Below are 72,089 nucleotides of genomic sequence, written 5' to 3' on the forward strand. Positions count from 1 at the left end.
ACACATAGAGTTGAATGGCACAGCCAGTGTAGCTGATGGTCTTCTCTGGACCCCAGAAATTAACCAACATCTGTGGAACACAGCTGCTTGTAAAACAGAGATCTAGCAGAGATAGGTTGGAAAGAAAGTAATACATCGGGATGTGGAGTTTTGGATCCTTCAAGGAGACAAGAATTATGACCAAATTTCCTGTAACAGTCAAGCAATAAAAGATCAGAATCACCCAGAAAAGTGTCTTCTCCAAATATGGCTTGTCAGAGAAGCCCAGGAGGACGAAATCACTATGGCTGTCATTACAAACTGTGAACATAGCTTCTGGAGCAATTGTCTTTTTAGGCAATGGTTCAAAAGTAGTTGCTCAAAGGCCTGCACAGAGACAGGGAGAAGGGCAGTATGAATTATTTGATTACTTTCTACTCAAGGGCTCAAGGGTGAGGTTTTCCCCTCCTATATTTAAAAAAATACAAAATGTAGTAATCTGTTTTAATCATTCATACCCATAATTCATTTTCTTTATTTTTCTTTCCCACCTTGTTCATATTTTGTATCTGATTAGAACTTTATATTATAAATATTACATAAATAAATACTGAATACCTTCTAGTCAAAATATCTTTGCTAAGTATTATGAGATTATTTTATCCTTGCTCTCAAAGACTACACATTTTACATTAAATTACTGTTCAATACCATTCTCTTTCTCTTTTTTCCTTTGTTCTCATTTCTAGGTTTTTGTATCTCAATTTGTCTGAATACCTTTCTCTTATCCCTCAGGCTTCATTCCTCTCTCTTCATCCTCCCTTTCTCTTCTTCTTTCTACCTTTCCATTATCTCTCTTGATTTTTGAGCTTGAATTATTCCTCAGACACTTTCTGATATGTGATCTAAGGAAGTATTTAAACTTACTGTTCTTAGTTATTTCTTTAGATTATCTTTTGAAAAATGGATGGGAAGTGGAGGAATCATAGAACCTACTTATGCCTGTTGGAGAAATTAAATATGGGGACATCCCGGTTGGTCCAGTGGTTAAGACTCTGCCCTCCCAAGGCGGGGTGTGGGTTCCATACCTGGTCAGAGAACTAAGATCCCACGTGCCATGTGTGGGATGTGGCCAAAAAAAAAAAAGAAACTAATTTGAAAAAAAAAAGAAACTAATTTGAAGAGAGTTCCTGGTCCATAATAACTGCTCAGTGTTTATTACGTATCATAATCCTGATGATACTTTTCAGTTGATTGTTTCAGCAGCAAAACATCAAAATATAGAAGCAAAGTTTTACAGAGAGTATAAGTTATATCACTTAGAAAAAAGAAATGTCATATATCTACATTTTCTTCCTTGAAAAGTAATTGGACCCACTTCTCATCACTTTAAATATTCTATCTTTATATTGCAGTGCAGACGTATCAGTTTTTAATATGCTTTTCTTCTCATAAAACCTGGGATTACAAAACAAATTTGAAATATGTACTATCTATTATTTATCTTTCCAGTAAATTAAAAAAAGATTTGGGGAAATATTCTTTCCACTCAATCACTGGTGGTATTTTCTTAACATCCTAAAGAAATATGACACCCTTTGCGCCTTTTCCTTCTTTCTCCGTTTTTCGGTGGTTAATTTTTAAAGATTCTGTACTCTCTTCCTTCACCTTCCTGCTTCTCTGTTCCCTACCAGTTTTCCTATTTGTGTAGCATAACAAAATCTGTCAGCTCTTCAACTTTAATACACTTTTTATATTTTTAAGTATTTTCATTTACAATAAGCTTTTGCCAAGGGAGTCTCCCAACAAGACTCACTGAAGGAAAATAATCAAAGTTAAAGATTTGAAAAAGATTGTACAAGCCCATGCCTTTCAGTGACTCCCTTTAGCTGCCAATCCTTCAAGAAATGTAAACTCCTGGACTCCATTCTCTCATCCAAATCAACATTTGATAAAGTATTACTTATGTCAACATTTAAATAAAAGTATTCCTTTTCCAGAACAGTTGCTTCCCTAGTGGCTTAAATGAAGTATATCTCCTGTAATATAGGAAACTTGGGTTCGATCCCTGGGTTGGGAAGATCCCCCGGAAGAGGGCGTGGCAACCCACTCCAGTATTCTTGCCTGGAGAGTCCACATGGACAGAGAAGCCAGGCAGGCTACAGTCCATGGGGTTGCAAAGAGTTGGACATGACTGAGCAACTAAGCACGCAAACTAAGTTATCAAAATTCTGATGGCAAATTTCAGGTGCTGTATTTATCACTTTATTAATAATTTATTCCTTATATACCAAATCATTCCACAAACATAGACTTAAGAAAATGTACATATAGTCAAAGGATAGAAAGAAATTTTAATCAGAGATCCATAAATTAAACAGACATTGTTAGCAGCAGCAGCAAAGTTCTGCTTGACTGAGTTCTTACCAAGTAACTTGATAATTTGATAAGTGGCTTGGCTTATTTAATCTTCACACATAAAAAAATGTATCAGGTGGTGAAATATGCCGAGTCTTCCTCCTATCTTTTGTTAGCAATTATGCTATATATTTTTATCATTTTAAAATAATTTAAAAAATGAAAATGTGAACTAGAGAAAATCAAATGATTGAATTGAAATGTGTTGAAAACATTTAAAATCATATGGTAAAGAATCTGCCTGCAAGGCAGAAGACCCAGGTTTAATCCCTGGGTTGGAAGATCCCCTATAGAAGGGCATGGCAACCTACTCCAATATTCTTGCCTGGAGAATTCCATGGGCAGAGGAGCCTGGCAGGCTACAGTCCATGGGGTCACAAAGAATCAAACACAACTGAGTGACTAATACTTTCACTTTCTTTTCAAAAATAATACATTGTGTCAAAAGGACCACTCAAGCCAAGATTCTAAGAAAAATTATGATGTTCCCTGATATTTACAACATATTATATGAATTCATATTGGTGAATCCTTAATCTCAGTCTAATATAGTTTCAACAGCATGATATCATGCAGCTTTTTACATCAGTATATGTTTTTGCTTTTACACAGCTTGCTGGAAGATATTTCCTGAATATTATGGTTCTATTGTTTTCTATCTATCCACCCTACTGTTACCCACCTAGCATGAACCACATTTTATTTTATCTAAATACTAGAAATAAAAGATTTATTTGAAGTTCTCTCAATCAATAGTTCTCATTAGTATCTCTTACAGGATACGAATCTACAAGAATTCACAAACACAAATATTTTGAAAGGAATTAAGATGCAGAGACATTACTTTGTCAACAAAGGTCCTTCTAGTCAAGGTTATGGTTTTTCCAGTAGCCATGTATGGATGTGAGAGTTGGACTATAAAGAAAGCTGAGCACCAAAGAATTGATGCTTTTGAACTGTGGTGAAGATGCTTGAGAGTCCCTTGGACTGCAAGGAGATCCAACCAGTCCATCCTAAAGGAAATCAGGCCTGGATGTTCATTGGAAGGACTGATGTTGAAGCTGAAATTCCAATAGTTTGGCCACCTGATGCGAAGAGCTGACTCATTTGAAAAGACCCTGATGCTGGGAAAGATTGAGGGCAGGAGGAGAAGGGGATGACAGAAGATGAGATGGTTGGATGGCATCACCGACTCAATGTACATGGGTTTAGGTAGACTCCAGGAGTTGGTGATGGACAGGGAGGCCTGGAGTGCTTCAGTTCATGGGATCGCAAAGAGTCAGACACAACTGAGTGACTGAACTGAACTGAAGATGCACAAAATCTCTCATATCTCAATTTTTACTTTACTTAGTTTTTTTTTTAAATGGCATCTATTTTTGAAAATCCATATATACCCTCTGAGCCTCTATTCTTTTTTCCATGTCATTGTTCCTTTATTTATTGTAAATTTTTTCAAAGGCGAGTTGACATGTTACCACTTTGATTATGAATTTGAGTTCAAATTTAGTAGAAGAAACAAGTTAATGTTTTAAAAACTCTGTGTCTTGATGATTTTCCCATCTCCAAAATCAAAATACCTCCTATTTCATCCTATGACTTTTATTTACTTCCAGTAACTTTTGGTTTGGGTTCTTTGTATAAAGCTAGATTGTTCTACTATTCCTGGTTTTCTTTCTCTTTTAAAAGATATTCTCTGTATGTATATATTTATATTTGTGTCTAATACATTTGTGTCTCCGTGCATCTATCTTTTTTCTAAGCTCTTGCCTAATTATAAATCATTGGAAGAGGTCTATCCCCTGCCCTGTCCTGGATCAACTATTCTCAAAAGATTCTTGGGTAGGAGGAGAGAGTCTTAGTTTAGCTCATATTCACTATGCAAAATACCATAAGAATTCTCTTTACATCTATTTATATTGAGATTGTCTTCTTACAATCATAAATTTTGTCTGTGCTTTTCTTTTAGCTCTCCTCCTCTGCTTCTGAGAACAGTATCTAGAGGAGATTTTGTGGAAAGCCAATGCATCCCAATTAATGTGGCTACAAATGTGGAATAAAATATTTACATCTCACCTTCTAAAATAGATGCCTCTGATGATGTATATCTCAATGCACAGCCCACTTCTGATTTCAACAGAACTTTAGGGGACAGTTCTGTGTGAACTCAGATTCATCTCATCTACCCTGACAGTGTCTTAACTCAAGCATGCTTTATATGTCTTCTTGGTTGGCCCCAGACTCTGCGTGGGAGTCTAATTGGCACAAAGACAAGTGCTGCTCAAAAATGCAAGAGATTTAATGACCCTAGAGGAAACTTTAAAACAAGGGAGAATGGTAGCAAGTGGATAAGTGTTCCAACAAACCTTCCTTCATGTGAAAAAATCTTATGTTTTTCAGGAGGTCCCAGGAGAACTGATCTCCCCTTGCACACATTGACTAATATGCCCTTATACTGTCTATTTTTCTTACCTATTTCAATTTTTCTGCCCTTCACTCATTATTCCTGAAATCAGTTGCTTGAATCTAATTTCTATTCTCAAGCTCTGCTTTCTCGACAACCTAAGTGGAATTGATCTGGAAGCAGTATTTGAAAGCAGACTCTTAGAAGAGTATTCAGGAAATAAATCACTCACCAGTCAAATTGTGACAAGCCTTCCACTGGTAGGGGTAAATGGAATAGTGGTAACTCAACATGCTCTAACATTACTATTACTAATAGTCTTACATGTTGTGGTTTGGCATACAGATAGAAGGAGGAGCATTGGAGTACATCTAGCCCTTGAAAGATATGAGGGTAATGATACTTAGATAATTGTCAGCATTGCTGGCTTTCATTGATTATCTTGGAAGCATTGGGGAAAAATAAAAAAGAGTAGTATGCTCCAGTCAGTCAGCCAATTATCAGCCTAAGGCTATGGTTCTCAAACTGTTGGTTAAAATGCAGATTTCTGGGCCCCACATCCAGAGTTTATGATTCCCTAGGTTTGGGGTAAGGCCCAAGAATTGGCATTTCTAATACAGTCCTAGTTGATGATAATGAAGCAGGTCCAGGGAGCAACTTTGAGAACCAATAACTAGGGAACGCTACAAAAGCAAGTAAATTTCCATGGAAGCCCTTAAAGAGATTCTCATATCCTACATAGGAAAGAGTGTTGAAAATCAGACCCAGGACTTGATTATAAGAGTGACAGGACTGCAAAGAAGAAAAAATACACGTCTCAACAGACTGTTTATATTAAAGTGAAGACTCTAAGAGGGACGAAGCCAGACCTTTACACCTAAGATGATGGATATGTAAAAAAAGTGAAGTCGCTCAGTCGTGTCTGACTCTTTGCGACCCTGTAGACTATAGCCCACCAGGCTCCTCGGTCCATGGGATTTTCCAGGCAAGAATACTGGAGTGGGTTGCCATTTCCTTCTCCAGGAGATCTTCCCAAGCCAGGGATTGAACCCAGGTTTCCCACATTATAGGCAGATGCTTTACTGTCTGAACCACCAAGGAAGTTTTGTTGCACCTCAAAAACATGAACTTCCTTTCACATTTCTCTGAACCTCCAAAAACTGACAAAAGCAGTCTTCTCCCTCTTGTTAGAGGAGAGAAAACTCCACTTGCCAGAGATCATGTAAACTTGTTCCTTGCAAGATGCTTCAGACCTTCTCACAATCTCTCATTGTCCTTACTCAACAACTCCAGAGCAATAATTATGATCCCTACTATAAAAGAAAATAGATTATTCTAAAATCTGTTGTACCTGGCTAACACATACCATCAGTAAGCTCTCTTAGAGGAGAAACAGAATACAAATCTGGGTATGGAAAAGTGTATAGACATTGGAACACTTTTGCAGTACTCAGGAATTCAATTTCTTGAAAGGAATGCTGGATTCAGTTCTAATATATTAATACTACAGGGAAGTAATATAAAACTTTTATAGATTTATATGTACAGTGAATGCGACGACATTGCTGCAGTTGCCTTGACAGAATAATAAAGTGTAACAGGGCTCCGAGTTAGGAATGTTAGAATGGATTTATGATGTACCAACAGAGAATCTGTCATCTAACCACACTTACTGTGATGTCCCAGAAGACACACTCTATTAAGTGAGTAGAGAATGTACTAGTAAAAGGGCAAAGTATCTCTGGGAAGCTTAATATCCTCTGCAGACCAAGGTTAACAATAGGAGATGCTTTCAAGAAACTAGGATCCCTACTAAGAATGTGAATGATAAAATTTAAAATAAGCAGAGGCAAAATGGCAGCTCTTCACTACCTGAACCCAGCTACAATGAACAGAATGGACAGCGGGCTGGCACAGCAGTGAGAGAGCCTTAATACACAAATATCTATGGTGATAGCTAATAGATTATAATTTTCCTAGGGTTGAGACATATGTAGAGAAAATTACAAAGTTGGTGGAGTAGATTTGTCAAAAATATTGAGTTGGTGAAACGGAAATGGGGACGGCAATAAAAATAATGATCCTTCTCTGAGGTCTCATATCTATGTCTCTTATCAGACCTGCTGCTGCTGCTGCTGCTGCTAAGTCACTTCAGTCGTGTCCGACTCTGTGTGACCCCATAGACGGAAGCCCACCAGGCTCCCCCCGTCCCTGGGATTCTCCAGGCAAGAACACTGGAGTGGGTTGCCATTTCCTTCTCCAATGTGTGAAAAGAGATTCCATCAATTAAAGGGAATGGCAAGTCCCTTAAGAAATAACTTTGAAATGTCACTTCAAGCATATACAATAAATAATCTACTTAGCATTTCTCTAATGTACTCTTAAGTCTTCGCTTGTGGCTTAGCTGGTAAAAAATCCACCTGTAGTGCAGGAGTTTGATCCCTTGGGTTGAGAAGATCCCCTGGAGAAGGAAAAGGCTACCCATTGCAGTATTCTGGCCTGCAGAATTCCATGGACTGTATACTTCATGGGGTCACAAAGAGTCAGACAGGACTGAGTGACTTTCACTTTCATTTTTCTAATGCAACCTATGGCCTTTTACCAAATTAACTCAACAAGGCGAAAGACAAGTACTGAGACCAAAATTGTGAGGGCCATCCAATATCGAGTCTTATTTGATGCAGGGCACACAAAATGTCATAATGACCCCCAATGATAGCGAAGGCATAGAGGCATAGGAGATAAATGGAGTCTTGGCCTAAGTTCAGTTTGCAATTAGCCCAGAAGGCTTGTGGACTTGCTCCATGGTATTTAATGGTCTCTGAATGCATAATGAGGACAGATATATTTAGCTAATGGAAGAACTCTCTTATTGATGCCCTAATGGAATAAAAGCCAAGGGAAAATCCATAATCCATGGCTGATGCCTTTCATCAGCCAAGATCAGAGGCAATATTGTGTCCTGAATAAAATGCATGGATTAGTTCAGACTTTGAACCAGAAGATGGAGAATAAATTGATAATGACTCCCATCTACTTAGTACCAGGGGTATTAAGGCACATGAAAGTGCATAACCTTAAACCTAACAAATGGTTGCCCCATTTGCAGCTGTGTATCTATTGTAGAAAATTAACAAGAAAAGATTAATATAGGCTTTAGCATATGGTTGATCTATTGAGTGTATCATTTTCAATCCCCATCCACAGAATTAAAAGCAATTTACATTTATGTGAGGACAATAGGACATACTCACTGTAACCCACGTTGGATCTAAATCAACTGTACCTTTTCTGACAAAATACAGTCTATCTGCAAAAATCTTGACTGTCCTGATATTTCACAGAAAATAACTGTTCCACAATACTGATGGCAGCATCCTAATCAGAACTAAGTGAAAGTGAACGTCGCTCAGTCATGTCTGACTTTTTGAGACCCCCATGGATATTCTTCAGACCAGAATACTGGAGTGGGTAGCCTATCCTTTTTCCAGCGGATCTTCCCAACCCAGGAATCGAAACAGGTTCTCCTGATGGATTCTTTACCAACTTCAGGGAAGCCCTAAATCATATCTAAAAAGCAAGAAATTTCAAGAAGTCTGAATACTCTATGGCATGCATGTCAGAGGGTGGAAGATAAACCTTACAAAGATTTAGGGCCCTCCACATTAAGTGATCTCTAGTCTTTCCCATTCTATTGTTTTCCTCTATTCCTTTGCATTGATCACTTGGGAAAGCTTTCTTATCTCCCCTTGTTTTTCTTTGGAACTCTGCATTCAAATGGGTATATCTTTCCTTTTTTCCTTTGCCTTTAGCTTTTTTTTTTTTACTCCATTCTATTTATTTTTTTAAATTTATTTTTTATTGGAGGCTAATTACTTTACAATATTATATTGGTTGTTTTTGCCATACATTGACATGAATCCGCCCCAGGTGTACATGTGTTCCCATTCTTGAACCCCCCTCCCACCTCTTGCCTCACCTTACCCTCCCTCTGGGTCATCCCCGTGTGCCAGCCCCGAGCATCCTGTATCATGCTTCAAACCTGGACTGGTGATTCGTTTCACATGTGATAATATACATGTTTCAATGTCATTCTCCCAAATCATCCCACCCTCACCCTCTCCCACAGAGTCCCATAGACTGTTCTGTACACCTGTGTCTCTTTTCCTGACTTGTATACAGGGTTATCACAATGGAGTATTACTCAGCCATTAAAAAAATACATTTGAATCAGTTCTAATGAAGTGGATGAAACTGGAGCCTATTATACAGAGTGAAGTAAGCCAGAAAGAAAAACACCAATACAGTATACTACTAACACATATATATGGAATTTAGAAAGATGGTAATGATAACCCTGCCTTTAGCTTCTCTTCTGTTCTCAGCTATTTGTAATGCCTCCGCAGACAACCATTTTGCCTTTTTGCATTTATTTTTCTTGGGGATGGTCTTGATCACTGCCTCCTGTACAATGTCATGAACCTCCATCCATAGTTCTTCAGGAACTCTGTCTCTCAGATCTAATCCCTTGAATATGTTTGTCACTCAGTTCAGTTCAGTTCAGTCGCTCAGTCGTGTCCGACTCTTTGCGATCCCATGAATCACAGCACGCCAGGCTTCCCTGTCCATCACCAACTCCCAGAGTTCACTCAAACTCATGTCCATCGAGTCGGTGATGCCATCCAGCCATCTCATTCTCTGTCGTCCCCTTCTCCTCCCACCCCCAATCCTTCCCAGCATCAGAGTTTTTTCCAGTGAGTCAACTCATCGAATGAGGTGGCCAAAGTATTGGAGTTTCAGCTTTAGCATCAGTCCTTCCAATGAACACCCAGATTGATCTCCTTTATAATGGACTGGTTGGATCTCCTTGCAGTCCAAGGGACTCTGTCACTACCACTGTATAATTGCAAGAGACTTGATTTAGGACATACCTGAATGGTCCAGTGGTTTTCTCTACTTTCTTCAATTTAAGTCTCAATTTTGCAATAAGGAGTTCATTATCTGAGCCACAGTCAGCTCCTGGTCTTGTTTTTGCTGACTGTCTAGAACTTCTCCATCTTTGGCTGCAAAGAATATAATCAATCTGATTTTGGTGTTGACCACGTGGTGGTCTCCATGTGTAGAGTCTTCTCTTGTGTTATTGGAAGAGGGTGTTTGCTATGAACCAGTGCATTCCCTTGGCAAAATTCTATTAGCTTTTGCCCTGCTTCATTTTATACTCCAAGGCCTAATTTGCCTGTTACTCCATGAACCTCTTGACTTACTTCCTACTTTTGCATTCCAGTCCCCTATAATGAAAAGGATATCTTTCTGTGGTGTTAGTTCTAGAAGGTCTTGTAGGTCTTGACAGAACCATTCAAATTCAACTTCTTCAGCATTTCTGGTTGGGGCACAGACTTGGATTACTGTGATATTGAATGGTTTGCCTTGGAAACAAAAAGAGATCAATCTGTTGTTTTTGAGATTACATCCAAGTACTGTATCTTGGATTTCTTGTTGACTATCAGGGCTACTCCATTTTTTCTAAGGGATTCTTGCCTAAGTGAAGTGAAAGATGCTCGGTTGTGTCTGACTCTTTGCAACCCCACAGACTATACAGTCATGGGATTCTCCAGGCCAGAATACTGGAGTGGGTAAGCCTTTCCCTACTCCAGGGGATCTTCCCAACCCAGGGATCAAACCCAGGTCTCCTGCATTGCTGGTGGATTTTTTACCAGTTGAGCCACAAAGGAAGCCCTTCTTGCCCAAAGTAGTAGATATAATGGTCATCTGAGTTAAATTCACCCATTCCAGTCCATTTTTAGTTCACTGATTCCTAAAATGTCAATGTTCACTCTTGCCATCTCCTGTTTGACCACTTCCAATTTACCTTGATCCATGGACCTAACATTCCAGGTTCCTATGCAATATCGTTCTTTACAACATCAGACTTTACTTCCATCACCAGTCACATACACAACTGGGTGCTGTTTTTGCTTTGGCGCCATCTCTTCATTCTTTCTTTAGTTACCTCTCCACTGTTCTCCAGTAGCATATTGGGCTAACCTACCAACTTGGGGAGTTCATTTTTCAGTGTCCTATCTTTTTACCTTTTCATACCATCCATGGGGTTCTAAAGGCAAGAATAGTGAAGTGGTTTGCCATTGCCTTCTCCAGTGGACCATGTGTTGTTAGAACACTCCACCATGACCTGTATATCTTGGGTGGCCCTACACGGCATGGCTTATAGTTTCATTGAGTTAGACAAGGCTGTGGTCCATGAACTGGTCCAAAGCAATGCCAAAGAATGCTCAAACTACCACACAATGGCACTCATCTCACATTCTAGCAAAGTAACGCTAAAAATTCTGCAAGTCAGGCTTCAGCAATACATGAACCGTGAACTTCCAAATGTTCAAGCTGGATTTAGAAAAGGCAGAGGAACCAGAGTCAAGCTGCCAATATACACTGGATCATCGAAAAAGCAAGAGAGTTCCAGAAAAGCATATACTTCTGCTTTACTGAATATACCAAAGACTTTGACTGTGGATTATGACAAATTGTGGAAAATTCTTAAAGAGATGAGAATACCAGACCACCTGACCTGCCTCCTGAGAAATCTGTATGCGGGTCAAGAAGTAACATTTAGAACTCAACATGGAACAACAGACTGGTTTCAAATCGGGAAAGGAGTACATCAAGGCTGTATGTTGTCACCCTGCTTATTTAACTTATATGCAGAGTACATCATCAGAAATGCAGACTGGATGAAGCATAAGCTTGAATCAAGATTGCAGAAGAAATATCAATAGCCTCAGACATGCAGATGACACCACCCTTATGGCAGAAAGTGAAGAGGAACTAAAGAGTCTCTTGATGAAAGTGAAAGAGGAGAGTGAAAAATTTGGCTTAAAGCTCAACATTCAGAAAACCAAGATCATGGTATCTGGTCCCATCACTTCAGGGCAAATACATGGAGAAGCAATGGAAACAGTTAGAGACTTTATTTTGGGGAGCTCCAAAATCACTGCAGATGGTGACTGCAGCCATGAAATTAAAAGATGCTTGCTTCTTGGAAGAAAAGCTATGACCAACCTAGATAGAATATTAAAAAGCAGATATTACTTTGACAACAAAAGTTCATCTAGTCAAAGTTATGGTTTTTCCAGTAGTCATGTATGGAAGTGAGAGTTGGACTATAAAGAAAACTTGGCGCTGAAGAATTGATGCTTTTGAATTTTGGTGTTGGAGAAGACTCTTGAGCGTCCCTTGGACTGCAAGGAGATCCAACCAGTCCATCCTAAAGGAAATCAGTCCTGAGTATTCATTGGAAGGACTGATGCTAAAGTTGAAACTCCAATACTCTGGCCACCTGACGCAACATACTGACTCCTTGGTAAAGACCCTGATGCTGGGAAAGATTGAAGGAGGAGGAGAAGGGGACAGCAGAGGATGAGATGATTGGATGGTATCACCTACTCGATGGACACAAGTTTGAGTAAGTTCCGGGAGTTGGTGATGGACAGGAAAGCCTGGTGTCCATCAGGTTGCAAAGAGTCAAACACAACTGAGCAACTGAACTCAACATTAAGTGAAGTTTTAGAAGGTCAATCATATAGGTGTGCTTGTACATTCTCTCTAATATTATGAAAAATATATTGCATTTTTGCTACTTAACACAAAGAGGCAAAATATTTTATGGAATCCAATGGATTTGGAGGCAGCACACGCCACTCTGGGTAATCTGCTATGAACTATCAGGTGACAGAGAAGGCTATAAGTTATAAATGGATCTCAGAGCAAAAGAGAGATTTCTAACAGGTATAAGCAGCAGTGAGAGTTATCATGTTGCTTGAAACATGTAAAAAAATATATTCATGGTTCTAGCTATATCTGTAATAGTTAAGTAAACACTTTTTATATGGCATCTCTGAAAGCCAGAAAGGAAAAAGATTGTCATACAGACTTTTAGAGTCTTGGACCAGGGCAATGCCTCACATAAGAGAAAATTAGATGTATTAGCTTGGTGCAAAAGCAATTGCTGTTTTGCATTGTTGAACTTTGTTGTTTGATATTGAAATACATTCTTATATCAATGTGGATATGTTATACATTGTTTTAACTGGCATTTCTCACTTTATGATTTTTGCTAATAACATTACTTGAGTTTACTTTATAATTATTTTACACTATAGAAATGATGTTAGACCAAAAGCAGATTTGAGCAACTCTTTTTATTCGAAAGCTTAATGGGTTGTACATAGCATAGAAAACTTGCAACATCAACCCATTTGGCCCAGGAACTGCTAACAAACTTACAGTGCAATGGTGGTTCAAGAGCTTTGAAAAGGAGATGAGAGCCTTGGAGATGAGGAGCAAAGGGGCTGGCCATCAGAAGTTGACAACGACCAATTGAGAGCTATCATTAAGGCTGATACTCTTGCAACTACATGAGAAGTTGCCAAAGAATTCAACATTCACCATTCAGTGGTCATTCAGCATTTGGAGCAAATTGGAAAGATGAAAAAGCTTTATAAGTGGGTGCCTCATGAGCTGACTGAAAATTTTAAACAAAATCATCGTTTTGAAGTGTCATCTTCTCTTATTCTATACAACAATGAACCATTTCTCAGTCAGATTGTGATGTGCAATTAAAAGTGGATTTTAGACAACAAATGTCAATGGCCAGCTCAACGGTTGTACTGAGAAGAAGCTCCAAAGCACTTCCCAAAGCCAAATTTGCACCCCAAAAAAGTCATGGTCACTGTTTGGTGGCCTGATGCTGGTCTGATGCACTATAACTTTTTGAATCCCAGTGAAACCATTACATCTGAGAAGTATGCTCAGCAAATCAATGAAATGCATCAAAAATGGTAATGCCTGCAACCAGCATTGGTCAACAGAAGAGGCCCAATTCTTCTCCACGACAATGCCTGACTGCACATCACACAACCAACACTTCAAAAGTTGAAGGAATTGGGCTACAAAGTTTTGCCTCATCTGCCAGAATCACCTGACCTCTCTCGCCAACTGACTACCACTTCTTCAAGCAACGTGACAATTTTTTGCAAGGAAACAACTATCACAACCAGCAGGAGGCAGAAAATGCTTTCCAAGAGTTTGTTAGATCCCAAAGCATAGATTTTTATGCTACAGGAATAAACAGACTTATTTCTCATTGGCAAAAATGTGTTGATTGTAATGGCTTCTGTTTGATTAATAAAGATGTGTTTGAGCCTAGTTATAATGCTTTAAAAAAAATTGACAGTCCAAAACCACAATTACTTTTGCACTAACCTAATACTTACCAAGCAGCTATTCTGATGTAGTATAGGCATCAAGTGATTATGTAACTGGGGCTTCCTATCTGAGCTTGATGTTGTCAGATCCACCATCTCATAAGGTCAGATTCATGCAGTAAAAATCCAACATATAACTGGAAACCAAACATTTGGATCTGAGCAGGGCATGTCCAGAGGACATAAATTGTGAGAACTAAAGGCACAGACACTTAACCGAGCTCTGCTCCATCAGTGTTGCACTCTTGAACTCTACTTTTGGCCTCATAAGGATCCTCAAACAACCAGATTCTGGGGAAAGAAAAATGTCAGGACTCTAATATATAGTCAGCTTTATATGTTGTTGTGAGCCATAAGTGAACAAATGCTACAAAAGATCTTAACTTCAGTGTCACCCCAAAGGACAATAGTGAGAAGGAATTCTCTCAGGGGGTAGAGTTATTAATACATAGGTTGTCTCCTTTGCATAGAAGGAGAAACGAGCATACAGAAGCTATTGGAGAGAGGAAAGAGTTTGTCTATTGATTAGAGGCCTAGAAAAGGCAAGATTTAAAATCAGAGGCAAGGCAGTCTGGTGGAAGTGCATGTGATGGTCTACAGGAGTGGGAACAAAGCATGTGAACTTTTATGCTGCATGTCAATGCCCACCAGGGAACACTGACCATAGAAGAGGCACTTCCCAAACAGTTTATTTTTATTTTTAATGTTATTGATGCATAATTGACATACAATATTATACTGGTTTTAGGTGTAAAATATCATGATTCGTCCTTTGTATACATTGTGCAATGACTACAACAGTAAGTTTAGTTACCCTGTGCCACCATACAAAGATAATACAATACTATTAACTACAATTCCCATGCTGTATATTACATCCCCATGACTTATTTGTTTAATAACTATATGTTTGTACCTCTTCATCCCTTTATCCTGTTTTCCATTCCCTGATCCCTATTCCTCTCTGGCAACCACCTATCTATTCTCTGTATCTGTGAGTCTGTATTTGTTTTGTTTTCTTTGAGATTCCACATACAAGTGAAATCGTATGTACTTGTCTTTCTCTGGCTTATTACACTTAGCATAGTACCCTCAAGGCCCATCCATGTTGTCACAAATAGCCAGATATCTTTCTTTTTACATCTGAGTAGACTGATGCTAAAGCCGAAACTCCAATAGTTTGGCCACCTCATGTGACGAGTTGACTCACTGGAAAAGAGTCTGATGCTAGGAGGGATTGGGGGTGGGAGGAGACGGGGATGACAGAGAATGAGATGGCTGGATGGCATCACCGACTCGATGGACATGAGTCGGTGGGGTCACAAACAGTCGGACAGACATGACTAAGCGACTGAACTGAACTGGAGTATTCCACTTATAGACATGCAAAACAGAAACAGATCCACAGATATAGAAAACAAACTAGTGATTATGCAAAAGGGAGAGGGGCATATTTGTGGTATGGGATTTACTATGTATAATAGTAATACTATGTATAATATAGATGAGCAACAAGGATTTATAGTATAACATAGGCAATTACAGCCATTGTCTTATAATAACTTTTAACGGAATCAGTTCAGTTCAGTTCAGTTCATTTCAGTCGCTCAGTCGTGTCCGACTCTCCGCGACCCCATGAACCACAGCACTCCAGGCCTCCCTGTCCATCACCAACTCCCGGAGTTCACTCAGACTCATGTCCACAGAGTCGGTGATGCCATCCAGCCATCTCATTCTCTGTCGTCCCCTTCTCCTCCCGCCCCCAACCTTTCCCAGCATCAGAGTCTTTTCCAGTGAGTCAACTTGTCGCATGAGGTGGCCAAAGTATTGCAGTTTCAGCTTTAGCATCAGTCCTTCCAATGAACACCCAGGATTGATCTCCTCTAGAATGGACTGGTTGGATCTCCTGGCGGTACAAGGGACTTTCAAGAGTCTTCTCCAGCACCACAGTTCAAAAGCATCAATTCTTTGGTGATCAGCTTTCTTCACAGTCCAACTTTCACATCCATACATGACCACGGGAAAAACCATAGCCTTGTAGGAGTGGAATTATTGCACGTCTTTACCATGAGATGCCAAATTGTTCTCCAGAGTGATTGTATGAATTTATATTTATGATCCAACTCCCCACCCCCACCCCATGCACCCTTAAAGCTATGACATAGTGTTCTAGCTTTCTTCTTACCACACTGGCTGTTCCTTCTTGATCTCCTTTGCTGGCTCCTTTTTCTGTAAATTTTGGCATGTTTAAGAGGTTTTCCTGGGCTTCTTATTCTGTTCTTACTAACTTACTAATTGCTCTAGTTCTATCCAGTCCCAGGATTTTAAATATCATCTATACACAGATGGCTTCCAAATATGTATCCCTGCATATTTTCATGGGCTTCCCAGGTGGTTCAGTGGTAAAGAATCTACCTGCCAATGCAGGAGATGCAGGAGACCAGTGTTCGATCCCTGGGTCCGGAAGATCCCTTGGAGGAGGAAATGGTAACCCAGTCCAGTACTCTTGCCAGGAAAATTCCATGGACAGAGGAGCCCAGCCAGCTACAGTTCAAGGGGTCTCAAAGAATTGGACTCAGCTGGCTGGATGGCATCACCGACTCGATGGACATGAGTTTGAGTGAACTCCGGGAGTTGGTGATGGACAGGGAGGCCTGGTGTGCTGTGATTCATGGGGTCACAAAGAGTCGGACACGACTGAGCGACTGAACTGAACTGAACTGAGAACCTCCAGATATTCAAGCTGGATTTAGAAAAGGCAGAGGAACCAGAGATCAAATTGTCAACATCCATTGGATCATAGAAAAAGCAAGAGAGTTCCAGAAAAGCATCTACTTCTGTTTTATTGACTACGCCAAAGCCTTTGACTGTGTGGATCACAACAAACTGGAAAATTCTTAAAGAGATAAGAATACCAGACCACCTGACCTGCCTCCTGAGAAATCTGTATGCAGGTCTGGAAGCAACAGTTAGAACTGGACATGGAACAATGGACTGGTTCCAAATTGGGGAAGGAGTACGTCAAGGCTGTATATTGTCATCCTGCTTATTTAACTTATATGCAGAATACATCATGCAAAATGCTGGGCTGGATGAAGCACAAGCCAGAATCAAGATGTCGGGAGAAATATTAGTAACCTCAGATATGCAGATGACACCACCCTTATGGCAGAAACCAAAGAGAAAGTGAATAACCTCTTTATGAAAGTGAAAGAGGAGAGTGTAAAAGCTGGCTTAAAACTCAACATTCAAAAATCTAAGACTTGGCACCCAGTCCCATCACTTTCTGGCAAATAGATGGGGAAACAATGGAAACAGTGAGATCCTATTTTCTTGGGCTCCAAAATCACTGCAGATGGTGACTGCAGCCATGAAATTAAAAGACACTTGCTCCTTGGAAGAAAAGCTATGACCAACCTAGACAGTATATTAAAAAGCAGACATTACTTTGCCAACAAAGGTCTGTCTAGTCAGCTATGGTTTTTCCAGCAGTCATGTATGGATGAGAGCATTGGACCATAAAGAAGCCTGAGCGCCAAAGAATTGATGCACTTTTACTGTGGAGTTGGAGAAGATTCTTGAGAGTCCCTTGGACAGCAAGGAAATCAACCCAGTCAATCCTAAAGGAAATCAGTCCTGACTGTTCATTGTAAGGAATGGAGTTGAAGCTGAAGCACCAGTACTTTGGCCACCTCATGCAAAGAACTGACTCATTAAAAAAGTTCGTGATGCTGGGCAAGAAATGGAAGGCAGGAGGAGCAGGGGAAGACAGAGGATGAGATGGTTGGATGGCATCACCGAATCTATGGACATGAGTTTGAGCAAGCTCCGGGAATTGGTTATGGACAGGGAAGCTTGGCGTGATGCAGTCCGTGGGGTCGCAAAGAGTCAGACACAACTGGGTGAGTGAACTGAACAATAAGGGCAGGTGCTAAGAAATGTAATAATATAGAAATAATATAGAAAATGATTATATTCTACACAGATGATTTTACAATTTATAAAAAATGCATTACACAAAAGAGAAACAAGCCTTCAGAATGGGAGAAAATAATAGCAAATGAAGCAACTGACAAATAATTAATCTCAAAAATATACAAGCAACTCCTGCAGCTCAATTCCAGAAAAATAAATGACCCAATAAAAAATTGGGCCAAAGAACTAAACAGACATTTCTCCAAAGAAAACATACAGATGGCTAACAAACACATGAAAACATGCTCAACAGCACTCATAATCAGAGAAATGCAAATCAAAACCACAATGAGGTACCATTTCACGCCAGTCAGAATGGCTGCTATCCAAAAGTCTACAAACAATAAATGCTGGAGTGGGTGCAAAGAAAAAGGAACCCTCTTACACTGTTGGTGGGAATGCAAACTAGTACAGCTACTATGGAGAATAGTGTGGAGATTCCTTGAAAAACTGGAAATAGAACTGCCATACGACCCAGCAATCCCACTCCTGGGCATACACACCGAGGAAACCAGAATTGAAAGAGATACATGTACTCCAATGTTCATCGCAGCGCTGTTTATAATAGCCAGGACATGGAAGCAACCTAGATGTCCATCTGTAGACGAATGGATAAAAAAGCTGTGCTACATATACACAATGGAGTATTACTCAGCCATTAAAAAAATACATTTGAATCAGTTCCAATGAGGTGGATGAAACTGGAGCCTATTATACAGAGTGAAGTAATCCAGAAAGAGAAACACCAATACAGTATACTAACGCATATATATGGAATTTAGAAAGATGGTAACGATAACCCTGTATAGAGATAGAAAAAGAGATGCTCGGGACTGGTGCACTGGGATGAACCAGAGGGATGGTATGCAGAGGGAAGTGGGAGGGGGGTTCAAGATGGGGAACACATGTACACCCATGGCGGATTCATGTCAATGTATGGCAAAACCAATACAATATTGTAAAGTAATTAGCCTCCAATTAAAATAAATAAATTTTTTAAAAAAACCAATGAACAATAGAAATACTATTATCCCATATACACCATCAGTGGTCTCAGTATTTGACCTTAAGACTATTTAAAAGAATGGATTAAAAGTTCATGTAATCTTGTACTTTCCTGATTAAACAATCCCAAACTTACTTTTCATGGTCTATGCTTCTTGTCTAGTATTTTCAATCTAGTTTTTAATATGTGTGAACCATCTATGTGCCAGTATTATGCCACCATTGCAGGGAATAGAGTTCACATAGTTTCACTCTGGAAACAGTGACCAATTAAACTTGAGGGACTCTGGAATCCCTAGGGGTAAAACAGCACAGAGTATTGTATGAACAGTAAGCCCTTCAGTTAAAGCTAAACTTTCTCTCCATGACTCTATCAATGTTGCTGGTATTTATAAAATCAGCTTCTCCTTGTATTAGGAACTTGCTGAGAAGAGCCAGGGTCAGTCAAAAACACTTGGCTGACCAAAGACACTATCTCTAATATACTTTTACCTCATCATATGAACTTTTCTCATATGTTTTTGATTCAGTCCAGTTATGTGCTAATTTCATTCTCAATCTGTGGGCAAAATGTAGCTGAATAGGAATTTCACAAGAGGTGAGATGTCAAAAAGTCACTGCATTTTTCATCCTGTTTTTGGCCCAAACTTCCTTCAAAACATGGCACAAAGCATGGTGTAGACATCTTTTCAACACTAAAGAAAAGAAAAGGTGAGTGATGTCTACTAAACAGAATTATGCTATTACCATTGAGTGGGAAAGATCTCTCAAGATCATTTCATATACTTCCCTGCCTCTAGGTTGCTTCAGATTCAATAACCAGAGTTCAATTTGCTTCCTGGGAATCTTGAAATAAAGGTCAAATATTTTCAGTGGCTCCAAAAATATTTGTTTTCATTTCACTCTTTTGAATGAATGTTTGCCCATTATATTGTCATACAAAAAAAAAAAAGTCAGTGGGATTTTTTAAGCAAAAAAAAAAAAGAAAAAGGAGTATTTAGGATTCTTTTAATTAGTAGAGGATATAGAAATAAGAGACGAGTTATGATAACAGTGGGATGAAAATGTCCTTTACAAAGAGTAATTTCATTTCTCTGACAATGTAAAAAATGAACTAATGAATGAGCATCATTGACATCAATGACATCAGTTCAGTTCAGTTCAGTTCAGTCTCTCAGTCGTGTCCGACTCTTCGCGACCCCATGAATCACAGCACGCCAGGCCTCCCTGTCCATCACCAACTCCCAGAGTTCACTCAAACTCATGTCCATCGAGTCGGTGATGCCATCCAGCCATCTCATTCTCTGTCGTCCCCGTCTCCTCCCATCCCCAATCTCTCCCAGCGTCAGACTCTTTTCCAGTGAGTCAACTCATCGCATCAGTGACATACGAAATGTGGGAAAGAGTATTGAATAAAAGATGTGAAAAAACAGAAATAGAAAAAAAAAAAGGCTCCTGAGTAAAGTGTTTTTCTCTCTCATGCTTTCAGGCAACTCAATGTTTCCTACTAAACATTGACTTGACTATCATTTACTGGGAAACAATGTATTCAGTATTATGATAGACACAGAGAAAAAATGACATGCACATTTAATCATTTCATACTATAATATCATAAAATTATAATGTTTTGGCTCTACCAATAGTAATTTGTCTCTTTTTTCATATACATGGGAAGTGGAGATAATGATACATTATTACTATTAATTCTTACTGATAATGATTAATGCTATTAGTGATAACTAGGACATGGCAACCCACTCCAGTGTTCTTGCCTGGAGAATCCCAGGGATGGGGTAGCCTGGTGGGCTGCTGTCTATGGGGTCGCACAGAGTCGGACACGACTGAAGCGACTTAGCAGCAGCAGCAGCAGAAGTTCACATTCACAGCTCTATGCTTCAGAGCTGTCCTAAGTTCAGGTGTGCAGGCCTTGCTGCATTAAACCTACACAATAACTCTCTTATTATCAATACAGAATCTGTGAATTTTGAACACAAGGATATTCACCAATTTGCCCAGAACCATACTCAGAGAGTAAACAATCTGCCTGTAATGCCGGAGACCTGGGTTTAATCCCTAGGTTGGGAAGATCCTCTGGAGAAAGGTATAGCTACCCACTCCAGTATTCTTGCCTGGAGAATCCCACGAATAGAGGAGCCTGAAAGGCTACAGTCCACGGGGTTGCAAAGAGTTGGACTTGACTGTGAGACTAACACGTTCACTTATACAGATCAGATATAAAATGCTGGGAGATTCTAGCTTCAGAGGCAATGTTCTGAAAATCTAACTTTCAAGGCGATTTTTTTAAAACATTACCTAGTGAGTAGACAGGAGCAGGAAATGGCACCCCACTCCAGTACTCTTGCCTGGAAAATCCCATGGATGGCAGAGCCTGGTAAGCTACAGTCCATGGGGTCGTCAAGAGTTGGACATGACTGAGCGACTTCTCTTTGACTTTTCACTTTCGTGCATTGGAGAAGGAAATGGCAACCCACTCCAGAGTTCTTGCCTGGAGAATCCCAGGGACGGAGGAGCCTGGTGGGCTGCCGTCTATGGGGTCGCACAGAGTCAGACACGACTGAAGCGACTTAGCAGCAGCAGCAGCAGTGAGTAGACAAAGTAGCATTTCCGTTTTGATTTGTTTCTTTATTGATGAAAAATTGCACATCTTTTCTATTTTCACCTTTGCTTCATGTTTGTTCTTGTCCAACCTGTCTATTTATATCCACTGTTCTTTTTTTATTGGAGTTTTGGCCTTTTTTCATAATTATTATGTACTAATTACTTATATTTTAATATGTTAACCATTTTTGCCATAAACTGCACATTTTTCATCTTGACCATCTTTTATCAATGTATGAACTTTTTTATGTGAAAATTTAAATGTACACACAAATAAGTCAAATCTTACATCCTTTTCTATTTTTCAACTGAGAGTGTATTATTGGTGTTTACTAAATAATGTATATCTGTAGCTAAAACCAAAACTAAAACTCCATGTAATGGAAAGAATTATAGATCTTAGCACCATCTCTATTCATTCTCATGTAGGCATCCCATGCTAAAGTTTGGCTTATGTATCAGTACTAACTTGGGGAAAAAAGTATTCCACTCTTTTGTAAAATATGTCAATTCTTCTTATTTTATCTTAAGTCAATCTAGCAGTGTTATCTATTTTTATTCTTGTAAATTTAATGGGGTAGATCTAAGCAATGACTATTTAAACATGCTAAGTAGACTGAAGGAATTTAGGTGCCCTTGGGTCATATAACTAAATAATTGATAAATTCCACAGATTGAAGAAAATCAACTTTATTTGATTTTTAGCTCTCTGATTCCATTGTTCACAACTGTTGTGTCTTCCTTTTTTTGCTTTCTCTATATTTAGGTAGAATTAAGGTATATATAAAAATGAATGGCCTTTAAATCCTGGTTTTGAGTCTTGGCCTTAAGATTACAGAATGTGCAAATTATTTATTCTCATTGAGTCACAGTAGCAATAAAATGTAGATCATATCCATTTATTAGGGTTTTGGATTACTCAGCATTTTGAGCATGGATTAAAACCTACTGGGTTAAAAGAGCATTTATTCTTAAAATACTTATTAAGGCAAGTTAGCAGTATAAGAAAAGGGAGAATTAAAATGTATTGAGCACATGTAACTGTCCATGTTTTATGCATATAGCTTCATATTATTGGCATTTAAATGTGATTATTTGCTTCATAAAGTCAAACATAAATACTAAAACAGAAGACCTATTTTCTAACCATACAATACCCATATTATATTTCACAGGGTTCTATTTAATTGACTATACATTTGGTGTTGAATCATTCACTATGATTATCCTAAATTCAGTCCTGTTACAATAAGAGTAGTCAATATTATCTATTGACCACTTTCCTATTTTATCCATTTTAGGAATGAAAAATAAGTGTGTCATCATGAACTGGGCAAATGAGAGCTCCCCGAAAGAATTTGTACTACTTGGCTTTTCAGACAAGCCCTGGCTACAAAAACCTCTTTTTGTGTTACTATTAATGTCATACACAACCACCATCTTTGGCAATGTGTCCATTATGATGGTGTGCATTCTGGATCCCAAGCTTCACACTCCCATGTATTTCTTCCTTACTAATCTGTCCATCTTAGATCTCTGTTACACCACAAGCACAGTCCCTCATATGCTGACAAATATTTCTCACAACAAGAAAACTATCAGCTATGCTGGTTGTGTGGCCCAGCTCATCATCTTCCTGGCCTTGGGTGCTACTGAGTGTCTCCTCCTTGCTGTTATGTCCTTTGACAGGTATGTGGCGATTTGCAGGCCCCTCCACTATGTTGTCATCATGAACCCTTGGTTCTGCTTGAGGATGATAGCTTTCTCCTGGTTCACTGGCTTCAGCAACTCAGTGCTTCAGTCCTCCTTGACCCTTAACATGCCACGGTGTGGTCATCAAGAAGTGGACCACTTTTTCTGTGAGGTTCCTGCCCTTCTCAAGTTGTCGTGTGCTGACACAAAGCCTATTGTTGCTGAGCTTTTTTTCTTCAGCGTGTTAATTCTGCTAATTCCAGTGACATTGATCCTCATCTCCTATGGCTTCATAGCTCAAGCAGTATTGAGAATCAAATCGGCAGAAGGACGACGAAAAGCTTTTGGGACATGTGGGTCTCACATGGTTGTAGTCTCTCTCTTTTTTGGAACAGGCATATACATGTATCTACAACCACCTTCTTCCACCTCTAAGGACTGGGGGAAAATCGTTTCTCTCTTCTATGGAATATTCACACCCATGTTGAACCCCCTCATCTATAGCCTTAGAAATAAAGATATGAAGGAGGCCTTTAAGAGGCTGATGCTGTTAACATTTTACTATAAAAAGTAAGAAGTGTTCCATTGTGATAAGAACCTTCTGAGTCTTTTTTTCTCTTGAAAATAGTGATAAGGTTTCAACTAATTTTTCTATTTTTCAGGCTCTTACTAGTTTATGGAATTAGGCCAACAGTTAGAAAATTTTCCTTGCTTCAGGAAGCAATGCTGAGACCATAAGCTATATTTTTCTAAATTAAAAGCTCCTTTGCTTTCTATAAGGTTCCTCAGTGCACTTTGTTTCTTGAGACCAAGCCATGCTAATTCCCTCCTGTCAATGCCTAACTATTCAGAACACTTAGATGGTTTACCTTCCCACTTATACTATATGTTAGAGAACTATATTGTCTACCACCTTAGATAGGGAGTTCCATATCTTTCTGACTAAATGACCAGCAATCCCAAGACAGAAGTTTTCCCATAGCATACAAGTCCTCATATGCACCCTTCAGAACAGTTTCAAGCATGTAGTCTGTCTCAAAGTTAGTAATAGCTGGCTTTAAACTAGCTAAGTGTGTGCATATCATCCTAGAAACTGGACATATCAGTTGAATTTTTAAAATATTTATTTATTTATTTTTCACTGTGTTGGGTCTTCGTTGCTACACACAGGCTTTCTCTAGTTGGGGTGAGTGGGGCCTACACTGCGGTTGCAATGAGAGGACTTATTGCAGTGGCTTCTCTTGTTGTGGAGCACAAGTTCTAGGGCACGTGGGCTTCAGTAGTTGTGGCACACAGGCTTAGTTGCTTTCTGGCATATGGGATCTTCCTGGGTCAGGGATCAAACCAGTGTCCCTTGCATTGCAAGGCAGGTTCTTAACCACTGGGCCATCAAGGAAGCCCTCAGCTGAATTTTATTTCCAACCCTCTTTTTAATTCATCCCTTTAGTTCTGATGAATTTCATTTTTTTCTTTCTTCCTTCATTCCCCAAATCCTTACTTGTCCCAAGTTCTGCACCAAGCACACAGGATCTCCCCTAAATTATGATGCTATTTATAAAAATAATAGAAAATTTTTCTAATATTGATCTGAATTAATTCACTTTATTTGGGTAGTCACTCAATAAGTATCTATTGATCACTAGGTAGCACTAGACCAGAGAGAAAACAATCATAGTTCCTCTACCAAAAAATACTCTAGTTCTCAGAGGAAATGACTCTTAAACTCAGATACTTAAATGATTACTTGCAGTTAGCAATGTAAGGGCATAGATGGGACAACATTTTAGGCAGCAGAGAAAAGGTTACAAAACACATACAAAAAGGGGCTGGAGATGATAACTGAAGTCTGGACTTTATCCAGTTATGAAAGCAGGATACTCAGAGCACAGAAGGTAGCAGTAGTGCAAACTATCTAAAAATGTATGTACAGACTATGGCAGAATATATAATAAGCGTGTGTTTACTAAATGTGACATTTCAAATAAATGGGGAAGAAGTTTAAATATATGGAGTTTAAAATGTTTGTTTAGAATGAAAAGAAAGCAATAAGCATTTCAAGACACTGTAAACAAATGAATACAATTATATCTCAGTATAGGTGCCATTTTTTAAATTTCCCAACCATTTTGTACCACTGCCATCTCTTTTTGAATATATGATAGACATTTCCAACTCAACACAATCAAAAGCTGAACACCTACTCTCTCTACCACAAAGTCCTCTTCTAAAACTATTTTAGTAAGTGGATTCACTTGTTGTGAATTTGCAAATCAGAAACCATTAGCCATATCTTACACCATCCACTGCATAATTTTCCATATCAAAACCATTACCAAGACAAATCAGTCATTAATCTTTTGTACCTCCCACCTCTCCATTCCTTTCCATCTTCACACTCCCAGTTCCATACTCTTTTTCTAGACCTATCTTATTGCCTGATTTATCTTTATTCATTACTGCCAACTCTCTGCAGCACACCTCAGTTCAGTTCAGTCGCTCAGTCGCTCAGTCGTGTCCGGCACTTTGCGACCCCATGGTCTGCAGCACGCCAGGCCTCCCTGTCCATCACCAACTCCTGGAATTTACTCAAACTCATGTCCATTGCGTAGGTGATGCCATCCAACCATCTCATCTTCTGTCGTCCCCTTCTCCTCCTGCCTTCAATCTTTTCCAGATTCAGGGTCTTTTCAAATGAGTCAATTCTTCGCATCAGGTGGCCAAATTATTGGAGTTTCAGCTTCAGCATCAGTCCTTCCAATGAATAGTCAGGACTGATTTCCTTTAGGATGGACTGGTTGGATCTCTTTGCTGTCCACGGGGCTCTCACAAGTCTTCTCCAACATCACAGTTCAAAAGCACACTTTCTGAAATACAGCCAGGGTCATCATTTCAATGCAAACATGATCATTCCATTCTTCCTACTTGCACTGGAGATTATCCGTGGCTTTCCATTGTTCATGAGTTAAACATAAAAGTTCATTTCTCAGCCGTACAGCCTTCTGTCTTGCACTTAGCATTTTTCCTTAAAGCACAGAATATTTGAGCATTCTTATCCTTCCACACCTGGCATGCTGCAGACGATGGAGTTGCAAAGAGTTGGACACAACTGAGCAACTGAACTACAACAAATCCTTCCACCTAATTACTAACGGCTCAGGCTTCATCATTTATTAGAAAATCTTTTTGTGGTCTCTCTGATTTAGTCAAATACCCACAGATTTACTTGCTCACCATGTACCTCTCATTTGTGGCATTTATCTTTTTAAGTGATCATCTGATAAGTGCCTTTACCTACTACTACTAGACTGTAACAAAGAGCCAAGTTTGGTTTTCCTCACCAAGACACTCACAAAACTTAATTTTGGAGACAAAAATTAAAATATCTGTCGTCAAAACTATGGATAATTTTAGCTAATATCCAAATTTTCATTTATTCTTTTAAAACAATTTTCAGAGATATAAAACTCTCTGGGGTGAGGAAAGTGGTCATATGAAATTCCATGGTGGGATATAAACTTAAATTCTCAAAGGCTAAAGAAATTGAATTTCTCTGTAAAAACAAAAATCTAGTGACTGTCACATATAATACTATAATGTCACATAGTAATCATTTCTTTTTCAAAAATTAGATAAATGCATTACTCTATTTTAGAAAAGCAAACAGTTTTATGGAAGAGAAATCATCCTTTAACATTGTTGGCATATTAGTTTATCCCTCTAGAAATAAAGGTTGTAGTTTCTCTTCACTTGCATTATATATTACTAATATACCTGCTGCTGCTGCTGCTAAGTCACTTCAGTCGTGTCCGACTCTGTGTGACCCCATAGACGGAAGCCCACCAGGCTCCCCCCATCCCTGGGATTCTCCAGGCAAGAACACTGGAGTGGGTTGCCATTTCCTTCTCCAATGTGTGAAAGTGAAAAGTGAAAGCGAAGTCGCTCAGTCGTGTCCGACCCTTAGCGACCCCACGGACTGCAGCCTACCAGGCTCCTCCATCCATGGGATTTTCTAGGCAAGAGTACTGGAGTGGCTTGCCATTGCCTTCTCCAACTAAGAACTAATACCTAGGTTCTTATTTATTAAATGAAAGATTCTTTAAATTCTATAGCAGTTTACAGTTTTCAAAAGTTTCACACACATGATTCCATAAAATCCCATAAAACCCTTTTTTCCTACCCTTATATTGCCCTTTCCACTTTCCTCTCCACACTGATAACCATTAGCCTGTCCTCTGTATCTGTGAGTCTGCTTCTTTATTGCTAGTCACTAGTTTTTGTGTTTTTTAAGTCCCACACATAAGTGATATCATACAGTATTTGCCTTTCTCTGTCTGACCTATTTCACATAGAATAATGCCCTCCAAGTCTATCCATACTGCTGGAGATGGCAAATTTTAATTATTTTTGCTATATCTCCTTGAGCAAGGGAAACGAAGGCAAAATTTTTAAGATAGAATTACATCAAACAAAAAAATCCTTTCCACAACAAAGGAAACTTTCAACAAAACAAAAAGACTGTCTACTGCACACAATATATCTGACAAGAAGTTAATATTCAAAATATGCAAAGAAAGCATAACTCAAAAAATCTGATTAAAAAAATGGGTTCAGTTCAGTTCAGTTCAGTCACTCAGTCGTGTACGACTCTTTGCGACCCCATGAACCACAGCACGCCAGGCCTCCCTGTCCATCACCAACTTCTGAAGAACCTAAATAGACATTTTCCAAAAAATTCCATACAAATGACTTACATTCAAAAGATGTTCAAAACCACTAATCATCAGATAGAGGCAAATCAAAACCACAATGAGATATCTCCTCACACCTATCAGAATGGCTATTATCAGATGAATAACAAATACCAAATGTTGGCGAGGATGTGGAAAAAAGGGAACCCTCATGCACTGTTGGTGGGAATGTAAATTGGTGTAGCCATAGTGGAAAACATATGGAGGTTCCTCAAAATATTAAAAACAGAAAATTAAATTTAAAAAAGATTCTAGAGCAAAACACTGTCTCAGAAAATAAATAGAATTACCATATGATCCATAAATTCCACTCCTGGGTATTTATCAAAGGAAAAATAAATTACTAATTCAAAAAGATATATGTAAAACTCATTCACTTTGCTTGCTATACAGCAGAAACTAATACAGCATTAGAAATCCAATAAAAGTTAATTTAAAAATTAAAAAATGAAGTACCTCCAAACCACTCCCCCCCCAAAAAAAATGATATATGCACCCTTATGTTCATCTGCAGATTAATTTACAATAGCCAAGACATGGAAGCAACCTACATGCCCATCAGTAGATAAGTAGATAAATAAGTAATGGATATATATACAATGGACTATTAGACAAAGAATGAAATCTTGCCATTTGTGACAACATGGATGGGCCTAGAGGGTATTGTGAGAAGTGGAACAAGTCAGATAGAGAGAGACAGCATGATTTCACTGACATGTGGATCTAAAAATAGTACAAATATACAGACATGACTGAACAGAAACAGAGTCCTAGATACAGAGAACACGTAGGTAGTTGCCAGATGGGAGGGCGTCGGAGGGAGGAAAAAGCAGCTGAGGGAAATTAAGGCACAAATCTACAGCTACAAAATAAATGCATCATGGGTATAAAATGTACAGTGTGAAGCATACAGTCAATAGCTGTGTAATAGCTTCATTGATGATAGATGGTAACTAGATTTACTGTGGTGATCATTTTGAAATGTATAAAAATGTGCTGTGCACCAGGAACTCATTCAGTGTTGTAGTTCAATTATACTTCAACAAACAAACTCACAGAAACAGATCAGATTTGTTATTATTAGGGGTAGGGTATGAGGTGGGAGAGAATTGGATAAAAGTGGTCAAAATGTACAAATTTCCAATTTTAAGATAAATAAGTTATAGGGACATAATGCACAACAGGATTAATATAATTAATATTGTCGTATGTTATATATTATAGTTGTTAAGAGAGTAAATCCTCAGAGTTTCAGGACAAGAAAAAATATTTTTAATTTCTTTTATTTTGTATCTTTGTGAGATAATGAATGTACACTAAATTTACTGTGGTCATCATTTCATGATATATCATTATCTGTACAACTTAAACTTATACAATGCTCTATGTCAATTATATCGCAATAAAACTGACAAAAATTAAAATATAGATGTTAAAATCAGTGGGTTAAAATTTGATCAGGCTCAAGACATTTATATAATTTCAGGCCTTTCCCTTCTAATTACAGTTTAATTTCCAAGGAAAAAATACCATAACTTGTCATAGGAGGGACCTGGGGGACATCACCTTAATCAAGTGACTGAACTTAATAGCATCAACTTTAAGACAAACCAGTCTCATATACTTTTCTGGAATGACTGACTCCTGTGTGGGGAACAAAATAAAGAACATTTTGGAGATAATCAACAAGATTTGAATATAACTTGTGGATTAGATAATAGTACAGGTATATTGCTACAAGATATCCCAGTTTTGATAACTATAGTAGCTATGTAAGAAAATGTGCTATTCTGAGTAACTGTACACTGTACTTGGAAAACTGTTAGACACTGATGAAAGAAATTGAAGGCAACACAAACAGATGGAAAGATAAACTGTGCTTATGGATTGGAAGAATTAATATTGCTAAAATGACCCTGGGGAAGACATGGCCAGTGCTCACTTCAGGTCCAGCTTTCTCTCCAAACACCCTGGGCACACCCAGACAGCACAGGGATGAACCCACACAAAGACTCACCTCCAAAACTGAAATAGGTAACATTTCCACATAACTTCACTGAGACACAGAGAGTTAAACAAAATAAGATGACAAAAGAATATGTTTTAAATGAAAGATCAAGAAACACCCTGGAAAAGACTCTAATGAAACAGATAAATAATTTACCTGATAAAAAGTTCAAGGCAATAGTAATGTTAACTGAACTGGGTAAAAATATAGATCAACACAGTGAGAAATTTACCAAAGAACTGGAAAATATAATAAAGGACCAGTCAGAGCTAAGAATACAATATGTGAAACGTAAACTTCAGTAGGAGAAATTAATAGCAGATTAAATAATATAGAAGAATGTATAAGCCATCTGGAAAAATGAATGCAAATCACCCAATTAGACAGAAAAAAATTTTAAAACAGAAAACCATTTTGTTTGAAATGAGAATAGTTCACAAGAACTCTGGGACAACATCCTGCACATTACCATTCACAATATAGGGACCTCAGAAAAAGGAGAGAGAGAAAGGAGTCAAAAATGTAAATGAAATTAGGGCTGAAACCTCCCTGAACCTGAAGAAGGAAACAGGTATTCAGATATAGGAAGCACAGAGATTTCTATTGTAAAATTTCACTCATATGTGGAATCTAAAAAATAAAACAAACAAGACAAAAACAAACTTATAGGTACAAAGAATAGGAGTTACCAGAAGGGAAGTATATTGGGACCTGAGTAAAATGGGTGAAGGGGGTCAACTGTAAGATGATGAACAGCAAGTAGACTTGTGATGGTGATCACTTTCTAGTGTATACAGATGTCGAATTATAATGTTGTACACGTGAAAATTATATAATTGTTTAAAACCACCAATGAAAATTTTGTTTTGCCACATATCAGTTTGCCCTTTGTGAGTTATTTCACTAGTATTTCGATCATTCTGGAGCCAAGTTTACTGACATACTGCAAATAAGCATCAATCTATTACTTCTCTATTACAGATAAGTTTCATTACAGCAAATTTTTGTCTGTAATTTTTTCAGTGTTATATTTGAAGCAACAGGGAAAGTGACTGATACACAGCAGGTACTCAACAAATATTTATTGCTTAAATAAGTGAATGAAACACTGAAACATTAATTTCTTCTTGACACATTTTTAATTGTTTAAACCAAATGTGGAACTTTAACATAGTCAGCATTAGGTCAGGGATGTGAGAGTTGGACTATGAAGAAGGCTGATTGTCGAAGAATTGATGCTGTTGAACTGTGGTGTTGGAGAAGACTCTTGAGAGTCCCTTGGACTGCAAGGAGATCCAACCAGTCCATTCTAAAGGTCAATCCTGGGTGTTCATTGGAGGGACTGATGCTAAAGCTGAAACTGCAATACTTTGGCCACCTCATGCGACGAGTTGACTCACTGGAAAAGACTCTGATGCTGGGAAAGGTTGGGGGCGGGAGGAGAAGGGGACGACAGAGAATGAGATGGCGGGATGGCATCACCGACTCTATGGACATGAGTTTGGGTGAACTCCGGGAGTTGGTGATGGACAGGGAGGCCTGGCGTGCTGTGATTCATGGGGTCGCAGGGAGTCGGACACAACTGAGCGAGTGAACTGAACTGAACTGAACTGAACTGTGGGAGAAATATTTGAAGATAAGAGCCTTTTTGTTCCTTAAAAGTAATATCAGAAGGTGACTGACTCTTCTCTCTGTTGTGTAGAAATAAAATTATTTGCAGGAATCTCAAGAAATAATATCCTGAGGAAAAAAATAAAAGAAAAATGTATCTTGAGCCCCAAAATAATTGTCTTAAATTTTCTCTGTTATCCAAGATTTTCCATGAAATTTTTTAGGTAGATTGCATTTTCTAGGATTCTTAGTCCTAAATTCATTCAACAAGGAAAATGCCAAAATTTATCATTTCATTTTACTATGGCAAGAAGAAAGAAAGTAGTATACCCGCTAGGGAATTTCTATTGTGTTTCTTGCCAAAAAATTTCCACTGAGGTTTATTACCTGTATGGAGAAAATGTCCCACAGCTTTACATAAAGAGGAAGAACCTTTCCTGAGCAATTATTTTAGAGTAAAATGGGCTTTCATATCTAAACATATTTAAGATGCTTCAAATCAAATAAACATAATGTTAAGGACCTACAATAAGAAGTAAAGACCTACAATAAAAAGTAAACGTACTGAACACAGAGAGAATATACAGTCCTTATCTCCAAGTAATCCTGATGGAAAGTAAATATCAATGTCAATAAAGGGAAGTACTACCATTGAATATCAACATTGATTTAAAGTAAGTATTATATGTAAGTGACTGTAATCTGTTTAGCTTGATTGATTTATATCATTTTGTACAACTTTTTGTGCAAAGCTGAATACTAAAAAAATGTGTAAGTAAATTAGCAACTTTAGTATTAATAGTATTGAAATGCTCCTATTTTGGAAAAATAAATCTAGAGATACTGTTTATGTTAGCAGTCTTTTTCATTATTTTAAATATATGTGTGCTGACTTAAAATCATTAACATCATGTAAAGGCAAGGGATATGAGTAATTTGTGGAAATGAAAGGGAAGAAAATGCAAATCTTATGAGACGTCTTTCGGTGGAGATAAGTACAATGTTAATATTTGGATACAACCTAAGAAAGGTTAATTAGAAGACAGAGACTCCCAATCAACCTGGACACTACATTTCATGAAAATAACTAACCAAACATTAAGTATTATTTACAAAAGTGTAGCCACACATATTGGATTGGTTAATCCTAATAGCACAGCAAGGTAGATAAGTGAGGTTCCAAATGTTTAAGTAGTGCATAAAAGATACATTTGTTAATCATTACAGTGAAATGGATCCAGTTTTCTGATTTCATATCCTACTACACCAGTGCTTTTTCAAACATTTTACCATTGCCTAAAGCAAGTTTTATATTTTATATAATAAGCCCAGTCACACGTGTATACATATACTCACACTTGTAATGGAAACAAATATAAAATCAATAAAATGGTATATAAATGTTAAATGTGTGATAGATTACAACTCACAGTATGAAAAGCACTAACATATATCATACTGTATTTTTAAGAACCGATATCTTTAATAATCTTATATAGCTGGTCTGTACAATCAGTTACTGCCTGTCATGTTTTTTTAAGTTCTGAGCATGTTGCGAGGAGTCATTTTCTTTTAGTTGTATGTTTCTTTTAGTTGTATGACAAAATTTTACTTTGTCAAAAGTCATTTTAGGATTTGAGGCATAGGATTAAGGAAAAGCACTATGTCTTATTTCTGTGTAAAGCAGATGAATCCAGCTGGAGCCCAGTGAATTCTGAAATTATCCAGAAATCAACTCAAACATTCAACCAGAGAATGATGAAGCTCAACTGAGTAAGGAGGAAGGAAATGAACACAGGCAGTAAGTAAATCAGCATGGGTGGTTCTTGGGAAACAGTCTTCTATTTTTTTATTTTCTCTAATATAAGAGCAATTGTGAGTCCCCCTTTCTCTAATAATTAAACTATGAAAATTTGCTATATTTCATTTCCTACGTAAAATATCAAGATTTGTTAGTCTTCCTTTGAGGTGTACTACAAAATCATTATTTGGGGCATTTTGTCTCATAATTTTTTATCTTGCAAATATTAAATCACATCACTGGAGTTTCATCACAGAGGAAAATCCCTTCATAACTCATGTTATTTAACTGAATAAATTGACCATCAAGAATATTTAATACTGAAATGCAAATCTTACTTTGACTTAAATCCACAAACAAGAGCAACAGTCATGAATGCAGGCAATGCAAGTACCCCAAAGTTTTTCATTCTCTTGGGTTTCTCTGACCATCCCTGGTTGGAAATGCCACTCTTCACAATAGTGCTTGCTGCTTACATCTGCACACTAGTGGGAAACATCTCGATTATTGTGGTATCCAGGGTAGATCCTCAACTTGACAGCCCCATGTACTTCTTCCTTTCCAACCTCTCCTTCTTGGACCTTTGTTTTACTACAACCACCACCCCTCAACTGCTGCTGAACCTCTGGGGCCCAGATAAGTCTATCACTTATGGAGGCTGTGTGACCCAGTTTTATATGTTTCACTTCCTGGGAGCCACTGAATGCATCCTCTTAGCTGTGATGTCCTTGGATCGTTACGTGGCCATCTGCAAGCCTTTGAGGTACCCAGTTATCATGCAACAGCAACTCTGTATCTTCCTAGTGGTCATGGCATGGTTAAGTGGTTTGGCTAACTCCTTGCTTCAGTCATCCCTCACCATCCAGCTGCCACTTTGTGGCAACAACAAGGTAGATGACTTCCTGTGTGAGGTCCCAGTGATGATCAAGATGTCATGTGCTGACACCACATTCAATGTAGCTATGCTGTCTATTGTGGGCACTTTCTATTCCCTGGTTCCCTTGTCGCTTATTCTTGTCTCCTATGGGTTCATTGTAGCTACAGTGCTCAGAATTCGGTCCTCAGAGGGAAAGAAGAAGGTCTTTAACACATGTAGTTCTCATGTTATTGTTGTATCTCTCTTCTATGGACCGGTAATTAGCATGTACGTGCAACCTTCTTCTACTAACTCCCAGGATAAGAACAAGCTAATGTCCCTTTTCTACAGTTTGGTAACTCCTATGCTTAATCCTTTTATTTATACTTTAAGGAACAAAGACATGAAAAGGGCAATGACGAGGCTTCTTGTCTCATTGTACCACCAAAGAAGAGAATAAACACAGCTATTTTGGGGCTTCATACTCTCCACACAGGGCTTGGAAGAGCCCCTGTTCTAAAAGCACTTCTGATTTTACCTCCTCTCAAAATTCTCTCTAAAATGTAGCTTTTTAATATGTAGCTATCATAATAAAATAAACATATGGTGCAACATTTTAGATGTAATTTATAAAAATATTAAAATTCATATGCATATAAATTGTGTCTTAGAAAGTATTGAAAGACATGTTTTAAAAATATCTCTATGTGACAATTCTTCCCATGTGTATGCACATTTGATGCACCAGGTTGTACTTGCTAGAGGGCTGTTTTTCGGCTTTGGCATACATTACAATCTTTAAACTTTCAAGGACTGACTCCTCTACAGACCTCCTATATCAGAATTTTAAGAAATCACGTCCAGAAAATTATTTTTTGAAACTGCCTCAGTTAACTTTGAAATACATGCAGAATTTGTGAGGACCATCATTGGAAGAACAAATTGAGATATCAACTAGAGACAGAGGTCAGAAGGGATCTCAAATATGGGACAAGGTATAAGCTGACCCTTCCCCTCCAAGATAGGTGACCATTTGCCAAAAGACTGAAGAATTTCAAATGCTCCAAGCTTTAAAAGAAAGATGTAAATGCATAAGCAGAAAAATTAAAAACACAACCCCTAGCAAACACTAAGGCAAATGCAACAATACCAAATTGAATACCTAGACAATATGGTTTCCTTAAAATTAAATGTTCTATGAAATTCAGCTAAGTACTTCAATCAGTAGTGAAACTCTCATTTATGTGCAACAAAATTTTTCAAAATTGGTTTCCTAAAACTAAATTATACAACAAAGAATTGACAATTGAATTGTTACTGTTGATAACTAAATTATCAGTATGGGTAAATAAATATTTTAAACTATCTCAAACAAACCAAAAACAAAAAGAAGAAACTATAAGAAATTATGCAAGAAAACATGATTTATAGAATAGACACATGAAGCCAAATATAAACAACAGAAATGGTAGTTGGATGAAAACAATAGATGGAGGAGAAATATCTAAGTAAATATTCAGAAAATTCCCTGGGAATGAGAGGTTCCAGCCATACGTTAGGCACTCCAGCCCTGGGGTCTGACACCACGGGAAAATAACCCCCCTTAGCCGGTTTGAAAACCAATGGGGCTTAGATCAGAGCTATAAGAAACCAAGACTCCACTCAAAGAGAGCACCCACAGTCATGCTTACTCCTGCTCACAGCTCAGAAGCTACAAACTGAAAACTCCACAGGCTCTGGCCAGCTTGCCAGGATTGCACCAGCAAGACCCCGGCCCACACCAACCTCCAGCTCCAGCCCCTCTCGCCCTGGTGTTGCTCTCCTCTGTAGCAGAGACTGTTGCCAATGAGAAGACCCACACTTAAAGGGAAAGGAGCCGGCTTGGACCCCAGTCATGCCCTGACCAGGGTCAAGGCAGCCATTGCCAGTGTATGTGTCCATACTCACACATGAAAGGAGCAAAAACTAGGGAGGAGAATACTATCACTGGTGGGCATGAGGCCACCTTATTGGCATGGCACCAACTGCTCTCGCCCCAACCCAGCCTCCAACCAAGGCATGCATACTGGGGGAAAAGTGAAACGAGCCCAAAAGTGCAACCTCATGCCCTCAGGCCCAGGCAAGGACTCAATCAAGGTAGAGACAACCATCATACCCAGGAGAAACCCACTCTGTCAGGGCTCCTTGTCTAGCCCCTTGGGCCCTGAACCCACCTCCAAAAGGATGGTGAGCACAAGAGAGCTGCTTACTCCCACTTGACTCTGACTCAAGCCCCTCCTACACCAGCCATACCTCACACCAAGGTGGTGGCTGCCAGCACACACAGAGGGAAGATGGAGCCCATGCTCACTTCAGATCCAGCTCTCCTGCTGAGGCCCCTGGGCACACACAGAATGCCTAAGGATGCCTCAAGACCAGGATAGGTAACTATTTCATCTAATTTGATAAAGACAGAGAAAATTAAGCAAAATGAGAAGACAAAGAACATACCTGAAACAAACCCTAATGAAATGAGATAATTCACCTGACAAAAAGTTCAAAGCAGATCAATCAAATTTGAGATGGCTGCCCTAGATGGGGACTCAGAGAAAATAAAGGAGAATATGTGGGCAGAGATATGCCCTAGGGAGTGAGTGGCTGGAGCTACAGATTGAGTGACCCAGTCCAGGGGTCCTACACAGGGCAGATGAGTCCTCTTGTCTGACCAGAGGATCACTGGGACTAACAGGAGGGCTGTGGGGAGCTTGACTCTGCTGGTGACTAGTGCATATCACTAGCTTACCCTCAAGGCAGGGCAAAGATGGTGGAGTGAAGACTACTCCAGTGGCTCCAGGGTTTCTGGAGAAAGCCTCTGCACATGCCCTGACCCAAGCCAAGCAAACACCTCAGTATCACTTAATTCACACTGCAGTGCAGCACTGGATCTGGGTGTGTCATGACCAAGCAGAATGCTCAGAAATGGGACACAGAGTTGACTCAGTCCCAGGTTGGCATCTGGGTCAGGTGGTGGCCATTGTTGGAGCTTACACAAGCATCACACTGGAAACAACCCAGAACTCTGACAGTGGCCAATTTGCCCCAGTTCACACACTGATACATGCCAAGTGTCCATGTAGGCCCTGCCTTCCCTGTGGTGTGGTTCCATAAAAGGGTAACGTGGCAGAGGCTGGGGGGAATAATCGGCTATAAGAGACAAAGGGGACTTGGATCCAAGACTGCATCTGAGCAGAGTGAGGGAAATATTTGCTGGCCCCTGCCCAGGCAGTACATCAGGGACAATTCGGATCTTTCTACTACCAGCACAAGATAAGAGCCTGCTTGGGCCCTCCCTTGCTTCAGCACTTCCCCACTATGGGGCAAAGGTCCTGGTGAGGGAGAGGAAAAAGCACATTCTTAAAGGGAAAAGAGCCAGCTTGGGCCCAGCCCTGAGGGGTTCTGCTCCAGCAACCTGGGATCAAAAGCCACTCCCAATTAGGAGGTGACAGTCATGAGCAGAGGGGAAATCCCATTTCATACCTAGCTCCAGCTTCAGTGCCTCCATCTTCTACTAAGGTGATGGCTGTTAGTACATCCTGAGGAAAGAAGTGACATATATCCATATCAAATCCAGTTCTCCCACCAAAGAAATCGGGCACATGCAATCCATACAGGGACATTCCCACAGAGTGGCACTCACTTAAGACCACAAAAGGTAATTGTTTTATCTAAATTCATAAAGGTTGAGAAAGCGAAGTGAAATGAAAAGGCAGAGGAACTGGTTTCAATTTAAAAAGCAAGAGAAAACCCCTGAAAAAGTAATAAAACAGAAATAAACAATTTACCAGATATAGAAATCAAAGCACTAGTAATAAGAATGTTAACTGAATTATGGAAAAGAATAGATGAACACAGTGAGAATTTTAACAGGGAACTAGAAACATAAAATACACTCAATCAGAAATGAAGAATTCAATAGCTGAAACAAAAAAAAAAACAGTCAAAGGAATGCAGTCAAAGGAATGAATAGGTGGCTAATTAATACAGAAGAACTCATAAGTGATCTGGAAGATAGGGATAATGGAAATCACTCAATCAGAACAGCAAAAAGAAAAGCAAATTTTAAAAACTGAGAACAGTTTAAAAGCTCTCTGTGACAACATTAAGTGTACCAATATTCACATTTTTTTTAATTGGAGGCTAATTATTTTACAATATTATATTGGTTGGTTTTGCCATACATTGACATGAATCCACCCCGGGTGTACATGAGTTGAGTTCACAGAAGGAAAAGGGAGGATCTAAAACATATTTTATGAGATTATGGATGAAAAGTGCCAAAATATATAGAAGGAAACAAATATACAGGTACAGAAAGGACAGAGGATTCTAAAAAGTTGAACTCAAACAGACCCATACCAAGACATATTATAATTAAAATGGCAAAAGTTAAAGAAAAAGAGAGAATTGTATTACAAATACGGTCAGAGGCAGGAAAAAAGAGTAATATACAAGAAAATCCTTACGGGTTCTCATTGGTTTTCCTGCAGAAACTTTGCAGGTCACAAGCGAGTGGTATGCCATATTTGAAGTGCTGAAAGGGAAAACCTACAACCAGGATATTCTACTGAGCAAGATTATCATTGAGTTGAAGGAGCTGAAGGAGAAATAAAGAATTTCTCAGACAAGTGAAGAGTTTAAAAAAAAAAAAGAGTTTATCACAGCTAAATCGACCCTAAAAGAAATGCTAAAGGTTCATCTCTAAGTGGAAAAAAAATAGGAATCTATAGGAAAGGCAATTATATAGTAAAAGCAGAAGATTAACTACTTACATATAGAGATTAAAAGACAAAAAATTATGAAGTAACTGTAACTACAATAAGCAACTACGCGATCAACAAGAAGGTATAAAATATAACATCCAAAACACAAAATAAGGAAAAAAGGAGTAAAAACTATAGATCTTTCAGAATGTGTTTGAACTTAAATGACTACCAGTTTAAAACAAGTAGATATAGCTATACAAGCCATAGTAATGACAATTCAAAAATCTACAATAGATACACAAAAACAAGGGAGAAAAGAACACAAGAATACTAGCTAAAAAATCAATAGGAAATAATAAAAGAAGAAAAGAACAGAGAATAACTACCAAAACAACCAGAAAATAATAAAATAGCAATAAGTATATACCCATCAATAATTGGGAGAGGGCAATGGCAACCCACTCCAGTACTCTTGCCTGGAGAATCCCATGGACAGAGAAGCCTGGTGGGCTGCAGTCCATGGGGTCACTAGGAGTCGGATATGACTGGGTGACTTCACTTTCCCTTTACACTTTCATGCATTGGGGAAGGAAATGGCAACCCACTCCAGTGTTCTTGCCTGGAGAATCCCAGGGACGGGGGAGCCTGGTGGGCTACTGTCTATGCAGTCTCATGGAGTCGGACACAACTGAAGCAACTTAGCAGCAACAGCATCAATAATTATTTTAAGTCAATGGACTAAATGCTCCAGTGATAAAACATATGATGGATGCTTAGATTAAAAAAAAAAAGCCCCAGCTATATGCTGCCTATAAGAGACCAACTTCAGAGCTAAAGACACACATAGCTTGAAAGTGAGGGAATGGAAAAAGATATTTTTTGCAAATGAAAACAAGAAAGAAGGGATAGCAATACTCACATCAGCTAAAATGGAAATTATAATGAAGGCTTTTCCTATTTTCTTGTTAGCTAAAATTTTCACTGTATTCATCAATTTTTCCCCAGTACAGTTAGCATTCTTATTGCAAATGCTTTGAAACTTTATCAGGTAAATTATCTGTTTCATTAAAGTTTTTTCAGTTGCTTCTTGTTCTCTCATTTGAAACATATTCTTCTATCTTTTCATTTTAACTTTCTCTGTCTCTTCAAATTAAATGAAATCATTACCTATCCTGGTCTTTGAGCCATGTGTTTGTATGGGAGCATCTCTATGCAGTTTGTGTGTGCCCAGTGTCTTTGCTGGGAGAGCTGGGTCCGAAATTAGTCTGAGGTAGCTCCATCTTCCCCAGGGACTTGCGAGCTGGTAAAGGCTGCCTCTACCCTGCTCACAGGCAGGGTCAATAAACTGAGATGTCTCAGCCCCCACCAAGTGTGTTCACTCTCATTGCCAATAGACATCTCCTCCTCAATGGGGAATAGCACTGGAGTATAAAGGCCTGGTGCAGGAACACAGTGTAGGCTCTTGCACGTGCTGGGGTGGTTCTGGCAAGTCAGTCAGAGCCCAGAAATCTTTTAATATGCAGTCTCTTCTCTTGATCGGGAGTAAGCATGATTGTGTCTGCACTCTTCAAGAGCAGAGTCTCAGTATCTTACTCCAGTAAGCTCCACTGGTTTTCAAACCAGCGGAGGGGTCTCCTCTTCCTGGTGTCAGACCCAGGGTTGAGGTGCCTAATATGGGCCTTAACGCCTTGCTCCCCAGAGATGATACCCAAGCCTGTGATAGCCCCCTCTTCTTTCGTGTCTCCTCCTAGGGATGTGAGTTCCAACCAAACTGCTTCTCTCTTCCTACCCAATTGCATATGAATCTTTCATTACAGACTTGGTTATAGTAGAGCAGTTCTGCTGTCTCCAGGTCAGTTTGAGCAAGAGTCCCTGTATGTCACTATAGTTTTGACATGTTCCTGAGAAATGTAAGCCCCGTGCCCTCCCACTCCACCATCTTGATCTCCTGAAGGTATTTTTTAAGTATCAATTGATTCCTCCTCACATGAAAGACCATTTAATGATTTTGTTTTTCTTCTCTCTTCAAGTGATCTTTATGCTCCTTTATTTTATGGCCAGAAATAATTAAATCTTATGTAAGACAGTCTACAAATGAACAAAGTAAGGTATTCAAAGAATTCAGATATAAATTCTTTAGAATCACTTATTCAAGCTAGTTTTGTACTAATAGTATATTATTTAAATTTATTATCCAACAACAAACTATCAGAAAAAGAAATCAAGAAAACAATTCCATATACAACTGCATCAAAAGAATAAAATACCTAGAAATAAATTTAACTAAGAAGGTAAAAGACTTAAACTGAAAACTATAAAACACTAATGAAAAAACTGAAGAAGACACAAATAGATATAAAGATATTCTGTGCTTATGGATTGGGAGAATATTGTTAAAATGTCCACATTACACAAGGCAATCTACAAATTCAATGCAACCCCTACAAAAAGCAATGGCAGAGCTAAAAAGAAATAATCCTTGATATTGCCACTGGTGATTTTTTGGGAGGTTGTGACTTCAAAGGTAATGACAAGAGAAGAAAAAATAAACAAATGAGATGACATCAAATTAAAAAGCTTCTGCACAGCAAAGAAAATTATGAACAACATAAAAAGGCAACCTACAGAATGGGAGAATATATTTTCAAATTATATATTTAATAAGGGGCTAATATTCAAAATAAACAAAGAATTCATACAATTAGATTGCAAAATGGGCAGAAGTTCTAAATAGACCTTTTTCTAAAGAAGACATAGAGATGGTAAACAGGCACATTAAAAAATGTTCAACATCACTAAAAATTAAGGAAATGCCTATCAAAACCACAATGAGATATCACCTCACACCTATCAGAATGGCTATTATCAAGTGGATTAAAAATAACAAGAATTGGTAAGGAGGTGGAAAAAAGGGAACCCTAGTGCACTATTCATGGGAATAAAAATTGGTATAGTCATTATTGAAAATAGTATGCTGCTGCCGCCAAGTCGCTTCAGTCGTGTCCGACTCTGTGAGACCCCATAGACGGCAGCCCACCAGGCTCTCCTGTCCCTGGGATTCTCCAGGCAAGAACACTGGAGGGGTTGCCATTTCCTTCTCCAATGCATGAAAGTGAAAAGTGAAAGTGAAGTCACTCAGTAGTGTCCGACTTGTAGCAACCCAATGGACTGCAGCCCACCAGGCTCCTCCGTCCATGGGATTTTCCAGGCAAGAGTACTGGAGTGGGGTGCCATTGCCTTCTCTGGAAAATAGTATGAAGTTTCCTCAAAAAATTAAAAATATAACTATCATATGATCCAACATTTCCACTTCTTAGTATTTATCTGGAGAAAATGAAAACACTGTCCAAAAAGATATGCACCTGTATATTAACTGCAGCATTATTTACAATAGCCAGGATATGGAAATTTCCTAAGTTAACCATTGATGGATGCATGGATAGAGGATGTGACATAGATATACAACGGAGTAACAAAAAATGAAATCTTGCCATTTGAGACAGCATGGATGGAACTTGAGAACATTACAGTAAATGAAATAAGTTAGACAAAGACATATACCATATGATTTTACTTACATGTGGAATCAAGAAACAACAAACAAAACAAGACTCAGAGAATAGACTGGTGGTTGTTGGAGGAAGGAGGGTTGGGAAATGGGACAAAATGGTTGAAGATTATCAAGAGGTACAAACTTCTAGACACAAAATAAATAAGACACGGGGACGTAATGTACCACTATTATACCATGGTGACTATAGTTAATAATATTGCATTATAAATCTGTTAGTAAGTTGCTACGAAAATAAATCTTAAAAATTCTGAGGTAAATATATAACATTTTATAGTGACAGAGGGGCTTCCCAGCTGGCACTAGTGATGTAAGAGATGAATGTTTGATCCCTGGGTCGGGAAGATCCCCTGGAAGAGGGCATGGCAATCCACTACATTATTTTTGCCTGAAGAAACCCACAGACAGAGGGGCCTGGCGAGCTACAGTCCATAGGATTGCAAAGAGTTGGACACGACTGAAGTGACTTAGCATGCACTCATAGTGACAAATGGTAACTAGACTTACTGTGATCATTTTGCAACATATACAACTATCAAATCAGTATGTTGTGCAACTGAAAATATTGTAATGTTGCTGTCAATTGTGCTTCAATTAAAAATCATGACAATAAAATTTTAAAAATAAAATAACATAAAAGTAGTTTCCAGTGTATCAGGAAATGAGTTTAAAACAAATCTAGTAGTAGAGGACTCTTGCTACTAACCCTAATTCAGTAGAAAACTAATTGTACATAAGAAGCATTTCCATGGAGAACTCAGTCCCCAAGGAGCTTTATCTGTTAACTCATCTGGGATAAACATAAATGAGCTGTTTGAAAAGAATGCCCAAGAGTCTTAGGAATATAATACAAAAAACAAACCTGCAAAGCATTCTTGATATTATCTACTACTGTCTTCCTATCCTGGGCTTTTTTCCTTTTTAGCAGCATTGTGTCGCACAAAAAACTCACACTTCTGAAGGTAATTCTTAGACACTTATTTGCATAGTATAGTTTCTCTGTCCTCTGAAAGTTTGAAAATTCATGTGTGCCTCCATAATTACTTTTTATTAAATTATATTTATCAAAATAAGGTGAGTAAAAAGACACTTGTTTTAAAGACTACCCATTCTTAGGAAAGGTTGGAATGTGTTTACTTCAAAGCAACTAATATATGTAGGACAAACAGAGAGCATTTCATTTCCAGGAGCCTTCTCTAAACTTCAGAAATATCTACTTTGATGCCTATAGAAAGCAACTAGATTTATCTTTGTAATCAAAGTCAGTCTTTGACTTAAACCAAACTTAAAATCATGTAAATTTTAATAAATACTAATCTGACAGATATTAAACACCTGAGTGAAGTGTGTAGCTTTCATTCAATCGTGCGAACATTTTTAATATGTAGTCAAAACTTGATAGATTGACTTGTCCACATGTTTTATCCAAATGCTTTAATATCAGATAAAAAACTTCTCTTTATTCTACAGTCTTTCCCTATATATAAACTTTAAAATCACTATAAATACAAAGAAAATAATGTGGGATACAAATGATACATAAGTAAGACACACCAGAATGAAAATGTTAGTGGAGATATAAAGGAGAAGACAAAAGGAATAGATTGGTACTCTAGTAAAGTGACTCTGAACACTTGTTTAAACAGTGGAAGCTAAATAGATCCCTATTTATCTCTAAGTCAAAATAGTGATGAAAAATCACTGAAAGTAGATCAAAAAGTAGGCTAAAAATTCTTGGAATATAAGAACTAAAAATAATGAAATATCATGAGAATGATACAAAAAAGATTAGTTACCTAAGAAAGAATTATACAGTATAAATATACATCAAAAAAGAATCACATTATTTAGGACACCTTTTGTAGTATCTCCAGGGAGATATAGGGAGAAATGAAGGAGTCTCTGGGGTGATCACCATTCACAAACAAAACTGCACTTGCTAAGGTGAATAATATATATAAAATTCCAAATAATGCGTATTTAATACAATTGATGAGATTATACTTGGCTGAACACTGTCATTAGAGTTAGAAAAAATTATGGAAGAATTCTTGGAGGATCAAGACTAAAATTACTCTTTAAAACAAATTGAAAAATGAACCATGGTAAAAAAAAAAATTAAAAAGGAAAGTATAGCAATGTTAACCGACTAGAAAATAGATGTCATATGGTGCAATTATTTAATAATGTGGGCAGATTGCCTTTTTTAATATTTATTTTAACAGCTAGATTAATTCATACCATACTTTTATTTCACATACATCTACACAAAGAACTTTCACCATAAAGAGAACTTAGGTCAAGATATATTCCTACATTTGAAATGCTCTTTTAATACTTTAAATAATGTCAGAGTTGAATAAGTTGTAACAAACATATTGACTTAGAAAATATCTCTACATGTGCTTTCTTTGGAATCTTGAAAGTATAAATTCACAGTCTCATTATCTCACTATCTCATTTAAGGAATTAATTGCTTTTTGATATTTAGAACCTCAGAATGATTGGTTAACAACATCTTAAAATATGAGTACTAAAAATTCCTTTGTTATAGGGTTTGGGGCTAGGTACTAAAGATTTAATGGGTGTAAAATGTTTACTATAGTGTTTGGTGCATAGAGCTCTTTCAGGATGAGTTGGAATTATTATTTTATTACTATATTATACACATCTGATCTAGAGTTAGTGTGTAAACAAAGGGCCATACTCACACCTTAGCCCTGAGTAGCTTTGTGTGACAGCTCACAAGATGGCTTTGAGGATTTGATGAAATAAAGTATCTGAAAACTATGCTTTGCAAGTATAATTCTGTTTCACTTGAATCAATAATTAATTGACAGAGTAACTCGGAATTTTGTCACTGGTATACACTACCTTAACTTCCTATCTGATTATTTTCTGTCTTACAGAAGATAATAGATTTCATTAAACACAATTTAATGCTAAATTAAAAAGGAAAAAAGGATAAACAGAAATTCACTTTACTTTTTTAATTTTCTAAAAAACTGCTTTACCCTGCTAGTTGATTTTGTTGTCGCATGTGCCTCATAGTTTTAAAAAAAGAGAGAGAGGGAGAAGTTCCCTGGTGGTCTAGTGGTTATAGTGCTTAGGATAAGGTGTTTTCACTGTTGTGGTCCAGGTTCAATCCCTGGTGGGGAACTGAGATTTCCCAAGTTGCACAGCCAAAATCTTAAAGAAATGGAGGGCATTATGTTGTGAGCATATGAAGTACTTTATGCCTATGAATAATGTCTCCAATCCTGAATTGAAGTAAAGAATTTCCTCCTGACACCAGTTCCCTGGCCTTAAAGGCTCTGTTTGTAGTTATATGCAATTAAGTGAATCACTGATAACCATTCAAACTCTTATATAAAAACAGGATAAGTCCACTCACTGAAGAAAAATCCATACAAGATAGATAATTAAAATTTAACACGAAAAATCAAATGCCCAGTTTGAACTAAGTAGCTATGCAAGAAAATCTACATTCAAAAACAAATTTTGAGTATGGAAAAACATATTACATAGCAAAATTCTCTCATTATATACTTCAGGAAATTGACGTGCTTAAATTTCTTGCTCAATTCTAAATTACTAAGATGGGTTTGAATAAAACAAGCCTTCTTAGTTCCCGTGAAGTGAAGTGAAAGTCACTCAGTCGTATCCGACTCTTTGCAACCCCATGGACTATACAGTCCATGGAATTCTCCAGGCCAGAATACTGAAGTGGGTAGCCTTTCCCTTCTCCAGGGGATCTTCCCAGCCCAGGGATAGAACCCAGGTCTCTCGCATCGCAGGCAGATATTTTACCAGCTGAGCTACAAGGGAAGCAATCCCTAGCTCCCATGGGAAAGATATAATTATTCAACTATAATAATATATCTGAATCTGAATAAGGTTACCTTTTTTAGCTTTGTATTTTATATTAGAGTATAGATGATTTACAAGGTTGTGTTAGTTTCTACTGTACAGCAAGGTGATTCCGTTATACATATTCACATTATCTATTCTTTTTCAAATTCTTTTTTTATTTAGGTTGTTACATAATATTGAGTAGAGTTCCCTGTGCTATAACAGTAGGTCCTTGTTGATTATCCATTTTAAATATAGTTGTATGTACATGTCAATCCCAAATTCCCTAACTATCTCTTCCACCAACTCTTCCCTCCCTGGTAACATAAATTCTGAACAAGGCTATCCTGATAATGCTTCCTAGGTTGTCTCCGGTCTGGTCTTCTCCTATAACTACGTCAATGCTTTTAATCTTCTCAATATTTCAGTAATGCCTTGCAGCAGTGTTTCTGACAAGGACCCATCTGACTCCTGGACTCCATGCCACATCTACTCTATCAGACACCTGGAGATAGGAATCATGTTAACAGTCTCTTCAGCTAAAATTTTCACAAGCAAAGTATGAAAACCATTACTTTGGAGTATCGGAAGAACAGTCATTTATTTAATCCTCACCATAGCCCAAAGACATAGTTATTCCCATACGTATTAAACAGAATAGGAAATTGACCTTCAGCAAGGTTATTTGTTTAAGGTAGTTGCCTTTATTCTGTAGAGTCATGAAAAGTAATTAAGTCACCTGGTGTCACATTCATTTAATTATCTCCCTTCCCAAGTTACTGTACCCAGTCTCCTATGACAGATACCTAACTGTGCACACTGCATAACTGTGTTTTGTCATTTCTCAAAACCTTTCTACCTTTCTTGCCACTCCCCTGCTATAGGTGAAACAAATTAAAGATAATGGAACTAATTAACAAAAGCCATCCCAAAGAGTTTATTCTACTAGGCTTTGCTGACCATCCTTGGCTAGAGCTTCCTCTATTCATTATTCTGCTTATAACATACCCCATGGCCATGATGGGAAACATAGCCATCATTCTGGTGTCCAAGTTAGACCCCCGTCTGCACAGCCCCATGTATTTCTTCCTCACCAACCTCTCCTTTTTGGACATGTGCTACACCACAACCACTGTCCCTCAGATGCTCTTTAACCTGGGAACGTCTAAGAAGACAATCAGCTATATGGGGTGTGCAGTTCAGCTTTATTTCTTCCATGTAATGGGGGGCACAGAATGTCTGCTTTTGGCTGTTATGTCTTTTGATCGCTACGTGGCCATCTGCAAGCCTCTACACTACACCCTCATCATGAATCGGCGCATCTGTATCTTATTAGTGGCCACCGTGTGGCTGAGTGGGATGACCTATGCTGTCTCAGAGGCCACTGTCACATTACAGTTACCACTGTGTGGTCGCAATACCCTGGATCACTTGCTGTGTGAGATTCCTGTGCTGATAAAGACTGCCTGTGGCGAAAAGGGTGCTAATGAGCTCACACTCTCTGTGGTATGCATTTTTTTCTTAGCTGTGCCACTATGCTTAATTCTTGTTTCCTATGCTTGCATTGGGCATGCTATATTTAAGATTAAATCTTCAGAGGGAAGGAAAAAAGCCTTTGGGACGTGTTCCTCCCATCTCATTGTAGTTTTCTTATTTTATGGCCCAGCCATTAGCATGTACCTTCAGCCCCCCTCCTCCATCTCAAGAGAGCAGCCCAAGTTCATGGCTCTCTTCTATGGAGTGGTGACTCCTGCACTCAACCCTTTCATCTACACTCTGAGGAATAAGGATGTAAAGAGGGCACTGGGCAACCTCATGAGGAGTGTATTCACTTGCAAGTGAGAGTTAGCAGACATCAAATGAAATTATTTAACCATTGAGGTAGGTTTTATAGAGCTTTCTTTAATAACTCACTCTTGCCTCATATGTCCACAGATCATGTTAGATGTTCTTTTTGCAAAATATGTCTTGTTCCTCATATTCCTAGACAATGGTAATTCTTGACTAATACTCACCAGTAAGGGCATTCTGTGGAAATGTATTAGAAAATCATTCTATTTTGGTTGATACATACTGAAATAGTAGTTGTAAACATTAAACAAATGTACTATGAATTTTGATAAAGATTAATTATTTCAAGTTAATCATAAAATACCATGACAAGCATTCATCAGTGGACTTCCTATGACCATGGCACCTAAGAAACATTTCATCACTCTCTGAAAGACTGGGTACATCTAAGTGGGCAGCATGATGCCACTATGCATTCAGTGTGAGGCTGTCTACACCTTAGACCAACTATGAGTATAAATTTTCCTCTGTTCATTTCTTTGCATTTGTGCTTTTTTAATAAAATTCTTTTTTAGAAATAGACCAACTATGAGTATCACAAGTTTATCAACCTCCATTTATCTAGAAAGAAAGTGAAGTCCCTCAGTCATGTCAGACTATTTGCAACCCCCTGGACTGTAGCCTACCAGGCCCCTCCGTCCGTGGGATTTTCCAGGCAAGAGTACTCAAGTGGGTTGCCATTTCCTCCTCCAGGGGTTCTTCCCAACCCAGGGATCGAAACCAGGTCTCCCACATTGCAGGCAGACATTTTACCTTCTAAGCCACCATAAAATCCTGCTACTAATTCTTTAACAACGCATTGTTACTCTAACAAACAAGGATGCAATGTTTTGTATTTTTAGCCAAAGAATGTATCATTAAATGCTAAAATGAATAAAATATATGGACAAAATGTGTGGATTTCTTAATATTCTTTATATATACCATAAACATGAGCCTTCTGAATCAGTGAGAGAACAAGGAAGTGATATTAATAATGAACTACAACATGGAAACATTTTCATGCATAATGGGAACAGCCAGAAATGTTTTTTGAAACTGTGTAAGAATCAGGATGAAAAAGAAAAAAATTTTATTTCTAGACTGGAAAGCAACTTGATTACTTCAACAATGTGAGTATAGTTTTGATGCTTAGAATCTGTATCAGTAATGTTGAAACTGTGAAAATTAGTTCTAGGATTCATATCCAACTTCAAACACTGTCATAAAACCTCACATTTTTTACAGCAACTTAAAGGATTTTACATTTATTTGGTGTTTAACTAATATGGTGAGAAATCAACATAATGTTGTATAGTGAAAAATTAATAGGTAAGGAACAAGAGTGATTTTGACTTTTCTGGAATGTCTTCTGGTCTAGCAAATCAAGATTTAAGCAAATTATTGGATGATAAATAATATGCTTTCCTGAACAAGGTTTTACTTGAGCCTTCCAAGCATCTCTGGCAGGTGTGGGGTTTTGATTCTAAATGCAATTTTGCCCCTCCTACCATCATCTTGGGGCTTCTCCTTTGCCCCTGGACGTGGGGTATCTTTTTTTGGTGGGATCCAACATTCTTCTGTCAATGGTTGTTCAGCAATGAGTTGTAATTTTGGAGTTCTTCCAGGAGAAGATGAGCACTTGTCCTTCTACTCCACCATCTCAGTAACTCAGTATTCTTGCCTTGAGAACCCCATGAACAGTATGAAAGGCAAAAATATATGCTACTGAAAGATAAACTCCCCGGGTCAGTAGGTGCCCAATATGCTCCTGGAGAAGAGTGGAGAAATAGTTCCAGAAAGAATGAAGATTCGGAGCCAAAGCAAAAAAAAAAAAAAAAAAACAACGCCCAGTTGTGAATGTGACAGGTGATGCTGTAATGAATAATATTGCATAGGAACCTGGAATGTTAGGTCCATGAATCAAGGTAAATTGGAATGGTCAACAGGAGATTTGGCTCAGAGGTTAAAGCATCTGCCCGCAATGCGGGAGACCTGGGTTCGATCCCTGGGTCGGGACGATCCCCTGGAGAAGGAAATGGCAACCCACTCCAGTATTCTTGCCTGGAGAATCCCATGGATGGAGGAGACTGGTGGACTACAGTCCACAGGGTCGCAAAGAGTAGGCACGACTGAGCGACTTAACTTCAGATTTAACTTCTAACTTCAACAGGAGATGACAAGAGTGAATATCGACATTTTAGAAATCAGTGAACCAAAATGAACCAGAAAAAAATAAATAAATAAAATGAACCAGAATGGGTGGATTTAATTCAGATAACCATTATATCTACTACTCTGGGCAAGAATCTCTTAGAAGAAATGAAGTGGCCATCACAGACCACAGAAGAGTCAAAAACGCAGTACTTGGGTGCAATCTCAAAAACAACAGAATAATCTCTGTTCATTCCCAAGGCAAACTATTCAATGTCACAGTAATCCAAATCTATGTCCAACTGCTAATCTAAAGAAGCTGACACTGAACAGATCTATGAAGACATACAAGACCTTCTAGAACTAACACCAAAAAAAAAAAAAAAGGCCTTTTCATCAAAGGGGACTAGAATGCAAAAATTGGAAGTCAAGAGATACCCAGAGTAACAGGCAAGTGTGGCCTTGGAGTATAAAATGAAGCAGGACAAAGGCTAAGAGAGTTTTGCCAAGACAACGCATTGGTCATAGCAAACACCTTCTTCCAACAACACAAGAGACGACTCTACACATGGACATCACCAGATGGTCAATACTGAAATCAAGTTGATTATATTCTTTGCAGCCAAAGATGGAGTTCTATACAGTCAGCAAAAACAAGACCAGAAGCTGACTGTGGCTCAGATCGTGAACTCTGTATTGCCAAATTCAGACTTAAATTGAAGAAGGTAGGGAAAAACACTAGACCATTCAGGTATGACCTAAATTAAATCCATTACAATAATGCAATAAAAGTAACAAACAGATTCAAGGGATTAGATCTGATAGACAAAGTGCCGGAAGAACTATGGATGGAGATTTGTGACATTGTGCAAGAGGAGTGATCAAAATCATACCCAAGAAAGAGAAATGCAAAAAGGCAAAATGGTTTTCTGAGGAGGCCTTAAAAACAGCTGAGAAAAGAAGAGAAGTTAAAGAAAAAGGAGGAAACGAAAGATATATCCATCTGAATGCAGAGTTTCAAAGAATAGCAAGGAGAGATAAGAAAGCCTTCCTCAGTGATCAGTACAAAGAAATATAGGAAAACAATAGAATAGGAAAGACTAAGCGATCTCTTCAAGAAAATTTGAGATAACAAGGGAACATTTCATGCAAACCTGGGCACAATAAAGGACACCAACAGTTCAGTTCAGTTCAGTTCAGTCACTCAGTCGTGTCCGACTCTCCGCGACCCCATGAATCACAGCACGCCAGGCCTCCCTGTCCATCACCAACTCCCAGAGTACACTCAAACTCATGTCCACAGAGTCGGTGATGCCATCCAGCCATCTCATTCTCCGTCGTCCCCTTTTCCTCCCGCCCCCAACCTTTCCCAGCATCAGAGTCTTTTCCAGTGAGTCAACTCGTCGCATGAGGTGGCCAAAGTATTGCAGTTTCAGCTTTAGCATCAGTCCCTCCAATGAACATCCAGGATTGATCTCCTTTAGAATGGACTGGTTGGATCTCCTTGCAGTATAAGGGACTCTCAAGAGTCTTCTCCAACACCACAGTTCAAAAGCATCGATTCTTCGGCGATCAGCTTTCTTCACAGTCCAACTCTCACATCCATACATGACCACGGGAAAAACCATTGCCTTGACTAGACGGACCTTGGTTGGCAAAGTAATGTCTCTGCTTTTTAATATACTATCAAGGTTGGTCATAACTTTCCTTCCAAGGAGCAAGCGTCTTTTAATTTCATGGCTGCAATCAGCGTCTGCAGTGATTTTGGAGCCCAAAAAAATAAAGTCTGACACTGTTTCCACTGTTTGTCCATCTATTTCCCATGAAGTGATGGGACCAGATGCCATGATCTTTGTTTTCTGAATGTTGAGCTTCAAGCCAACCTTTTCACTCTCCTCTTTCACTTTCATCAAGAGGCTTTTGAGTTCCTCTTCACTTTCTGCCATAAGGGTAGTGTCATCTGCATATCTGAAGTTATTGATATTTCTTCCAGCAATCTTGATTCCAGCCTGTGCTTCTTCCAGCCCAGCGTTCCTCATGATGTACTCTGCATATAAGTTAAATAAGCAAGGTGACAATATACAACCTTGACGTACATCTTTTCCTATTTGGAACCAGTCTGTTGTTCCATGTCCAGTTCTAACAGTTGCTTCCTGACCTGCATACAGGTTTCTCAAGAGGCAGGTCAGGTGGTCTGGGATTCCCATCTCTTTCAGAATGTTCCACAGTTTATTGTGATCCACACAGTCAAAGGCTTTGGCATAGTCAATGAAGCAGAAATAGATGTTTTTCTGGAACTCTCTTGCTTTCTCCATGATCCAGCGGATGTCGGCAATTTGATCTCTGGTGCCTCTGCCTTTTCTAAAACCTGCTTGAACATCTGGGAGTTCACGGTTTACATACTGCTGAAGCCTGGCTTGGAGAATTGCTAGGGGGCACCAGAGGGCAGACAAACTGAAATCATAATCACAGGAAACTAGCCGATCTGATCACATGGACCACAGCCGAATGTGGTCCACTGGAGAAGGGAATGGCAAACCACTTCAGTATACTTGCCTTGAGAACCCCATGAACAGTAACAAAGGGCAAAATGATAGAATACTGAATGAGGAATTCCCCAGGTCAGTAGGTGCCCAGTATGCTACTGGAGCTCAGTGGAGAAATAACTATAGAAGGAATAAAGGGATGGAGCAAAAGCAAAACCAATACCCAGTTGTAGATGTGACCAGTGATAGAAGCAAGGTCCGGTGCTGTAAAGAGCAATATTGCATAGGAACCTGGAATGTTAGGTCCATGAATCAAGGCAAATTGGAAGTGGTCAAACAGGAGATGGCAAGAGTGAACGTCGACATTCTAGGAATCAGTGAATTAAAATGGACTGGAATGGGTGAATTTAACTCGGATGACCATTATATCTACTACTGTGGGCAGGAATCCCTTAGAAGAAATGGAGTAGCCATCATGCTCAACAAAAGAGTCCGAAATGCAGTACTTGGATGCAATCTTAAAAATGACAGGATGATTTCTGTTCGTTTCCAAGGCAAACCATTCAATATTACAGTAATCCAGGCCTATGCCCCAACCAGTAATGCTGAAGAAGCCGAAGTTAATCGGTTCTATGAAGACCTACACGACCTTTTAGAACTAACACCCAAAAAAGATGTCCTTTTCATTATAGGGGACTGGAATGCAAAAGTAGGAAGTCAAGAAACACCTGGAGTAACAGGCAAATTTGGCCTTGGAGCACGAAATGAAGCAGGGCAAAGGCTAATAGAGTTTTGTCAAGAGAATGCACTGGTCATAGCAAACACCCTCTTCCAACAACATAAGAGAAGACTCTACACATGGACATCACCAGATGGTGAACACCGAAATCAGATTGATTATATTCTTCGCAACCAAAGATGGAGAAGCTGTATACAGTTAGCGAAAACAAGACCAGGAGCTGACTGTGGCTCAGATCATGAACTCCTTATTGCGAAGTTCAGACTTAAATTGAAGAAAGTAGGGAAAACCACTAGACCATTCAGATATGACCTGAATCAAATCCCTTATGATTATACAGTGGAAGTGAGAAATAGATTTAAGGGACTAGATCTGATTGATAGAGTGCCTGATGAACTCTGGACGGAGGTTCGTGACATTGTACAGGAGACAGGGACCAAGACCATCCCCATGGAAAAGAAACGCAGAAGAGCGAAATGCCTGTCTGAGGAGGCCTTACAAATAGCTGTGAAAAGAAGAGAAGCAAAAAGCAAAGGAGAAAAGGAAAGATATAAGCATCTGAATGCAGAGTTCCAAAGAATAGCAAGGAGAGATAAGAAAGCCTTCCTCAGTGATCAATGCAAAGAAATAGAGGAAAACAACAGAATAGGAAAAACAAGAGACCTCTTCAAGAAAATTAGAGATTCCAAGGGAACATTTCATGAAAAGATGGGCTCGATAAAGGACAGAAGTGGTATGGACCTAACAGAAGCAGAAGATATTAAGAAGAGGTGGCAGGAATACACAGAAGAACTGTACAAAAAAGATCTTCACGACCAAGATAGTCACGATAATGTGATCACTGACCTAGAGCCAGACATCTTGGAATGTGAAGTCAAGTGGGCCTTAGAGAGCATCACTACGAACAAAGCTAGTGGAGGTGATGGAATTCCAGTTGAGCTATTTCAAGTCTTGAAAGATGATGCTGTGAAAGTGCTGCACTCAATATGCCAGCAGATTTGGAAAACTCAGCAGTGGCCACAGGGCTGGAAGAAGTCAGTCTTCATTCCAATCCCAAAGAAAGGCAATGCCAAAGAATGCTCAAACTACCGGACAATTGCACTCATCTCACACGCTAGTAAAGTCATGCTCAAAAGGACACCAACAGTATGGACTTAATAGAAGCAGAAGATATTAAGATGAGGTAGCAAGAATACACAGAAGAACTATACAAAAAAAAGATCTTTATGACCCAGATAACCACAATGGTGTGATCACTCACCTAGAGCCAGACATCCTGGAATGCAAAGTCAAGCGGGCCTTAGGAAGCATTACTACGAACAAAGCTAGTGGAGATGATGGAATTCCAGCTGAGTGATTGCAAATCATAAAAGATGATGCTGTGAAAGTGCTGAACCTAACATGCCAGCAAATTTGGAAAACTCAGCCGTGGCCACAGGACTGGAAAAGGTCAGTTTTCATTCCAATCCCAAAGAAAGGCAATGTCAAAAAATGTTCAAACTACTGCACAATTGCACTCACTCATATGCTAGCAAAGTAATGCTCAAAATTCTCCAAGCCAGGATTCAACAGTATGTGAAGCAAAAACTTCCAGATGTTCAAGCTGAATTTAGAAAAGGCAGAGGGAAATACTGCACAATTGCACTCATCTCATATGCTAGCAAAGTAATGCTCAAAATTCTCCAAGCCAGGCTTCAACAGTAGGTGAACCAAGAACGTCTGAATGTTCAAGCTGGATTTAGAAGAGGCAGACGAACCAGAGATCAAATTGCCAGCATTCATTGGATCATAGAAAAAGCAAGCTAGTTCCAGAAAAACATCTACTTCTGCTTTATTGACTACATCAAAGCCTTTCACTGTGTAGATCACAACAAACTGTGGAAAATTCTAAAAGAGATGAGGATACCAGACCACCTGACCTACCTCCTGAGAAATCTGTATGCAGATCAAGAAGCAAGTTAGAACCAGACATGGAACAATATACTGGTTCCAAATTGGGAAAGGAGTACATCAAGGCTGTATATTGTCACCCTGCCTATTTAACTTATATGCAGAGTACATCACGAGAAATGCCAGGCTGGATGAAGCACAAGCTGGAATCAAGATTGCCAGGAGAAATATCAATAACCTCAGATATGCAGGTGACAACAGCCTTATGGCAGAAAGTGAAGAGAAATTAAGGAGCCTCTTGAGAAAAGTGAAAGAGGAGAGTGGAAAAACCTGGCTTAGAACTCAACATTCAAAAAACTAAAATCATGGCATCTGATCCCACCGCTTCATGGAAAATAGATGGGGAAACAATGGTAACAGTGAGAGACTCTATTTTCTTGGGCTCCAAAATCACTGAAGATGGTGACTGCAGCCATGAAATTAAAAGAAGCTTGCTCCTTGGAAGAAAAGTTATGACAAATCTAGACAGCATATTAAAAAGCAGAGACATTATTTTGTCAACAAAGGTCTGTTTAGTCAAAACTATGGTTTTTCCAGTAGTCATGTATAGATGTTAGAGTTGGACCATAAAGAAGGCTGAGCACTGAAGAATTGATGCTTTTTTACTGTGATGTTGGAGAAGACTCGAGAGTACCCTGAACTGCAAGATCCAACCAGTCAATTCGAAAGGAAATCAGTCCTGAGTATTCATTAGAAGGACTGATGCTGAAGCTGAAGCTCCAATCCTTTGGTCATGTGACACGAAGAACTGACTCCTTAGAAAAGCCCCTGATGCTGGGAAAGATTGAAGGCAGGAGGAGAAGGGGACGAGAGAGGATGAGATGGTTGGATGGCATCACCAACTCAATGGACATGAGTTTGAGCAAACTCGGGAGCTGGTGATGGACAGGGAAGCCTGGTTTGCTGTAGCCCGTGGGGTAAGAAAGAGTCAGACGTGACTGAGCAACTGAACTGAACTGAACTTCCTGGACAAGAATCAACTGCAACCCAGATCCATTTTTTTTGAATAGAAATGACCATCTTGGTGCTTCGTCCAGTTCTTGAGACAAATGGACTTTGATGTATTTAGTTTGGAAAAATTTCTAGAACAACTTCAAAATTTGATTGGGGGATGATTTGCCACAAAATATTTTTTAAATTTGACACACAGAGAGATATACACACACAAAGCAAGGAAAATAAAACTTCTGTGATGTTACACAATATCTCTGATCACTTTTATTAGTTAAGAGAACCTTAGTTTGGAGGGCAAAACCCAAGATTTGTCAAAAGCTTAGCTAAAGAAACTGTTTAGATTACTTCTTTATCTTTTAGGCCTGTGAAGACAACTCATTTCAGAATTGTGTCTTCCACACAGAAAGCAATATGACAAAATACACCCTCAAGAATGGGCTTCTGCCCTCTTAAATTTTAAAGTGTACAAACATGACCAGTGCTTTTCTCAAAATCAAACAAACAAAAAAAGCAAGAAGCACAGGAAGTCTTTTGGAGGTCACAGATTATGTTTGTGATGACAGTATCATATAATAGCCATATGTTCAAATTCATCAAAATGCATACATTAATTAATTCAACTTTTTGTATATTCATATTTTTAAAGGAATATGGACCTGAATAGAGGGGGAAAACTAATTAAATTCCCAAATAAGAGGAAGAATTAAAGTTTTTTATAGTCCACGTGTGAGATCATATGGTATTTGTCTTTCTATTTCATTTCATGTAACATAATATGCTCTAGACCTATTCAAGTTGAAGTAAATGGCAACATTTCATTTCTTTTTATTGCTGAGTAATATTTCATTGTATATATGTGGCACATCTTCTTTATTCCTCTGTTGATAGACACTTATATTGCTTCCGTATCTTGGCTATTAGTAATGCCACAACGAACATTGGTGTGCCTATATCTTTTCAAATTAGTATTTTTGTTTTCCTTAGGTAAATACCCAGAAGAAAAATTACTGAATCATATGACATTTTTGTTTTTCATTTTATGAGGAACCTCCACATCCTGTTTTCCATAGTGGCTGTACCAATTTACAATCCCTCCAACAGTAGGCAAATCATCCCTTTTCTGCACGAGAATAATGAAACTTTAAAAATCACCATTCAGTGAAGCAAAATAGCAATCACTGTTCCTTGGAAGAATTAATAAAGGATGCTTGATAATAAGGCTAGTAGGTGATGGCTGCAGGCTTTCAGAGGGCACTGTAAATCTAGGTTTCCCACTCACCTGAGTGCTAGCCTCCTCAAGTAGTCACAAGTAGCTCAGTGGTCCCAGAAGCCTCCCTTGGCTGTAGGAAGCTTATTGGCTCCAAGATCCTAAATGGCTCCTGTGAACCCAGGCTCCCAGCCAAACAGAGCCCAACCAACACCCCTGGCATCAAGTTCCTGACTAGCTCCCATGGCCATGGCATCCCCAAGTACCAGGCTCTCAATGGGCTAGGACAACCCAGACTTCTGGCATATTCCTGCACTGGCCAACTCCCACAGTCCAGGATATCTTAACTGGTCTTATACATCCAATCAATGACCACAAATCAGTGTCTAGAGGGCAGTTGTTAACTCCTGATGCTGGAGGGTGCTAGTGCCAGGTTAACTGCTATTCCAGGCTTTTGATGCACCCCAACACCAGGTCACCAAAATACCCCAATAGCAGTTTATCATGGATGCCACTAGAATGCCCATATAGATTCTCTGCACAAGTAGAATAGTGAAGGGCTTTGCCTGGCAAAGCCAGTCTATAAGGACTAGAAGAGGTACCTACAATCTTAAATGCCCAGATACTAAGGCAAGACCACAAATATCATGACTAATCAAGGAAGCATGAAACCACCAAAGGGTAGTAATAAAATCCAATGCTTAATCTAAAGAAATGTGGATCTATGAACTGTCTAACAAAGAATTCAAATAATCCCTTTTAAAAAAGCATGGGCAGATTCATGTATGGCAAAGCCAACCAATATAATATTGTAAAATAATTAACCTCCAATTAAAAAAAAGAGAGAAAAAAATAAAATAAAAACAAAAAATAAATTAAAAAGCATGGCTCAGGAAACTCAAACAGGGGCTCTGTATCAACCTAGAGTGGTGGGATAAGGAGGGAGATGGGAGGGAGTTTCAAAAGGGAGGGAATATATGTATTGTTATGGCTGATTCATGTTGAGGTTTGATGGAAAACAGCAAAATTCTGTAAAGTAATTATCCTTCAATAAAAAATAAATTAATTTTTTTTAATGGTGAGGTACAAGAAAACAGAGGGATACAACTAAATAAATTAGGAAAACATTATAAGAACAAATTAAAATTCAACAAAGAAATTAAAATATAAAATAGAAATCCTATAAGAACAATGAATACCTTGAAGAATTCAGTAAACAACTTCAAAAACAGACTGAACCAAATAGATGGGAGAATTAGTGAATTATAAGACGTGTTATTTGAAATTATACAAGGGCAAAAAGAAAAAATTAAGAAGAGAGAAAAAGCAGGGGCTTTCCTTGTGGCCTAGTGGTTGAGAATCTGCCTGCCAATGCAGGAGTCACAGGTTGGATCCCTGGTCCAGGAAGATCCCACACGCCATGAAGAAACTAAGCCCATGCACCAGGACTACTAAGTCCCCACGCAGCAACTATGAAGCCCACACGCCTGGAGACTGTGCCCCACAACAAGAGAAGGCACTACGATTAAACACCCTTGCACCACAATGAAAAGTCACCCTCGCTCACCACAACTAGAGAAAGCCCACACACAGCAACGAAAATCCAACACTTTCAATAATAATTATAATAATAGTACATCTTTAAAAAGAGAGAGAAAGCATATGTGAATTATGGAATATCATTAAAAGAAACTATGCATTATTGGAGTCCCAGAAAGAGGTTGGAAGGAGGTGGGAGGGAGAAAGCAGCAGAAAGCTTACTTAACAATGGTAGATTTCCAACCAACATCACAGCACTTAAATATACTAAGCAAACTTAAGCGAATCAAAAAAGGTGAAATAGACAATGATATACTAAGGGTTCAGTTCAGTTCAGTTCATTTCAGTCGCTCAGTCGTGTCCGACTCTCCGCGACCCCATGAATCACAGCACGCCAGGCCTCCCTGTCCATCACCAACCCCCGGAGTTCACTCAAACTCATGTCCACAGAGTCGGTGATGCCATCCAGCCATCTCGTTCTCGGTCGTCCCCTTCTCCTCCCGCCCCCAACCTTTCCCAGCATCAGAGTCTTTTCCAGTGAGTCAACTCGTCGCATGAGGTGGCCAAAGTATTGCAGCTTCAGCTTTAGCATCAGTCCCTCCAATGAACATCCAGGATTGATCTCCTCTAGAATGGACTGGTTGGATCTCCTTGCAGTATAAGGGACTCTCAAGAGTCTTCTCCAACACCACAGTTCAAAAGCATCAATTCTTCGGCAATCAGCTTTCTTCACAGTCCAACTCTCACATCCATACATGACCACGGGAAAAACCATAGCCTTGACTAGACGGACCTTGGTTGGCAAAGTAATGTCTCTGCTTTTTAATGTAGGGAACTTTAATACTCCACTTTCAAGAATGGATCTATCATCCAAAAAGAAAATCTGTTAAGGACATAGGACTTGAATTATACCTTAGGCTAAATGGACCTACCAAAGATATAGAACATTCCATCCAACAGCAGCAGTGAACACATTATTTTCAAGTGGACACAGATTATTCTCCAGCATACAACATATGTTAAGTGATGAAACAAGCCTCAGCAAATGAAAGAAGACTGAATTCATACCAAGTACCTTTTTTGATCAGAAAGGCATGAAATTAGATATCAATAAGAGGATGACATTTGGAAATTTTACAAGCAAGTGGAAACTAAACAAAACACTTCTGAACAACCACTGATCAAAAAAAAAGATCAAATGGGAAATCAAAAAATATCTTAAGACAAATAAAATGAAAATACAAAATATCAAAACTTGTAGGATGCAGTTTGCATCCTAATACTAGCAGGTAAATTTACAAGGATAAAAAGAAAGTAAAATTTACAAACAAGCAACCTACCTTTACCTCAAGTAACTAGAAAAAGAAACATACTAAACCCCAACTAGAAAGATGAAAGATGCATGAGATAGGGTGCTTAGGGCTGGTGCACTGGGATGACCCAGAGGGATGGGATGGGGAGGCAGGTGGGAGGAGGGTTCAGGATGGGGAACATATGTACACCCATGGCTGATTCATGTCAATGTATGGCAAAACCACTACAGTATTGTAAAGTAATTAGCCTCCAATTAAAATAAATAAATTTTTAAAAAGAAAGATGAAAGAAAATAACAAAGATCAGAGCAGACATAAATAATAGTGACACCAGAAAAGCAATAGAAAAGACCAACAAAACTCAGAGTTGATTTTTTAGAAAAGATAAAACTGACACACCTTTAGCAAGATTAGCACAGAAAAACAGAGAGAGCAGCTTTACTCACAAAACTCAAGTCAAGGAAACAACTTAAGAATCCATCAAAAGATGAAAGGATAAACAATATCTTACACACCATGAAATATCCTTCAACCTTGAGAAAGAAGGAAATCTTGCCTTTTGTGAAAATATAGATGGACCTTGAGAGAATTATGCTAAGTAAAATAAGTCAGAAGGAACTGTATGATCTCAATTTTATGTAAAATTTTTAAAAAGGTAAACTCAGAGAAATAGTAAAACAATGCTTGCTAGGGGCTGGGATTGGGAGAAACAAATAATGTTGGTCAATGAATGCAACCTATCAACATTAAAATAATACTTTTCTTGGTATTTAATTTACACATGTTAACTGTAATTAACAATATCACATTATATAGATCTTAAATAGTCTCACTACAAAAAATATATGGTGAGAGAAAGGATAGGTTAAACTGACTATTTTCTCGTAAATATCTGCAATACATACATGTATAAATCATCACAATATGCACCTCACGTATGAGCTTATACATGTTGTATGTCAATGATACCTCAATAAAGCAGGAGGGAAAATAAAAATATAAATAAAAAAATCATGGACCTTGTGGGATCTTACTGTAAAACTGAAATATTCTAATTCTGCATAAACACTAGGCAAATATAATTTGAAAGATATTGTATAAAATAAATGACCTATACTCTTTAGAAATATTTAGTTAATTAAAGGCAAAGAAAAACTGAAAAATGGTTCTGGATTAAGGGATACTAAAGACATAACACCTAAATCTAATTTGTTATACTGGATTATATCTTTAGGAAATACTCTCAGGTACAGTTAGAGATAGGCATGGATTATACTCTATAATATTTCAGAAAAATATTTAACTGCATATTAATATATTATTATAGACAGAACAACAAAGCACCAATGGCAAATATTGTGAAATCTAGTGAAGGTTTATGGCAAATTCAGATTATTTTTCTTTTCTGTAAGTTCTTTCTGTCTTGTTCAGTCACTCAGTTGTGTTCAAATCTTTGTGACCCCATGGACTGCAGCAAGCCAGGCTTCCCTGTCCTTCACCATCTCGCAGAATTTGCTCAAACTCATGTCCATTGAGTCAATGATTCATCCAGCCATCTCATCCTCTGTCACACCCTTCTCCTTCTGCCCTCAATCTTTCCCAGCATCAGGGTCCTTTCCAATGAATTGACTCTTTGCATCAGGTGGCCAGTGTATTGGAGCTTCAGGTTCAGCATCAGTCCTTCCAATGAATAGTCAGGGTTTATTTCCTTTAAGATTGGATAGTTTGACCTCCTTGCTGTCCAGGGGACTCCCAAGAGTCTTCTGCAGCACCACAATTCGAAAGCATCAATTCTTCAGCATTCAGCCTTTTTTACGGATGTGAGTGTTGGACCATAAAGTTTTATTGTTGCTAAATTATAACTGGAATATGGTGACTTTGTATTTGAAACTTTATTATGCTTGAAATCACTTGATGTTGTCATAGCAAATGATAACCAGTGACCTTTCAGCATCACGTTCATAAAAAGAGATATAGTATGTGACACTGAGGCCAAAAAAAGAGTAGAGAATGAGAGAGTCTGGACTGGAAGCCAGAGCTGGTTTCTGTAACTATCTGATGGCATATTTGTGCCAATCATCCTACCCTGCTGAGATATATTAAGAGAAATAATTGAGCGTGCGTTTGGGGAATATGCTACACAGGAACAAGTATGAGATGAAGCTGACAAAGATTGGGAGATATGGTCCCAATGGGGAGGAAAAATTTACTGAGATAAAGAAGAAATAGGTCCTTCAGTGCATTTCACTTCCATTCTTAGCTGAGAAAAGGCTGATTTCATTGGTACTTCTTCAGTAAAATTGTCTGTGACCCAAATTCACGTGTGCTGTGTAAATGTCAATTTACCAAATATTGGTTTGAGGGTTGGGGTTAACAATGACAGGGGTCTCAGACATTCTAGTTGTTCCTGACCATAACAACGGAACTCAAGTAAAAATCTATTTTCATTACTTGATTTGTCACATACAAGTTGTTTAAACTTAAATAAATTACATATCTTCTTCCCTTCTGTTTTCTCATGTACAAAGTGAGAAAGAGCATTCCTACAACCTGCCCGCTATAAAATTGCATAAGGTTCATGTAAGTAGATTGAAAATTACAAAGCAATAAAATCAATAGTATCTGTGGTAATCTTTGGGAGAATTTTTTGAAACTAATCTTTATTTTAGATTACAAATTAAATAAAATATTATAGTAGTGTGGCTAGGATTCAAAAGCATAAATGCTAAAATTATGCATTCCAAGATAAATATTCTACATGTACAAAAGGATAAATGTATGCTTTTCACACAGAAAAGGAAAAGAAGAAATGGGAAATTTAAAACTTTTTTTAAGTTACATGGTCAGAGACTTGGGTATTGCATGAGGTATCCCAAACTGTAAGATTTCCACAAGATGGTTCAAAGAACTAAGCTTTGTCTTTCAAGTGTTTTAAAGATGTTTTGCTCTGTAATGGTTCACTCTGTGTGACCCCAATTATTTACTAAAACTTCTCTTATAGACATGATTATTGGCTCTTCATTTCTTCGAAAGGAGCTTAAGGACAAATGTATATACCCCATATTATTGTTTATGCCTTGTTGGAGATAATGAATCACAGACACACAAAGGGAAAGACAAAGACATCAGAATCAATGTAGCTGCAGCCACACTGGAAATTGAGGGGAAGGTTTCAGATGTGCTTTTTATTTTAAAATGTAGGAAAAGGCATTTGAACGAATCATATCTAAACTTTGTGCTTGTGCTTTTCTTTTGCTTAGTCACTCAGTCATGTCTGACTCTTTGAGATCATTTGGCCTGTAGCCCACCAGGCTCTTCTGACTGTGGGATTTTTCAAGCAAGAATATTGGTGTGGGTTGCCATTTCTTCTCCAAGGGTTCTTCTCAACTCAGGGATTGAACCCATGTTAAAGTAAAACTGTCATTTAAGTTATCATACAAAACTCAGGTGTTGCCAAGATTTTACTTTATTCCTTATTCCATTTTGGCTCAATATGGGTGCAGTTTAAAGTGTTATATACCTAGGACAATTATTTTATATGGATGTGGCATCAATAATATAGAGAATAAAGCTATTATTTAAATAAAATTGCATCTCTTTATTTGAAATATATATGCTGATTTTCATAGTGAACTTTTAAACCACAAATATTCAAATCATATCAAGCTTAAAAGTAAAAAATTAACATATCATACAGCTTTTATCATAACATTTTCCAATATATTTTCAAGTAATTCTTTCAAATACCCATCAGATTCATCAATACACTTTTCAGAGCCTAGTATTTGGTCACCTCAGATATTCTTTATTGCTTCTTAGGTTATGCAGGTGTGCTACGCTCTTACTTTACCTAACAATACCTAGTCTATGATGACCATGACTTTATAGTTACATAACACAGCTTTACAACTTATTTCTACTTCCTTTACACTTCTCACTGACTTGAAGAAAAAGAGAAATATGAGATGCTTACTTCTGCTGCATTACTGAGAGCACTTCTTGCTACAACTCAAAAAAGGTTTTTTCTGACTAATGCTAATGTTATATTAAAGACTACAGACTAAAATTTCTCTCAATATTAACTAGCATTCAAAATAGGATAACAATGTTGGAAAAAATATTTAAAGTGTTTCAAAATGTCTTTCATTAGACCAAAAATAGAAGACAAATTTTATGACAAATTCTGCCTAAAAAGCAAGAAATTAAATGACATATTCTAGGTTTTTAAATTAAGAATAGCATCTCTCCATAGAATTATATCTGAATTTTATCAATTTTTACAATAAATTCTATGCCTCGTTTTCAACTGAGAAAATGATACTTTATTAGGTTTGTACACTAAAAAAAGTAATATTGATGTTTGATCCATATTTTACATGGCTGTTATTGCCACTGAGGAGTGATTACTATTTAGGCAGACTGTGTTTAATCATATCTGCAACCATGAACTCTGTGTCCTTGTGAGAGTACACATTCAAAAAGTGCTAATAGAGCGAGTGAATGAAAGAGTGATGAGTGGATAGGTTGAAGAACCATTGGTGAAGAGATGCTCCATTTCATCATTAACGTCACAAGTATACCAGATCTTACTCACCCCACTAATCTCTTTACTGCCCCTCTTACATCTTTGTTTCTGAGGGTGTAGATCAGAGGGTTGAGGCTAGGTGTGACAACAGTATAAAAGAGGGCAATAAATTTGCCTTGATCTTGAGACTTTCCTGATGGTGGCTGGAGGTATATGCACATGGCTGGGATGAAAAAAAGGGATACGACCATAAGGTGGGCTCCACATGTCCCAAAGACTTTCTGGAGTCCAGTTGTTGACTGCATCCTCAGCACTGCCCGGGCAATGGCACCATAGGAGCTGAGAATGAGAATGAGAGGTGTGAGAACAAAAATGGAGCTTGTGACCATGAGGGTCAGCTCATTAGCACGGATATCAACGCATGACAGTCGAAGCAATGCTGGAACTTCACAGAAGAAATGGTCCACTTGGCGATGTCCACACAGGGGTACCAAAAATGTAAAGAAGGAATGAAGGGCTGAGTTTGTGAAGCCACTTACCCAACAAACCACAGCCAACAGATGGCAGAAACGAGGGTGCATGAGGACAGTGTAATGCAGGGGTCTACACACAGCTGCATAACGGTCACAGGACATCACCATCAGTAGCACACATTCTGTAGATCCCAGTGCGAGGACAAAATAAAGTTGAATCATGCAACCAGTGTAAGAGATGGTTTTTCCTGGACCCCAGAGGTTGACCAGCAGTTGAGGGATAGAACTGGTGGTGTAGCAGAGATCCAGAAAAGAGAGATTTGAGAGGAAGAAGTACATGGGAGTGTGGAGATGAGAGTCCAAGTATGACAAGATAATGATGAACAGGTTGCCTATCAGTGTCATCAGGTAGAACATCAAGATAACCACAAAGAGAACTAACTCAAGCTGAGGCCAATCAGAAAAACCCAATAGAACAAACTGGGCTTCAGAGGTTGCATTCTTTTTTCCATCACCATTCATATCTTGTTACCTGAGAAAAGAATTACATACACCCTAAAAATGTAGGGAAACACTCCAAGAATCATAGAGAAATAGGAAATTTTAAAAACCAGTTTCAAGGGCATACCACTGCTCAATTGTAGGACAATTTGGGCATTAAGAGAAACTGTGGTACCAATGAATTGAAAGAAATAAGAATCCACAAGCTAATAATGATAAACTTAAAAAAGAATATATTTATAGTGGAGAACAGAAGGCTGTTTCTATCAGCTGGATACTAAATAGTAAATACGGAAGGAATGGTGGAGTTAGCAAAACTTATATATATGATAAAAATTAGTGAATGAAGAAATGTTGAGTCATTTACATAGTCTAAAATATCTCCCCACAAGTTACTTGTTAATTATAAAATGTAAATTAGTAGACTTTACTACAGAAAAACCTAGTAGACCACCATAGCAAAATAATCAGTGTTAACATCATTAATGTTGTTACAAACCAAGATCATGTGACTACTGAGACAATGCTCTGAACCAGGGCATAGTGTCACTTCAGTCATGTTCATGCCAAAAAATGCATAGCTTGATGCTAATAATGAAAAGGCATGAGATAAACTCACATGGAGACAAGATGGGTAAAATAGCTGATCTGCACTCTTTAAATATATCAAATTCAAGAAAGAGTTTGAAATGAAGATAGATGATAAATACATAGATATATATATATGACAGACAGAGAAACAGATGAGAGAAAGGATAGGTGATAAAATAAATCTTTTCAGGCAGAGTGTAGACTATTGTTGAATCTGGTTAAAAGGTTAATAGCCGTTTTCTCTACCATTTTACAACTTTTCTACAAATTTTATATTTTACCAGAATAAATAACTCCAGAAAGTAAATTAAATGCTTTTCTTTACTTTTATGTTTCATCCAAATATTTGTCCTATTATAGAAAAATAACTTCTTAACTATTAGGTTTTTCTTACTCATCCAAGGATGACATCAGGGTAAATAGCAACTTGAAAATTCCTAACATAATGAAAGAAGAAAATCTCTGTGATCAAATAATCTTTTCTTTAAACAGTTTCAGTTTTCTTCTCAGCATTTTCAGGTAATTTCCATTTATGTGATTATAGAAAACAGAATAATTGCACTCTCAATAATCTTACATATAAATAAAAGATATGATGAATGATATCAAATTTATTTATGATTTCAAGATGTTTACATAGTGTGAAAAATATTAAGCTTCAATTATATATTTTTATAGAAAAAACTTTTCCTTCTTATTTGTTTACTTGCACTCACAGCTTATTTCTAAACTGAAACCTAAATAGAGATACCAAAAAAAGAGACAAGAAACACATGTACATCAGCTTACAAACAAAACTTAAAATCAGAGTCCACATGATTTGACTCTGTGAAATAGATGGGGAGAACAGTGATAAAATGCCTCCCAAAGAACATATGAATATAACTGATTTGAAAAGAGAAATTTTTAGGAAAAGGAAGATATAAAGTCATTGAAAGAACAAAGAAGGAAGGGTGTGAAGATGGAGGAAGATGAAAAGGAACCAGATTACCAGTGCTTAAAGTTGAAAATGGGAGAGACGCCTGGCTCCGGCACAACCGACCACGTGCAGAATCGTGGCTCAGATGAGCTACCCCGCGCCCAGGGTTAGGGCGGTGGCCGAGAGGAGCTGTACCACGTTCAGGAGGCGGTGGCTGCTTGGGCACCGGAGGGCCGAGAGGAGCTGATCCACATTCAAAGCAGGAGGGGCGGCCTTGAGGAGATACCCCTCGTCCAAGGTAAGGTACAGCGGCTGCACCTTGCTGGAGCAGCTGGGAAGAGATACTCCACGACCAAGTGGAATATAAGAATCCAGTGTTCTGGGGAGGAAGGAACAAGATGGCGGAGGGATAAGACGGCGAGACCACTCTCTCCCCCACAAATTCATCAAAAGAACATTTGAACGCGGAGTAAAGTCCACAAAACAACTTCTGAATACTGGCAGAGGACATCAGGCTCCCAGAAAAGCAGCCCATTGTCTTCTAAAGGAGAGAGAAGAAATCCAGCTCCACCCACCAGAACACCGACACATGCTTCCCTAACCAGGGAACCTTGACAAGTCACCCGTCCAACCCCACACACAGTGAAGAAACTACATAATAAAGAGAACTCCACAAACTGCAAGAAGAGGGAAAGGCCACCCCAAGCAAAGCAATATAAGCAAGATGAAGAGGCAGAGAAATACCCAGCAAGTAAAGGAACAAGATAATTGCCCACCAACACAAACAAAAGAAGAAGATATAGGGAATTTACCTGATAAAGAATTTCAAATTTTGATGGTGAAAATGATTCAAAATCTTGAAAGCAAAATGGAGTTACAGATAAATAACCTGGAGAAAAGGACTGAGAAGATGGAAGAAAGATTTAATAAGGACTTAGAAGAAATAAAAAAGAGTCAATATACAATGAATAATGCAATAGATGAGATCAGAAACACTCTGGAGGGAACAAAGAGTAGAATAACAGAGGCAGAAGACAGGATAAGTGAACTAGAAGATAGAATTATAGAAATAAATGAAACAGAGAGGAAAAGAGAAAAACGAATTAAAAGAAATGAGGACAATATTAGAGACCTCTGGGACAATGTTAAACGCGCCAACATTCGAATCATAGGAGTCCCAGAAGAAGAAGACAAAAAGAAAGACCATGAGAGAATACTTGAGGGGATAATAGTTGAAAACTTCCCTAAAATAGGGAAAGAAATAATCACCCAAGTCCAAGAAACCCAGAGAGTCCCCAACAGGATAAACCCAAGGCGAAATACTCCAAGACACATATTAATTAAATTAACAAAGATCAAACACAAAGAACAAATATTAAAAGCAGCAAGGGAAAAGCAGCAAATAACACATAAGGGGATTGCCATAAGGATAACAGCTGATCTTTCAACAGAAACTCTTCAGGCCAGAAGGGAGTGGCAAGACATACTTAATGTGATGAAAGAAAATACCCTACAGCCCAGATTACTATACCCAGCAAGGATCTCATTCAAATATGAAGGAGAAATCAAAAGCTTTACAGACAAGCAAAAGCTGAGGGAATTCAGCATCACCAAACCAGCTCTCCAACAAATGCTAAAGGATCTTCTCTAGACAGGAAACACAGAAAGAGTGTATAAACTTGAACCCAAAGCAATAAAGAAAATGGCTACGGGATCGTACTTATCAATAATTACCTTAAACGTAAATGGGTTGAAATTTTCAAAAAGGCTAGGAAACAATTCTCATAGCCATCAATAGTTCAGTGTTGAGTTCATGAATAGTTTTTAAAGTTTGGGACAAATTGTAGTATTTGCTATTTGAAGTACTATTTGTAATTGGCATATTACGATGTAACATTGGTCTTCATTTCCAACTTAAAACGCCTAAAAATGCCTAACAGGTTTTTAGATTTGTGAATTTTAGTTGAAATGTATTTTACGATGTTACTAAACCTGCAGAAATATTGAAATATTTCAGAGAACTTATTCACTGTACATTTAATTTATTTTATTTATAAAAGTTATGAACTGTAGAAAGTTTTACTCATTGGGTCAAATGCTTGTTGCTTCAAATGCTTGTTGCATTTGAAGTGCTAGTTACAAGAAAATCAAATACCTTCAATGTATAAATGCTATTAAGTTTTTAAAGGACTCTGGAGTATAAGTAAGTTTGTTTAAAGAAATTTAGTCTGTTCCACTTGAAAAAATAAATAAATAAAATTGGATTATTTGATTTAAAATAAATAAATACAAAAAAAAGAATATTAAAAAAAAAGAATGGAATAAACTAACTGTAAGTCAGAAAAAAAAAAAAAGTTGAAAATGTACAGATGTGTATCACAGAGCTGAGAAACACGAACACAGGGCCTGAGGTGGTTTCTAAAATATTTCTTTTTCATTAGGACAATAACTGAGACCATATTTAAATTCTAATCACAAATTTTAATATCTACATATATTTTTATTCTCCAACTTAGTGAAGAATTCTATTTACTGAAACCATTAAATGACTTTATCATTTAAGATATTGTGCCTAGAGAATTTTGTATTTCTTTTTGGTTAAAAAAATGAAGTATATTTCATAAATAGCTATAAATCTTAAGTGATTCTTTTTCTCTTATGGGTTTCAGTCCTTCATAGGAAAGATTAATACCACCCTTTTTTAAAACAGTTACCCTGATAAGGCATAGTAACCAACATTTAAATATCCCTCCTCCTCTCTGATTGCTTTGCCTCATTCCTCATTCCATTGCCATATCATTTCTGCTTCCTCTTTCCATAGCCAATTTGTTTTCTCATGCTTTCTAATAAGCTATGGCAAAAAAAAAAAAAAAAGAAATCACAGAAGAGCCACCTGTGGTTACCTCTTTTGGGGTCTTTTAATTGTACAACTCTTGAAAAGACATTAGCAGTAGATAAATTTCAGCAGGAACATTAGAGAGAATGTAACCTCACATTTGTGAGACTAATTCAGGCCTTAAAACTCTTATCATTAACTAATTGCTAATGATTAATCATTAACTAGACTACTTTCTATAGCTCAGAAATCATACAGGATTATAAGCCAGTACATGCTTAAAAGAAATTTTTTGTAATTAAATAGAAGATTAAAGTATTATTAAACTATAGAAGGAAAGTAACTATAAAGATGTAACTGAACTCTAAATGATAACTTGGACCAAGACAGAGTATTCAAGAAAGGACAAGCTTGGAAAGAGGCACTTCCTGCTCAAGGCTACAGCTCAGACCTCACCAGAGAAGGTGTGGTTGAGCCCACTTGATGGTGAAGAAGTTCACCATGGCTGAATCAAAAAATACTAATGGTTGAATAGTAAATTATGAAGATGATTTCATTTAGAGGTCACTGCCATTTTAGGGATAATAGGAAATTTTCAAGATTTTTAAGCATTCTCCTAGGAGATAGTATATCATGAGATGTATAAATCCAAATACTCTTGTTGCTTCTTCTGATGCAAATATAATTTGCTTCCTCCTTATACAGTTGCATGAGTAACTTAGTATTGATACATTAATTAAAACAAAGCAGCAGCTCTGAGATATATTTATCTTTTGCATGACACATCTTTCAGCATTCTTATAGACATTAGAAAGAGATATAAGAGACCAAATAAAAAAAAGATAGAAGCAGAAAAAACCCTAAAGACTTTAGGGTTAAATTTATTCTTACCAGAGAAGTAAATAAAAACCTTATCAAAGGTTGCTTTCATGGACTGTTGAATGAAATATCTCTTCTCTATTTTTGAAATAAGACATTATGGTGGAAACGCTGGTGGACATGAGCTTCTCTTCTCCATCACTATATCACTGGTCAGCTTTAATCCTTAATACTCTTATCTAGTGCTTAAGTAGTATTCAAATAACTCCTTTCATGTCTATCCCTTCTGTGTCTGTCCACATGCTTTGTATTTGTCTGATCAATCTACAACTCTTTATGTGTGGACCAATCTGATCTCTGGTTTTCACCTCTTTGAAATCACCAACATAAATGACTGCCTACACCATACATTCTAATCTACTACATCAGTATAGGAAAACAGAGTCTGAAAATTACTATGATTGTCCTTGCTACACAAGACAGAGTCCTGAGTCTACCAAAAAGATCTGGTTTTAACTGGAAGGAGGAACTCATTAGAGCACATAGTGTGTCCAGGGATAGACCTCTTTTCCTAGAGCAAGTAGTGCCTTTATGAAAACAAAAGAATACTGTGCTATGTTTTCCTTGACTGAGGCCACTGAGAGAGTAAATCCCAATGTGGCAATTAATGCCCTTCAAGGAATTGTCCTGG

The 72,089-nt window shown here is 38.1% G+C and overlaps 5 protein-coding genes across 5 annotated transcripts in view; 3 read left to right on the top strand and 2 right to left on the bottom strand.

The window, feature by feature from the left end:
* Nucleotides 1-310, bottom strand: part of LOC129543323 (olfactory receptor 2H2-like) — a 945-nt gene extending 635 nt beyond the window's left edge. The window contains exon 1 of the mRNA XM_055406411.2: nt 1-310. This exon is cut by the window's left edge and continues 635 nt beyond it. Within this exon, the coding sequence (XP_055262386.2) occupies nt 1-310 (310 nt within the window).
* A 22,695-nt stretch (nt 311-23,005) lies between these two features.
* Nucleotides 23,006-23,947, top strand: LOC129543450 (putative olfactory receptor 2B3). The gene has a single exon (XM_055406558.2). It carries the CDS (start codon nt 23,006-23,008, stop codon nt 23,945-23,947), a length of 942 nt encoding a protein of 313 aa, XP_055262533.2.
* Nucleotides 23,948-33,912: 9,965 nt separating this feature from the next.
* On the top strand, nt 33,913-34,857 carry LOC129543449 (olfactory receptor 2B11-like). Its single transcript, XM_055406557.2, has one exon. It carries the CDS (start codon nt 33,913-33,915, stop codon nt 34,855-34,857), a length of 945 nt encoding a protein of 314 aa, XP_055262532.2.
* Nucleotides 34,858-47,465: 12,608 nt separating this feature from the next.
* LOC129543453 (olfactory receptor 2B11-like) lies at nt 47,466-48,404 on the top strand. The gene has a single exon (XM_055406562.2). It carries the CDS (start codon nt 47,466-47,468, stop codon nt 48,402-48,404), a length of 939 nt encoding a protein of 312 aa, XP_055262537.2.
* Nucleotides 48,405-65,324: 16,920 nt separating this feature from the next.
* LOC129543455 (olfactory receptor 2J3-like) lies at nt 65,325-66,254 on the bottom strand. Its single transcript, XM_055406564.2, has one exon. It carries the CDS (start codon nt 66,252-66,254, stop codon nt 65,325-65,327), a length of 930 nt encoding a protein of 309 aa, XP_055262539.2.
* Between the last annotated feature and the right edge of the window lie 5,835 nt (nt 66,255-72,089).

This window comes from Moschus berezovskii, chromosome 23, assembly GCF_049115385.1.
Source record: "Moschus berezovskii isolate FMDL1 chromosome 23, NW_MosBer_1.0, whole genome shotgun sequence".
NCBI classification, from domain to species: Eukaryota; Metazoa; Chordata; class Mammalia; order Artiodactyla; family Moschidae; genus Moschus; species Moschus berezovskii.

Excerpts from the sequence above, each read along its gene's own strand:
- LOC129543450 (XM_055406558.2), top strand. The coding sequence starts at position 23,006 with ATGAACTGGGCAAATGAGAGCTCCCCGAAAGAATTTGTACTACTTGGC.
- LOC129543449 (XM_055406557.2), top strand. The coding sequence starts at position 33,913 with ATGAATGCAGGCAATGCAAGTACCCCAAAGTTTTTCATTCTCTTGGGT.
- LOC129543453 (XM_055406562.2), top strand. The coding sequence starts at position 47,466 with ATGGAACTAATTAACAAAAGCCATCCCAAAGAGTTTATTCTACTAGGC.
- LOC129543455 (XM_055406564.2), bottom strand. The coding sequence starts at position 66,254 with ATGAATGGTGATGGAAAAAAGAATGCAACCTCTGAAGCCCAGTTTGTT.